This window comes from Hordeum vulgare, chromosome 1H (assembly GCF_904849725.1).
Source record: "Hordeum vulgare subsp. vulgare chromosome 1H, MorexV3_pseudomolecules_assembly, whole genome shotgun sequence".
Classification (NCBI taxonomy): Eukaryota; Viridiplantae; Streptophyta; class Magnoliopsida; order Poales; family Poaceae; genus Hordeum; species Hordeum vulgare.
This window is the reverse complement of record NC_058518.1, coordinates 439,669,867-439,741,955: the sequence shown is the minus strand read 5'-3', so window position 1 is coordinate 439,741,955 and position 72,089 is coordinate 439,669,867. Positions and strand designations below refer to the sequence as shown.

Here is a 72,089-nt window from a genome sequence, read left to right as displayed (position 1 = left end):
GTCACATTCTCAAATATGCAAAAAGAATTTTAATAAACATAGTTTTTAATTGAAAATAACAAAATAATTAATAGTTTGGATAGTCAAAATAATTAATTTTGAAAATAGAAAATAGTTTTGAATTATTTATTCAATTTCAAACACTTTTCATTTTCATAGTTTTGTCAAATTCTCAAATATGCAAAAAGAATTTTAATAAACATAGTTTTTAATTAAAAATAACAAAATAGTTAATAGTTTGGATAGTCATAATATTTAATTTTGAAAATAGAAAATAGTTTTGAATTATTTATTCAATTTCAAACACTTTTCATTTTCATAGTTTTGTCAAATTCTCAAATATGCAAAAAGAGTTTTAATAAACATAGTTTTTAATTGAAAATAACAAAATAGTTAATAGTTTGGATAGTCAAAATAATTAATTTTGAAAATAGAAAATAGTTTTGAATTATTTATTCAATTTGAAACACTTTTCATTTTCATAGTTTTGTCAAATTCTCAAATATGCAAAAAGAATTTTTAATAAACATACTTTTTAATTGAAAATAACAAAATAGTTAATAGTTTGGATAGTCAAAATAATTAATTTTGAAAATAGAAAAAATTTGAAATTGTATGAGAATTTATAGAGAAAATTCAACCTAAATTCAAAGTGACCTCACTTTGAATTCAGGTTGAATTTTCTCCATAATTTTGAATATAGTTTCAATTTTTAAATTTATAGTCTGTTTAGGCCCGTTAGCCTGCTTTAGAGAGGAGCTCGATGGAGATGCTGCGACGGGGCTTATAAACTAGTGTCAGTGCCCCTCGCTGGGCGAGGTGGGACTGAACTTATCGTGTAGCCAGCAGAGGGCTTTAGTCCCGGGTCGACTAAAGCCCGGGTGGAGCCACGACCCGGGACTAAAGCCCCTCGCCTGCCGCCTGCCGAGAAGGGGTCTTTAGCCACGGATCGTGGCTAGAACCGGGACTAAAGGGTGTCTTTAGTCCCGGCTCGAGCCCCGAACCGGGACTAAAGGCCCGTGCTTCCCGCCTTTTGGTCTGCCGAAAAAGGGTCTTTAGTCTCGGGTCGTGGCTCCACCCAGGACTAAAGGGTGTCTTTAGTCCCGGTTCGAGCCCCGAACCGGGACTAAAGATCCTACTATATATACGGCACGGACGAAAATCCAAATCCATTCTCTTCTTCCTCTCGCTCGCCTCTCTCCTGCCCGGCGCGGCAACGGACGAACTCCTCGACGCCGCCAAGCTGCCTGCCGTCCTCCTCGCCGGCCTCCTCGCCACCCTCCTCGCCGGCCTCCTCGTCGGCCTCCTCGTCGCCCTGCCGTCCTCCTCGCCGGCCTCCTCGCTGGCGCCGTCGCCTGCCCACTCCGGTAAGCCCCCCGCCCCCTCCTCCCCATGCCGAACACGTACGAAGGACGAGCCGCCGGCGCCCGTCGGCGGGGACGCCACCGCCGCCGTCGTGCCGGTGAGGAGGAGAAGAAAAGAAGAAAAAGGAGAAGAAAAGAAGAAAAAGGAGAAGAAAAGAAGAAAAAGGAGAAGAAAAGAATAAAAGATTTTTTTTGTCATTTAATTCTATTGTTATTAGGTTTGTACTAGATTATTAGGGTTAGTAATATTTAGAATTAGGTTTGGGTTACAAGAAGAAGAAAGATGAACAAAAATAAGAAAATAAGATTAGGAAAAAGGAAAATAAGAAGAGGAGGAGAAGAAAAGATGACGCCACCGCCGCCGCCGTGCCGGTGAGGAGGAGAAGTAGAAGAAGAAGGGAGGAGAAGTAGAAGAAGAGGAGGAGGAGTAGAAGAAGAGGAGAAGAAAAGGAGGAGAAGAAGATTTTTTTTTGTCATTTAATTCCTATTGTTATTAGGTTTGTGCTAGATTATTAGGGTTAGTAATATTTAGAATTTGGTTAGGGTTACAAGAAGAAGAAAGATGAACAAAAATAAGAAAATAAGATTAGTAAAAAGGAAAATAAGAAGAGGAGGAGAAGAAAAGATGACGCCACCGCCGCCGTCGTGCCGGTGAGGAGGAGAAGTAGAAGAAGAAGGGAGGAGACGTAGAAGAGGAGGAGGAGGAGTAGAAGAAGAGGAGAAGAAAAGGAAGAAGAAGAGGAGGAGAAGAAGATTAATTAATATATAGTTGAACTAGTTGATTTAATAAAACTACTTTAATATATAGTTGAACTAGTTGATTTAATAAAACTACTTTAATATATAGTTGAACTAGTTGATTTAATAAAACTACTTTAATATATAGTTGAACTAGTTGATTTAATAAAACTACTTTATTTTACTATATATACAATTAGTTTATTTTTAGCAAGAAAATTAATAGAACTAGTTTATTTTTTAGTTCATTTTACGATGCCTATCCCGCATCCTCGTCGTCGACTCGGCGGAGGACACCTGCTTGATCAGAGGGGCCATGTCCGGGACTGGGCTCCGCCCGGCTGGTATTGGGAGGTGCTACCTTCCGGGGGGCGTAGGTTGGTGAGGAGCCAGCCCGTTGTTGACCCGATCCTTGTTTGGTGGCGGTCGCGTGGGCCAGTGACGGTGCCGAGGCTTCCGGACACCGCGGAGGTGGTACGTCACCGTGTCAGCGAGGAGGATGAGCACGTCCATCGCTACATGGTTGCGTTGGAGGGCAGGTTCGAGCATACCTGGCAGGTTCTTCAGGGATCTCACTGGAGCTATGATCCTGTGATGGTTCCTTCTCTTTGGGTGTCCACCGCCCGCGACGATACCCGTCGGGCGCTACGGTTCTAGCTGTATTAGTGATGCTATATGTATGATAGTATTCGAGGAGTATTAGTGATAATATTCGACGATGTATGGACACAAGAGATGATGTAGTTTTGCTTATAACTGAATGCATGCTAATTTTAATACTACTTTATTTTATGATTTGGTTTTGCTTATTGAATGCTCAAATTGGAAAAGTACTCCTACTTTGAATACTATGCAGAAATCTAGGAGTCCCGGGTGGAGCCACGACCCGGGACTAAAGTTGTTTTGGAACGGAGTTCCTGATAGAATAATTCTTTTTTGGTACAAAGTTCAACAAAGTCCTTTGACACTAGACAATGTGACATATAGAAGGGTAGATGAGATCAGGAAAAATAGGATCATTTTCTACACATCTAGAATGTCGCCATTTTGTTAAATCCTTAAAGGTTAAGAGAATCCGTTAGACATATTTTAGAGTTTAGGTTCTAGCCAAGACCCGGGACTAAAGGTCCTCCTATATAAAATGACACTTCGAAGTTTCCAACCCCTCTTATATAGTTTGTTAGTTTATTAGTTAATCAAATGTCCGTTTTTTGCAGAACTATGGATCCACATATCAGGAACCTGGAAGAGGAAGAACTTCTCGAAGATATAATCAAAGACGGCCCTGACGTTGAACCAGCTGAATCTCCGTCGTCATATCTAAACCCCTTCGTATATGGAATGGAGGTCGACCGACACGAAGATGAAGCCGATGGGGCAGGAGATAGGTCCAATGACAGAGCAGGTGATAGCTCCACTGATGGAGAAGCCGGTGGAGAAATAATAAAGTTCGGCGAGGTATACATATGAAGTTCAACAATCACTTGTAATATGTGAAAAATATTGGAGATAGCTATATATTGTATACATATACATTCATTTGACGAATGTTTCTCCCTCTTAGGCCTCCACATCGAGCAAAGCTACGAAACGAGGCCCGACTAAAAAGTTGGAAGCACGGACGCATTACACCTTTGAGGTGATATTGCCTACAGGCAAACCCAAGCTTCCTAAGAATGTTGTTGACACATTCAAGAAGCAATGCGGAGTTCTCGTTAGGGATCACGTCCCGATCAGCGTTCGGGAGTGGAACAAGCGCAAAGGGGCAGCCGATACGGACTATGTCGCCGAAAGGTACAAAGATAATATTTGGAATGATCTCATGTCACATTTCAACCTGCCAAAATGTGGACGCCGCAAAAAAACTGAGGGCCAAAGTCAAGCAGTGGACTCTAAAGAAAATGGCCGAACTGTTCCGTAGCTGGAAGAAGAAGCTATGGAAAAACTATGTGAAGACAAAGAAAGTGCGAGTATTCGAGGGGTATCTAGCCAAGCAAGCGAATCACTGGAAGGCATTTCAAGAGTACAAGGAGTCAGAAGATGCCAAGGCATTATCAGAAAAGAATAAGAAAAATGCCGACAAGAAGAAATATCACCACACGCTGGGGCCAGGGGGCTATGAGACTGCCATCCCAAAGTGAGATAAGAAAGAGCAAGATCTACTAGCTAAAGGCATCATACCTGAACCACTCTGTGATGAGTGGGAATTGAGAGCAACAAATTGGTTCCTTGCGCATGGTGGTTCGTATGACGAAGAAACAGGGGACCTCATCTGCAGTGACGGTCTTAGGATACCCAGGGAGAATTGGAAAAAGATAGTGAAAGAAATTAAGGAGGGAAAAAGACAGTTCACTGCAGATAGAGAGAAAGATTTGCTCACACTGGTCCTCGACAATGATGAACATGGAGGACGAACGCGAGGCTTCGGTCCTTCTTACCCGTGGTGGCTTGGGTTTGCCAGAGACCAAGACACTTACAGAAGCCGAGCGAGAGCAAAGAATGACAAGTTCAACCAGTTGCTTGCCAGGATTAACGAGCAACAGAAGCAGATTGATGAGCTTAGAGGAGTAGTGCGCCAGGAAGATCCTGCACTCGATATTACCGGCGCCCCATCTAAGTGGAAAAGCAGCATGGCTGAATCTGAGGCCCCGCCCGACGATGCACGAAGAATGATAGAGGGTGGTCCCGGCTACCCCATGGATGGAATCAAGGAGTCAACATCATGTGAACTCCATCAGAAATTCAAGAACATATCCATGAAGGTGGCCGTCGGACAAGCTTTACCTTCTGGCCCTGATGCACGCTGGCATCGCCGTGAGATTCCAGCTGGCTTTGCTAAAGTCGGGGTGGATGAAATCATGGCGGGGTTTCATGATATGGAGCTCGACATAGCTGGACCCGAAGATGAGAGGACACTCGGAGAAGTACTGGGTGGAGTCATCCTATGGGACAAGAACTACATCAAGCTTCTAGGCTCGGCCCCAAGGACAACACCGCCTCCGAGTCGTCGCAGGTCACCTACACCTCCATCACCTCCAAGCCCTCCACATGACGACGGCCAGCACAACACGAGTCCATCTCGATCACCGCCGCCGGACTTGGGTCGTCCGTCTCCGCCGCCGCCCGCTCCGGATACTAAGCGGAAGCGTGCTAGCAAGAACGCTCCATCGATGATTTCTAAGCGACGGAGCTCCCCAAAGCGCAAACTGTCGCCCCTCCCTAAGGTACCTCATGCTAATCTTCCTATCAGACCTTATGATCGTACCGCCGAGGAAAACGCCAGGATAGCAAAGGAACATTATGATGCGCAGATGAAAAAGAAGGAACCCGAGCCCCGCCCGGAATACACCGAGAAGCAAATAGCATATGCAAAATACTTCACGAACCTTCCATCACAGTATGACTTACACCATAAGCCTGATGACTATACACGCACATTGCAGAAGGAAGGGAAAAAGAGCAGATCACGTGCAAGTGCAAGTGGGAGCAAATCAAGTTCAACTACAAGCAAAAAAATATGAGACGTTCCTCAGCTTGGACAACAGGCCAAACAGTCGATCCCACCCCTCAGGGTGTTACCCGAGAATGTCCCCCTGTGGCGCAGGGGCAAGATTTGGAATTAGCAAAGAAGTGGGCGGATGAATGGGGTATCCCGGTTGAAGACGTTCTGGCTTCCCAAGACGACAGGTTACCCAAGGCTGTGGTAGCCCCTAAGCCACAGTTTGTCATGGGAGCGCCTTTGGTCAGCAAAGATGATCTCCCAACAAATATGCGTTACTTGCATACATGGTACTTAAGTGAATCAAAGAATGGGAGAACGATGATCGTGGTGAGTGTCCCACGGGAGTACTACGACCGCCCCGAAGAAATCCATATCGACTTTGATGAACTCTTCCAGATGTACAATGCCGACGCCCTCGACAAATCGCTTATGAGTTGCTATTGTCTGTAAGTTTTTCAATTCGTTGTCTACATATAACTTGTTTAGTTATTTCAATTCATTGTCTACATATAACTTGTACTCTATTGTGCAGAATGAAGATTCTAGAATGTAAAAGTAGGAACATCCTAAATATTGGGTTTATTGACCCAGATAAAATACATATAGCGACGCTAACTGATAAACCCAAGGAGACGGAGGAAAACCTTCTAAGATTTCTAACAGATCAAAATTTCTGTGACCACATACTGTTTCCATACAACTTCAGGTGAGGGTCTTTACTCTGTTGTGTCCATTCACTTATAACTGTAATTGATAAGTTACTGACACACACACACATATATATATATACATGTGCAGCTTCCATTGGATTCTGTTGGACATTCAATATGATAAGGGAAGAGTTGATGCCTTCGACTCATTATCGAGACCCTTGGAACAGTTCCAAAGCCTGCAGGACATGGTCCAAGGGTAATTTCAATCATTCTTGCGCTCTATCGGTCTCTTTCGATGATTTTCTGATATATCAATTAATGAAAAACTTAGCAAATCATTTTCCTTGTCGGGCAGGGTTTGGAAGCGGTTCAAGTGCGTGACTCCCGGTATCGAGCCTGAGTAGCTGACCTTTAGAGCGGCTCAGGTAAGTAGTAGTATGATATACTTCTATTTTCAATACATTTATGATTCTAGATTATTATTTTGATTATATATATTCTATTCTCGTAAAGTGCGACCAGCAGCCACGAGGGACGCATCTATGCGGATACTATGTTTGCGAGACCATTCGCACGTTTACCTCTGAGCACAAGGATCACAGATACGACATAAGCAATGAACATTCACACCTCTATTTTTACCCGTCATTCTTTGTTATCATGATTGATATTCATATTCATCTCCTCTTCTTATATAGTACACGGCCATGAGGGAGAAGTCCCTACTAGAGTAACGCGCGATTGCTGTTGTAGAGGAGCTTGCGACCTTTCTGAGGACGGAAGCTATAGATGACAAAGGACGATTTAGTGTAGCTAGGGGCCATTACTGATGTTGGTCCATGTAATCGAATAGACGGGCTCTAGTCCCGATAATTCAGATCTCCATATAATTGTATATATATGCTCGCTTGTAAGATAAGTTAATCTTATATATATGCATAAACATGTATATTTAGAATTATATGAAAACTAATTCCCGAACACCAAACGAGGCATCACGTTAATCTCCCGAACACCTAAACCCTAAAACCCTTAAACCCTAAAATAAACAAAATCTGCAGAAACTCTTTAGTCCCGGTCTGTGTTAAGACCCGGGACTAAAGGGCCTGCCCCTGAGGCCGCTCCGAGGCGCCCACGTGGAGCACCTTTGGTCCCGGCTTGGAACAGAGCCGTGACTAAAAGTTAGGCCTTTAGTCCCGCCCCTTTAGTCCCGGTTGGTGAACCGGGACTAAAGCCCCTTACGGGCCGGGACTATAGGCCCTGTCCCCACTAGTGTGTGAAGCTACTATTGTACTTGTAATGAAAATATTTCCACGACATCAAAAATAGAAGACTTTTTAGCATATTCATGCTAACACTCAAAATTACATATTTGGAGACCACATGAATGTCTATAATATTATCTCCATTTACATATGGAGGGTGTTGGTGAGAAAGCAATGGCATACATTTTCCTTTGCAAAAAGTGGGAAAAGAGGTGAAAACTGATGTGACGAGTTGAAACTTGCTAGATCATCCAACTAATCTTGTGTCAATTATAAGAATGATGGGCAAGAAGTCTTCTACTTTGGATTTGCTCAAATGAAGAGGCAATCCCAAATATATGAACAGGGAAATTGCCTTGCTGACATTAAAGGATTTGAAGCATATTAGTTAATCTCCAATTATCAATAGTAATTGAAACCAAGATTGCAATAGATGATGTTAGAAGATGTGTGCACCGATTTTTTCAACTAAAATCTTCTTATATGGAAAGTTGTTTTAGTTTTACTCACGTGAAACTAATATTAGACTTGTAATGAAAATGTTTTCACAACATCAAAATTTAGAAGTGTTTATTGGCATTGATATGATGAGTTGAATCTTGCCCCCATAGGCTAAAAGAGTGGAGAATCTACCCAATCTTGTGTCATTTCTCAAAATGATGGGCACGTGAAACTACTATTAGACTTGTAATGAAAATATTTTTTCAATATAAAATTTTAGAAGTTTCATTAGCATATTCATGTTAATACCCAAAATTTACATATTTGAAGATCATGTCCATGTCTAGAATGTCGTCTCTACTTATGTATAAAAGTTGTTGCCCCGAAAGCAATAACATACCTTTTCCTTTGCAAAAAATGGGAAAAGATGTAAAAACTGATATAATGAGTTGAATCTTGCCTCCATAGGCTAAAAGAGTGGAGCATCTAGCCAACCTTGTGTCAATTCTCAAAATGATGAGCAAGAAGTACTCTACTTTTGCTTTGCTGAAATGAAGAGGCAATACCAGGTATGTGAAAGGGACATTATTTTCCATGCTGAAATTGAAGGATTAAAAGCAGGTCGATCAAGCTGCTATTTTCAAAATTAATGAAAAACAAGATCAAAACGGATGACATTAAATATTGTGTGCAGTGTTTTTTTCTAATTCTAAAACTCATTTTAACTTATTCCTGTGAAACTACATGAGATATCCTTTTTATTGATATGGTATTGGAACAAGAAAGGTTATCCCACACCTATTTTCCTAGAGGTGAACCTGGGTATCAAACCCACAAGAGGAAGACTCCCTTGAAGCAATGATCTCTAGCAAGCTTTTTGCCAAAATCTCAATCAAGCTTTTAACTGAATCAGCAAGCAAATTGTGATTCAACACTTATAATAAAAGAGATGGTATGAGGATGATGTATTAATGCTTACAACCATGTATTGGTGTTGGGATAAAAAATGATATTAGTTTGTTCTTAGGAAGTCACCCATCAAGAGGTGCATGCTTCATATCAGAGTGGGGGATGTGTCCAAAGTACATCTTGACCGGCTCGAGTCCTGCATCAAGAATCAATTGTCCCACCGAAGGCCCTATCTATATGTTGGAAATATGCACTAGAGGCAATAAGAAATTGGTTATTATTATATTTCCTTGTTCATGATAATCGTTTATTATCCATGATATAGTTGCATTGATTGGAAACTCAAATACATGTGTGGATACATAGAGAAAATACTTTCCTATTAATCCTCTAGTTGACTAGCTCGTTGATCAAAGATGGTTAATGTTTCCTAGCCATAGACAAATGTTGTCACTTGATAATGGGATCACATCACTAGGAGAATGATGTGATGGACAAGACCCAAACTATAAACGTAGGATATGATCGTGTCAGTTTATTGCTACTGTTTTCTGCATGTCAATGTATTTGTTCCTATGACCATGAGATCATGCAACTCCCGGACACCGGAGGAATACCTTGTGTGTATCAAACATCGCAACGTAACTGGGTGACTATAAAGGTGCTCTACAGGTATCTCCGAAGGTGTCTATTGGGTTGGCGTGAATCGAGACTGGGATTTGTCACTCCGTATGACAAAGAGGTATCTCGGGAAGCCTTGCAAGCAATATGACTAAGGAGTTAGCCACGAGATCTTGTATTACGGAACGAGTAAAGAGACTTGCCGATAACGAGATTGAACTAGGTATAGAGATACCGACGATTGAATCTCGGGCAAGTAACGTAACGAAGGACAAAGGGAACATGATACGGGCTTAACTGAATCCTTGACATAGAGGTTCAACCGATAAAGATCTTCATAGAATATTGATACGTCTCCGTCGTATCTATAATTTTTGATTGTTTCATGCCAATATTCTACAACTTTCATATACTTTTGGCAACTTTTTATACTATTTTTGGGACTAACATATTGATCCAGTGCCTAGTGCGAATTCCTGTTTGTTGCATGTTTTTTGTTTCGCAGAATATCCATACCAAACAAAGTCCAAACATAATAAAAACTTACGGGGATTTTTTTTGGAATATTTATGATTTTTGGGAAGAAGAATCAACGCGAGGCGATGCACGGAGGGCCCACAAGCCCTGTAGCCACCACCACGAGGTACGACGGCGACTGGCAGGCTTGTGGCCACTCCTTAAGGCAGTTGGAGCCCTTCTTTCGCCGCAAGAAAGATAATATCCGGAAGAAAATCGTGTTAAAATTTCAGCCTAATCAGAGTTATGATCTCCGGGAATCTAAGAAATGGTGAAATGCGGAATCTGGGAGCGTAGAAACAGAAGGACACATAGAGAGAGAGAGAGATCCAATCTCGGAGGGGCTCTCGCCCCTCCACCGCCATGGAGACCATGGACCAGAGGGGAAACCCTTCTCCCATCTAGGGAGGAGGTCAAGGAAGAATAATAAGGAGGGGGGCTCTCTCCCCCTCTCTCCCGGCGGCGCCGGAACGCCGCCCAGGACATCATTGTGTGACGGCGATCTACACCAACACCTCCGTCATCTTCACCAACATTTCCATCATCTTCCCCCATCTATATTCAGCGTTCACTCTCCCACAACCCGCTGTACTCTCTATTTGAACATGGTGCTTTATGCTACATATTATTATCCAATGATGTGTTGCTATCCTATGATGTCTGAGTAGATTATCATTGTCCTATCGGTGATTGATGAATTGCTATGATTGGTTTAATTTGCGTGTGGTTATGTTGCTGTCATTTGGTGCCCATCATATGATAGCGCGCGTGGATCACACCATAGGGTAAGTTGTATGTTGATAGGACTATGTATTGGCAGGCTAGAGTGATAGAAGCTTCAAACCTAGCATATAAATTGATGCATATGGGATTGAAGGGGGGCCAATATATCTTATTGCTATGGTTGGGTTTTACCTTAATGAACGTTAGTAGTTGCGGACGCTTGCTAATAGTTCCAATCATAAGTGCATAGAATTCCAAGTAAGGGATGACATGCTAGCAGAGGCCTCTCCCACATGATACTTGCTATCGATCTAGTAACGTAATCAATTGCTTAGGGACAATTCCACAACTCCTACCACCACTTTTCCACACTCGTTAGACACTCGTAGTTGTTTCTTGATCTAACCAGCCCCTAGTTTTATTTACGTGTTCTTTACTTTCTTGCAAGCCTTTCCTTTCACTCCTACAAAGTACTTATAGTTTCATACTTGTTCTAGGTAATGCGAACGTAAAGTGTGCGTAGAGTTGTATCGGTGGTCGATAGAACTTGAGGGAATATTTGTCCTACCTTTAGCTCCTCGTTGGGTTCGACACTCTTACTTATCGAGAAAGTCTACAATTGATCCCCTATACTTGTGGGTTATCAAATATGTAGGACCTAATATGGGCATCCAGGTCCCGCTATTGGTTATTAACCGTAGAGGTGTCTTGTTCATGTCTGCATAGTTCTCGAACCCGCAGGGTCTGCACAATTAAGGTTCAGTGACGTTTTGATATAGTTGAGTTATAGGTGTTGGTAACCAAAAGTTTCTCGGAGTCCCGGATGAGATCCCGGACATCACGAGGATCTCCGAAATGGTCCAGAGGTAAAGATTGATATATAGGAAGTCCTGTTTTGGTCATCGGAAAAGTTTCGGGCTCATCGGTAGTGTACCGGGAGTGCCGGGAGGGTACCGGGGACCATTGGGAGGGGTGTAACGCCCCGAGGGGACTTATGGGCTGTGTGAGGATACAAACCATCCCGTAGTGGGGTGACATAAGCTCCCACTAAGGCCCATGAGGTTTGAGTGGCAAAAAACCCAAATGTGAAAAGGGTGGAAAGGGTTTCCAAGTGGAAAGGAGGAATCCTACTCCTAGTAGGATCGGAGTAGGACTCCTCCACCTCCAATTTTGGCCAAACCTTGAGGGTTTAAGGCTGCCTCCTCCCCCCTCCCTCCTATATATACTAGAGGTATTGAGGATTTTTGAGACACAGAAAAACAACCACGTGCTGCCTTCTCTCTAGATCTGTTTCTCCTCTAGTCTAGTTTCAGCGGTGCTTAGGCGAAGCCCTGCTGGAATAGCTCCACCACCACTACCACCATGCCGCCGTGCTGGAGAACTCATCTACCTCTTCATCCCTCTTGCTGTATCAAGAAGGCGGAGGTCGTCATCGAGTTGTACGTGTGCTGAACGCGGAGGTGCCGTCCGTTCGGCACTAGATCGGAATGGATCGTGATGGGAACGCGGGACGGATCGTGATGAGATCGCGGGACGGGCTGCGATTTGGATTGCGAAGACGTTCCACTACATCAAACGCGTTATATACGCTTCCGCTTAGCAATCTATAAGGGTATGTAGATGCACTCTCCCCTCTCGTAGATGATCATCACCATGGATACGTATTGTGTGTGCGTAGGAAATTTTTGTTTCCCATGCAACGTTCCCCAACAGTGGCATCATGAGCTAGGTTCATGCGTAGATGATATCTCGAGTAGAACACAAATGAGTTTGTGGACGTTGATGTTCAATTTGCTTTCCTTCTTAGTCTTTTCTTAATTCAGCGGTATTGTTGGATTGAAGCGGCCCAGACCAACTTTACTCGTACGCTTACGAGAGACCGCTTTCATCGACTGACTTTCTCCGATAGAAATCTTGGGGTACTCTTTGAAGTTCTTTGTGTTGGACCGAATATGATGAATCTGAAATTATTTGATGCATGTCGAATAATTAACCCACGAATACTTGAGGTGACATTGAAGTATTTATGTGACATTAGGATTGATTGATATGTATCACAGGTGCTATTCTAGTACGAACTCTAGGGCTGTTTGTGACACCTATAGGAATAGCCCAAAAGATTGATCGGAAAGAATAACGTTGAGGTGGTTCGCTGCCTACAATAACTTCTTATTATGTTCTCCACTACTAGGAACTTTGGAGTAATTTTTTGTTGCATGTTGAGGGATGACCATATGATTCTACTATGTTAGCATTGTTGAGAGATTGCACTAGTGAAAGTATAAACCCTAGACCTTATTTCTAAGCATTTATATAACATTTTGCCCGCCATTTACTACTTGTTACCTCACTATTGTAATTTATTCCGATTATAAAAACATATTTATACTATTCATACCACACTTGTATCACCATCTCTTCGCCGAACTAGTGCACCTATACAATTTTCCATTGTATTGGGTGTGTTGGGGACACAAGAGATTTGTTGTATTTGATTACAGGGTTGTTTGTGAGAGACCATCTTCATCCTACACCTCCCATAGGTTGATAAACCTTATGTCATCCACTTGAGGGAAATTTGTTGTTGTCCTACAAAATTCTGCCTTGGAAGCCCAACAACGTCTACAAGAATAAAGTTGCATAGTAGACATCAACTCTTTTCTAGCGCTGTTGCCGGAGAGGAGAGTGCTTAAAGATATATCTTTAGATCTTGCAATTAAATATTTTATTTTTTTATTTTTCACAAGTTCTTCGACACCATTGCGCCCATGAGTAACTCGGTGCCTCCTTGCGCCCCCGGCTCCACGATGACTTCACGACACCTGCTACCCCGCCTCGACATCGACCATGACATTATTCGCACGGCTACCTCGACCACGGCTACACCATCCTACGCTCTCGGCTACCTCGACAAAAGCATAAATGACTACTACCTTGCTTGAGCAACCTCGTCGGTTTTCACTCCAGCCACAACTTCCGTAGATGGGGGATGACCGTCGGCTTACCTTCGAATTCTTATTCACTCTCACCGTCTGCGTCGCTGCCATTGTGACTGCGAGGGGATGTTGAGTATATTGACTAGTTAGGAAATATGAGATAGACTGTGATTTGTTCTACCTTGTCTTGTACTTTAAGTTGGTCATTGTACTCATATATATACATCCATGCTGCTCAGACAATACAACAACTGTTTCACTAATCTCTCTTTCCCTTCTAACAGCCAAGATGGATTTTCATTCTGGTTGACAAAGTAACCACCGACGACCAACACATCAGTGAGGAGACAAAGCCTTCAGCAAGGTAATTAACAACACAAGCTCGTCACAGCTGAGCCCAACTAATCAAGGCCAGAACAAGCTTGATGTGGGGTGATACCACTCATCAAAATAAAATTTTGGTACTCACAAAAAATTATTCTTTTGAGGGTAATGCTCCGTATGTGGTGAGACTACACCTCAAGATAAAAATCTCGATAATCTTTACCTAATAATAAAGAGGCTATCGCTTCCGTCGGAAAACCCACCGAGGTGATTTTACAAAAAAAACCTTACTGTTTATGACATTAAACTCGTAGTATATATTAAATATTTTTTTTAAATACTCATATCTTTTAAACCGTAACTCCAAATTTAACATATTATACATGGAATTTGATTAGAAAAATATGTAGAATTTAAATATGATATTATTTTATCTGTTAAACGTTTAATAAAAATACTATCTAGGGTGCAATCTTAATAAATAAGTCATTATTCGTCTTTCTTTCACACCGGTACTCATCCGGGTTGGGAATGAACACGTCAACAAAATCAGGATTAGAGATGAAACTGAAGGTCACTTGACTGATTCTTTGTACGTATTAAATCTACATGCAAGCCGTGTTAAAATAGAAGACCTATGAAATTTTGAACTGCATTTTTGTAGGATAAGATCATCTTTATTTATATCGTAACTATAAATTTTCAAATTATAGATTTTTTTATAAATTAAGAGCGTGTGCCGTGTGGTATTTCTTTCTCCCGTTGCAACACATGGGCCCTTTTGCTAGTCATACTAAAAAGGATATGTGCATACAATGCATTATTGATTGGTGCAGAGGTTAGAGGTTAGGAGAAATAAAATTCTCTCATATTTTTATAGAAAAATCCTTTATTAGTATCATGCAAGAACTGAATTAACACCCGCAATTGCATATTTGGAGACTACATCGAAGTCCAGAAACATCATCTCTATTTACGTAGTAGCTCAGAAAGCAACATTATGCCTTTTCTTTTCCTTTACAAAAAGGGGAGGCGATAAGACTTTGCGTGGAGACGAGAGCTCCAAGGACAAGCAGGAGGCACAGCACTCTCTATCTCCTTCTAGAACTCAGATTGCGGGAAGACGGAACCCGTGTGGCTGATAATGTAGCCCAATGTAGTATGTAGCTGAATGATCTAGCTGATGTTGGCGACATGCTTGAGCGATCTGACGAGCCTCTTCCAAGTACAGTACTTTGAGCAGCGATTTGGCCGAGTACTGTACGTAGCACCGCGCTTCAGGCACATCAATCAAGCTTCAAATAGATAGATTTGCCTGCTGTCACATCATGGAAGAAGTTTCCACATATGTCACTGTCGCCACCAACTATGTGTTGCCCAATACGGTGGTCGCCGGACCTGAAGTGGCCGGCAGCGGCAGGCGTGGTCCAGAGTGAGTGAGCCAGGGATTCCAGTTTCCAAGGGCCGGCTACCTGCAGCTCGACTCCAACCACTAAGCAATATAGCAACCAACTGGCCGATCCATGAAAAATGTCGTCAGGAATAGATCACTAATCGCATCATCGCGTGCATTATGTTATAGCGTCATTCAGCAGAGAGCAGCAAATTAAGCACGCGTGTAGGTTCTCTGTATGATGGACGGGCCAGGCGTGGAGGCCGAGTGATCATTTGCCCAACGTACGTTTCTTTGTTGTAAAGCAGCGTGCAACCTGCTTGATGATGTACAGTACAATGCACGAGGGAACTCGTCGCGTGCCACCCATGGATTGGCGCTGTGGTTAACTTGGCACTGTATTCTTTTTCGTGTTCCTTGTCAGTCACTCGATCGACGATGTGATCTCATCTGTTGCCGGTCGCTGATGACCATCTGGTGTCGGTGCGGGCGAGTCTTAGCCGTCGCGCTGCCTTGGGCTTCAAGGTTGCTTGGCTATCCCGCAATGATGCACGTATGCACCCATCATCATGGTTTCTTTTTCTCGGCCGCGTGCATGGCCGGCCGTCTCCGGGGACGCGTCGTCATCGTACGCGCTGACCCTGACGGACGGAGGTAGGTGAGGTGAAGATGTTTTTTTTTTTTTCAAGCGAGGTGAGTGAAGGTGTTGTGGTGCGATGGAATGCGCCAAAAGTCTATATCCATAAATTTAACATGTTATATATGTAGTTTGATTAGAAAAATGGTAGAATCTAAATATATAGTTATTTTACATGTTAATCATTTTAGAAATGTAATTTAAGATGCAAGCTTAGTCAATAGTGCATGATTCGTTCTTCTTTCATATCGGTGTTGATCCTGATTAAAAATTAAGACCTCGACAAACAAGGATAGAAGACAAAAGAAATCATATATAGCCACACATACACACCTCATAAAAACCTCACAAGAAAAAAATACAGATTTATCATCTTATGACGAGAGAGACTGGTTAGGATTGACATTTCAAATGTGTCGTGATCTTGTGAGCATTGAGGACACAGTCAAAAAAGGTGGAAAGAAGGATAAGCAGCACCACAGATGCAATGTCATGTGTTGAATAAATTATGTGAATTTATTGGGGTCTTTAGCTTAGTTATTGGGTTAGAGAAATGTTGTATCTCACTACTAATATAAGCATTACTTGCAAAAGGGTGCGTGCGTTTTAATGGGAGAAAAAAAATACCACACGCTCTTAATTTATTAAAAATGGTCTATAATATGAGAATTTGTAGTTACGACACAAACAAAGATGATCTTATCCTACAAAAGTGCAGTTCAAAATTTCACAGGTCTTCAATTTTAACACGGCTTGCATATAGATTTAATACATACAAAGAAACGGGCAAGTGACCTTCATTTTCATCTCCAATCCTGATTTCATTGACGTGTTCATCCCCAATCCAGATGAGTACCGGTATGAAAGAAAGACGAATAATGACTTACTCCCTTCGTTCCTAAGTATAAGGTGTATTAGTTTTTAAGAAAGTCAAACTCTATCTATGTTTGACTAACTTTATAGCAAAATATATAATGATTTAGAATATCAAATATATAAAATATAAAAATATATTTCATGATGAATCTAGTGACAATGATTTGGTATTCTAGACCTTGATATTTTGGTCTACAAGCTTGATCAAAGTTAGACAAGTTTGACTTTAAAAAAATACACCTTATATTAAGAAACGGAGGGAGTATTTATTAAGATTGCATCCTAGATAGTATTTTTATTCAATGTTTCATGGGTAAATTAACATCATATTCAAATTCTACATTTTTTTAATCAAATTCCATGTATAATATGTTAAATTTGGAGTTACGGTTTAGAAGATATGAGTATTTTAAAAAACATTTAATATATTCTATGGGTTTAATGTCAGAAACATTAGTTTTTTTATAAAATAGCACGATGAATTAAGAATATCAATTTTCTTTATTAGTAGGTACTAGCAAAAGGGCCAGTGCGTTGCAACGGAAGAAAAATAACTATAATCTTCAAAGATGCTGATCATATTACGTCCTTCAAATTTTAGGACATTTCTTGAAATGCATGAACATTTTTTGAATTAGCAAAGATTTTTTTCGATTGCACTCAAAAAATAATACACAAACTTTTTTTCTCAAAATCATGGACTTTTACTGTTTTCACCAACATTGTTCTCAAATTTATGAACATTTTTCTGAATATGGGAATACTTTTACAAATATCCCGAGCATTTTTTGAATTCAAAAACATTTTATGTTTTCTTCAAAATTCTATTTCAGAATTCTCAGTTTTATAAGTTGCAAAAGTTTTTCAAAATTCGATATTATTTAAATTTAAAAAATGGAAGAGAAAATAAAAGTAAAAAATGAGACTAAAAACAGAGGCACAAACTGTTTTTAAGATTTTTACACGGACTTTTGTTTAAAATTATTGACTTTTTTCATTTTACAGACATTTTCTAAAGATTTAAACATATTTTTGTATGTGCAAACATTTTTTTGTATGTGCAAACATTTTTCAAAACTCCTGAGTAGTTTTTGAATTCTCAAAAAAAATATGTTTTTTTAATATTTTATTTCAAAATTCTCAGTTTCTTAAATTTAAGAAAATTTATTTGAAGTTCCAAATTATTAATAGTAGAAAAAAATGGAACTGAAAAGTAAAATAAAAAAACTAAATTAAAAGAACAAGCGGCCACGCATGGGCCGGCCTAAATAGGTGTGCTGCATCTTTTTCCAATGCCCAGAGCGTAATGTACGAGTTGCCTACATGGGTCGGCCCAGTCCGGAGATTTTCCTGTTTGAAACGTTTTCTATGACTTATAAGTGGTAATTGTGGATAATTTTCATCAACTTTATGGGCAATATTAATGACGGACGACAGAAGCACTAATTGCTTTATTAGTACTAGTAAAAGGGTCCGTGCATTGCAACGGGAGAAAAAAAACCATCATCTTCAATAGCCATGATCACATTATATTCATATCTCATCGCATGATTTTCAAATTTTGTTCACAAATGCAAGAAAATATTTCTTCTTTTAATTTTATTCACAATTCACAAGTTTGAAACAATGTTTATATATTTTTTAAAATATCATGGTTGTCCAAAAACTTGGTAACTCAAAGAATTATTCTGAATTTCAAGAAACATTTTTTAAAATATACTATAATATTTCGATCCATCCTAACAATTAATTCTTCAAAATTCACTCAAGTATATAGTCTGAAAGACTCAGAAGCATTACTGTTGAACTGCATACATTCGATCACTCGTAAACATTTTTACAAATGTGTAAAAAAAATTAGAATCGACAACATTTTTTAATATTTATAAACATTTTTTTAAAATTCCAAACAATATTTTATATTACGAACTGCTTTCAAGTATTTACTTATGAATTGGCGAATAATTCATTTTTTGAATTATCAAACATTTTTCTAATTGCATTAAAGAGATTGCTCAAAATGATGGACTTTTTTTATTCACGAATGTTTTCTCCAAAATTACGATGTTTTTAAGATGCAATTTTTTTACAAAAATCCTGAACAATTTTTGAATTCACAAACATTTATATAAATATAATTTTTGAATTTCGAATTCTTTTGTTTATTTGAATTAGAAACAATAAAAAGGAACAGATAAATAATAATTAAAAAACTAAAAAAACAGGCCCCCATCCGTGGGCTGGCCCAAACGGCCGTGCTGTTTATTTTCCAGCGAGCAGAGCGTAGTATAGCTGGTCCCTATGCTTGGGCCTGCCCATGTGAGGATTCCCTGCAAAACGTTTTTTATAACTTTTAGGTGGCATTGATGGGTAATATTAGATAATTTTGAAGGCAATTTTAATGACGTACCACAGAAGCAATAGGTGCTTTATTAGTAAGAATAAAGATAAGATGTGTCTGTCCATCCGTTTAGCATTAAATGAGTTTAGAAAGAAAAACATTTTGATCGTTGAGAAAATCGATTCAGAAGAATCCTTATTTTCCTCCCTTCGTTCTATTTTTTTCGGGAGCGAAGCGTTCTAGGCACCTCTCTCCTTTCTTCTCTAGAAAGATATTGCTCCTGCATGGAACCAAACCCACGTCATTTCCTTCCATTCCAAAATCCTGCATGCGATAGAAGGGTTTGCTTTTGAATTAATTGTCCCACCTCGCTATCTTACATCAGATTTCACAAGTTTATATACCTCAGCAAATAGACAATCAACAAGCCCGTTTGTTAATAAACAAGCAATGATGCACGTATGCGTTACTGCTCGGTGTCTCCTTTTTTATGCGTAACACCTAGAGTGTACCCCTTCCAGCGTTCGATCCTATTTTGGCTGGTCCATTTTCATATATTTTTTCCGGTTTTGGGAAGGTTCTACAGCTGAAACTTTTTTCATTCCATTTTTTATTTTTCGTCTTCTTTCACGTTCTTTTTTCTTTTCTTTCTTCTTCTTTTTTGTGAGCATCTTTTTGAATAAGAATGTTTTTTCAAGTGTTGAACAATATTTCAAAATCATGAACATTTTTGTAAACTTGTGAAAATTATTTGAAATCATGAACTTTTTGCAAATTCATGCACATTTTAACAAATTTGCACACATTTCTCAAAAGCACGAACATAGGACACGATCGAATCGGAGCTACGGTTCAAAAACTACGAGCAAAATAAGAATTGACTACAAACTGCCAAAAACAGCCACATAGCATATTCTACGCCTCACAACTTCGGCTACACAACTCCGATAAGCTCAAGCAAGGCATGGCACAGAAGAGGGCAAGTAGCATTACTACAAACAACTAACAACAACTAGCATGGTATCAAGGAGCACTAGGAAAAGAAGACACAAAATGGCATCCCACTCACTATTTCAGACTTAGTGAAAATTACACCTCATGAAAGTGCAGTTTTCGATCTGGAGCAATATTGACAGGAGCAAAACCTATAGCTACAGGACTCCAAAACGCATGAAACTTAACAGCATGCTAGAGAAACATAAGGGGTACAACTAACTCCACTGGACCAACGCCAAAAGAGCTACAGATCACAAGATGCAAGCAAGGCAAGACAGCAACAAAATAACAACATAATCCAGAATTAGAAATATTTCAGCTCCTCTAAAACAACACTATTTCTAGCAATCTGAGAGCAAGCAAACAACACCTAAACATGCATTTCTATTGCAACTAAAAATATCAGGGGCTAAACAAAACATCCAAGATCAACTCTCTAGTTGACAACTAATTCAAACGAGGCACGGAATAAATCATATGAATTAAACAGAAGGGCATCACGGTAAAATATCGCGCGAACTAACTTCCTCAAAAGCTAAAACTAATTGCACAGAAAAATCCACGGGATTTTTCTACCCCGAAAACATATAAAATATGTGGGGCTTGCAACACAAAATAAAGCCACACAATAATGCGGGAGAAATAAACCTAGACACGAGAAATAAACTAACGGTAAATCCCTACACGCAAAAATATCAAAGACCGCTCTGGAATACGCGGATAAATAGTCCCTAAGACAAGGACATTTATTTTGCGACATCCGAGCTATCCGAGCACGCGCGAAAAATAAATACCGGACACTGACAAATTAGGACAGCAAGTTAATCTATGCACACGGCACGCCAAACGACGTGGAATAAATATGCAAGTTTCAAAATCATATTCTACGCGCGAAACTACCACAAAAACATATAAGATACGTCTCGATCCGATCTACGGTTTAAAAGTTACGGGGGTTTAAATAATTAGCTAAAACCTGAAATTAACTAAACCGAAAAGAAAAATAAAACTAAATATCTAACGGGCCGAATCTGGTGGCGCAACATCGCAATTACACGCCTAGGGCGAGGGATAGGGCTTGCTGGGCTCACCTTGCGGGCCAAGGCCCAGATCTGGAGGCAGCAGGCCGGCTTGGGGCGGAGTGGCCGAGGCGGGGCCGAGCCGGCTGCTGGGCTTCGGCGGGGCGGAAGCTGGGCCGACACGACGGGGCCGGCCTGGGCGAGCGAGGCGACGCGGCCCAGGAGCAGGGCTCCTCGTCGTCCTCCCAACGGTGCTCGCGCTCTAGCGCTGCAGGGGTGGCGGCGGCCGGCTCTGCTCGCGCCGGGGGGGGGGGGGGGGGCGAGGTGACGCGGGAACCCGGGCAGCGTCGACGCTGGCACGGATCTGGCGCATCCGGGCAGAGGACGGCCATGGGGCGTCGTTGCTCCGGCCAGCGGGGCTTCGGCCGGCGGCGTAGGTACCAGGGCGGTGAGGCGCGACGCGGACGAGGGCCTCGGGCGGTGCTCCGGCCGGCGGAAGACAGCGGCGAGCTTCGGCGAGGGGTCGACGCGGACGCCAGCGGCTTGGATCCCGTCTGCTGGAGGCACCTCGCCGGCGGCCGGGTTGGGGCGGAGCGCAGGCGCGCGGTCCGACGAGGCAGCAAGCTCGGGGCGGCTGCTCTGCCCGGGAGGAGCAGGGAGCCGGCTGGTTCGGGCCGAGCGGGCCTGCTTCGGGCCGGCGGGCCCTAGCGGCGGCTGGGGGAGAGGGTGCTGTGGCTAGGGTTAGGGTTAGGGCGCGGATCCCGAGGAGGATTAGGGAGGCGCCCAAAATAGGCAGGGAGGGGTGCTTAAATAGGGAAAGGGACTAGGGTGCAGGGTATCTGGGGGTTTTTCGACCCTCCGGTCGCGTTCGTGCGGTCCAATCGGAGAGGCGGGTTGGGGTTAGGTGTGTAGAGTGGCGTTGGTTAAGATGAGAGGGAAGTGGTGCGGCGCGGCATCGACTTTTAAAACACCGACGGACGTCCGACGAATAACCGAAGACGGTGCCGCTACGGTCGACCGTTCGGGTACCAGACGGTCTCCGATCGCGACGAAATTCGACAGCGGCCTAGCTACATATAATCGCGACCGCGTGCCAAGTTTCACCTCGACCAGAGGAAGTTTTAAACGCACTTTAAAAACATGGTTTTTGACGGTGCCGCGGGCGCGTGCGTGTGCGGTCGGACTCAGAACGGACGACGACGAGAACCGGCAACTACTAACGAATGCAAGTTTTGTAAACGGGCGGCAACGGAGATGCCGATGCAATGCAGATGATGCGCATGATGCGATGATGATGCGACAAATAAAATAACCCACATGATGAAAACGGAAAGAGAGGGGAATCTTCTGGAACGTCGGCACCGGGCTGTCACACATGGTGACGTCCATCTACGAGAGGGGATTTCCGATCTACGTACCCTTGTAGATCACACAGCAGAAGCGTAAGTGAACGCGGTTGATGTAGTGGAACATCCTCACGTCCCTCGATCCGCCCCGCGAACCGTCCCGCGATCCGTCCCACGATCTAGTGTCGAACGGACGGCACCTCCGCGTTCAGCACACGTACAGCTCGACAATGATCTCGGCCTTCTTGATCAAGCAAGAGAGACAGAGAGGTAGATGAGTTCTCCGGCAGCGTGACGGTGCTCCAGAGGTTGGTGGTGATCTGATCTTGGCAGGGCTCCGCCCAAGCTCCGCAGAAACGCGATCTAGAGGAAAAACCGTGGAGGTATGTGGTCGGGCTGCCGTGGCAAAAGTTGTTTCAAATCAGCCCTGATACCTCTGTATATATAGGTGAGAGGGGAGGGGCCTTGCCTTGAGGCTCAAGGAGCCCCAAGGGGGTCGGCCGAGCCAAGGGGAAGTCCTGCCCTTCCAAACCGAATCCAACTTGGATTGGAAGGTGGAGTCCTTCTCTCCTTTCCCACCTCCCCCTTTCTTTTATTTCTCTTTGATTTCTTATCCTTTGGCGCATAGGGCCTTCTTGGGCTGTCCCACCAAGGGCTGGTGCGCCACCCCCAAGGCCTATGGGCTTCCCCAGGGTGGGTTGCCCCCCCCCCCCCGGTGAACACCCGGAACCCATTAGTCATTCCCGGCACATTCCCGGTAACTCCGAAAACCTTCCGGCAAGCAAATGAGGTCATCCTATATATCAATCTTTGTTTCTGGACCATTCCGGAAACCCTCGTGAAGTCCATGATCTCATCCGGGACTCCGAACAACATTTGGTAACCAACCATATAACTCAAATACGCATAAAACAACGTCGAACCTTAAGTGTGCAGACCCTGCGGGTTCGAGAACTATGCAGACATGACCCGAGTGACTCCTCGGTCAATATCCAATAACGGGACCTGGATGCCCATATTGGATCCCACATATTCTACGAAGATCTTATCGTTTGAACCTCAGTGCCAAGGATTCATATAATCCCGTATGTCATTCCCTTTGTCCTTTGGTATGTTACTTGCCCGAGATTTGATCGTCAGTATCCGCATACCTATTTCAATCTCGTTTACCGGCAAGTCTCTTTACTCATTCCGTAATACAAGATCCCGCAACTTATACTAAGTCACATTGCTTGCAAGGCTTGTGTGTGATGTTGTATTACCGAGTGGGCCCCGAGATACCTCTCCGTCACACGGAGTGACAAATCCCAGTCTTGATCCATACTAACTCAACGAGCACCTTCGGAGATACCTGTAGAGCATCTTTATAGTCACCCAGTTACGTTGCGACGTTTGATACACACAAAGCACTCCTTCGGTGTGAGTGAGTTATATGATCTCATGGTCATAGGAACAAATACTTGACACGCAGAAAACAGTAGCAACAAAATGACACGATCAACATGCTACGTCTATTAGTTTGGGTCTAGTCCATCACGTGATTCTCCTAATGACGTGATCCAGTTATCAAACAACAACACCTTGTATATAATCAGAAGACCCTGACTATCTTTGATCAACTGGCTAGCCAACTAGAGGCTTGCTAGGGACAGTGTTTTGTCTATGTATCCACACATGTAAATGAGTCTTCATTCAATACAATTATAGCATGGATAATAGACGATTATCTTGATACAGGAATTATAATAATAACTATATTTATTATTGCCTCTAGGGCATAATTCCAACAGTCTCCCACTTGCACTAGAGTCAATAATCTAGCCCTCACATCATCATGCGAATTACATTGTAATAAATCTAACACCCATACCGTTCTGGTGTTGATCATGCTTTGCCCGTGGAAGAGGTTTAGTGAGCGGGTCTGCTACATTCAGATCCGTGTGCACTTTGCATATATTTACGTCCTCCCCTTCGACGTAGTCGCGGATGAGGTTGAAGCGTCGCTTGATGTGTCTGGTCTTCTTGTGAAACCGTGGTTCCTTTGCTAAGGCAATGGCACCCGTGTTGTCACAGAACAAGGTTATTGGATTATGTGCGCTTGGCACCACTCCAAGATCCGTCATGAACTGCTTCATCCAGACACCCTCCTTAGCCGCCTCCGAGGCAGCCATGTACTCCGCTTCACATGTACAATATGCTACGACGCTTTGCTTGGAACTGCACCAGCTTACCGCACCCCCATTAAGAATAAATACGTATCCGGTCTGCGACTTAGAGTCGTTCGGATCTGTGTTAAAGCTTGCATCGATGTAACCCTTTACGGCGAGCTCTTCGTCACCTCCATACACGAGAAACATCTCCTTAGTCCTTTTCAGGTACTTCAGGATATTCTTGACCGCCGTCCAGTGATCCACTCCTAGATTACTCTGGAACATGCCTGCCATACTTATGGCCAGGCTAACGTCCAGTCTAGTGCACAACATTGCATACATGATAGATCCTATGGTTGAAGCATAGGGGACGGTGCTCATATGCTCTCTATCTTTATCAGTTGCTGGGCACTGAGTCTTACTCAATCTCATACCTTGTAAAACCGGCAAGAACCCTTTCTTGGACTGTTCCATTTTGAACCTCTTCAAAACTTTATCAAGGTATGTGCTTTGTGAAAGTCCTATCAGGCGTTTCGATCTATCCCTGTAGATCTTAATGCCTAGAATGTAAGCAGCTTCTCCTAGGTCCTTCATAGAGAAACTTTTATTCAAGTAATCCTTTATGCTCTCCAAAAACTCTAAAACTCTACGTTGTTTCCAATCAGCAATATGTCATCCACATATAATATTAGAAACGCCACAGAGCTCCCACTCACTTTCTTGTAAATACAAGATTCTCCAACCACTTGTATAAACCCAAATGCTTTGATCACCTCATCAAAGCGTTTGTTCCAACTCCGAGATGCTTGCACCAGTCCATAAATGGATCGCTGGAGCTTGCACACCTTGTTAGCGTTCTTAGGATCGACAAAACCTTCGGGTTGCATCTTATACAACTCTTCCTTAAGGAAATCGTTAAGGAACGCCGTTTTGACATCCATCTGCCAGATTTCATAATCGTAAAATGCAGCTATTGCTAACATGATTCTGACGGACTTAAGCATCGCTATGGGTGAGAATGTCTCATCGTAGTCAACTCCTTGAATTTGTGAAAAACCCTTTGCCACAAGTCGAGCTTTATAAACGATCACATTGCCGTCAGCGTCCGTCTTCTTCTTAAAGATCCATTTGTTCTGAATAGCCTTGCGGCCCTCAGGTAGTACTTCCAAAGTCCACACTTTGTTTTCATACATGGATCCTATCTCGGACTTCATGGCCTCCAGCCATTTTTTGGAATCTGGGCCCACCATTGCTTCTTCATAATTTGCAGGTTCATTGTTGTCTAACAACATGATTGAAAAAACGGGATTACCGTACCACTCTGGAGCAGCACATGGTCTCGTCGACCTGCGTGGTTCGACAGGAACTTGAACTGGAGTTTCATGATCATCATCATTAACTTCCTCCTCAACCGGCGTCGCAACGACAGAGGTTTCCCCTTGCCCCGCGCCACCATCCAGAGGGATGAGAGGTTCGACAACCTCGTCAAGTTCTATCTTCCTCCCACTCAATTCTCTCGAGAGAAACTCCTTCTCGAGAAAAGCTCCGTTTTTAGCAACAAACACTTTGCCCTCGGATTTGAGATAGAAGGTGTACCCAACTGTCTCTTTTGGGTAACCTATGAAGACGCACTTTTCCGCTTTGGGTTCCAGCTTTTCAGGGTGAAGATTTTTGACATAAGCATCACATCCCCAAACTTTAAGAAACGACAACTTTGGCCTTTTGCCATACCACAGTTCGTATGGTGTCGTCTCAACGGATTTTGATGGTGCCCTATTTAAAGTGAATGCATCTGTTTCTAATGCATAACCCCAAAACGATAACGACAAATCGGTAAGAGACATCATAGATCGCACCATCTCTAATAAAGTACGATTACGCCGTTCGAACACACCATTACACTGTGGTGTTCCAGGCGGTGTCAACTGTGAGACAATTCCACATTGTCTTAAGTGAGCACCAAACTCGAAACTCAGATATTCACCCCCACGATCAGACTTTAGGAACTTGATCTTCTTGTTATGATGATTTTCAACTTCACTCTGAAATTGCTTGAACTTTCCAAATGTTTCAGACTTGTGCTTCATTAAGTATACATAACCATATCTACTCAAATCGTCAATGAAGGTGAGAAAATAACGATATCCGCCGCGTGCCTCTACGCTCATCGGGCCGCACACATCGGTATGTATGATTTCCAACAAGTCACTGGCACGCTCCATTGTTCCGGAGAACGGAGTTTTAGTCATCTTGCCCATGAGGCATGGTTCGCACGTGTCAAGTGAATCAAAGTCAAGAGACTCCAAAAGTCCATCGGTATGGAGTTTCTTCATGCGCTTTACACCAATATGACCTAAGCGGCAGTGCCACAGAAACATGGCGCTATCATTGTTAACTTTAACTCTTTTGGTCTCAATGTTATGTATATGTGTATCATCACTATCAAGATTCAATATGAACAATCCTCTCACATTGGGTGCATGACCATAAAAGATGTTATTCATAGAAATAGAACAACCATTATTCTCTGACTTAAAAGAGTAACCGTCTCGCAATAAACAAGATCCAGATATAATGTTCATGCTCAACGCAGGCACTAAATAACAATTATTCAAGTTCATAACTAATCCCGATGGTAACTGAAGTGAAACTGTGCCGACGGCGATTGCATCAACCTTGGAACCATTTCCTACGCGCATCGTCACTTCATCTTTCGCCAGCCTTCGCCTATTCCTCAGTTCCTGTTTCGAGTTGCAAATATGAGCAACAGAACCGGTATCGAATACCCAGGCACTACTACGAGAGCCGGTTAAGTACACATCAATAACATGTATATCAAATATACCTGATTTTTCTTTGGCCGCCTTCTTATCAGCCAGATACTTGGGGCAGTTGCGCTTCCAATGACCCATACCCTTGCAATAGTAGCACTCTGTTTCAGGCTTAGGTCCAGCTTTGGGTTTCTTCGTCGGATTGGCAACATGCTTGCCGCTCTTCTTTGAATTACCCTTCTTGCCTTTGCCTTTTCTCTTGAAACTAGTGGTCTTATTCACCATCAACACTTGATGCTCTTTACGGAGTTGAGACTCTGCGACTTTCAACATCGCAAACAACTTGCCGGGTGACTTGTTCATCCCTTGCATGTTGTAGTTCAACACAAAGCCCTTATAGCTTGGCGGCAGTGATTGAAGGATTCTCTCAGTGATAGCCTCTTGCGGGAGTTCAATCCCCAGCTCAGCTAGACGGTTTGAGTACCCAGACATTTTGAGCACATGTTCACTGACAGACGAATTCTCCTCCATCTTGCAAGCATAGAATTTATCGGAGGTCTCATACCTCTCGATCCGGGCGTTCTTCTGAAAGATGAACTTCAACTCCTGGAACATCTCATATGCTCCATGACGCTCAAAGCGACGTTGAAGTCCCGGTTCTAAGCCATACAAGACTGCACATTGAACTATTGAGTAGTCCTCCTTACGTGTTAACCAAGCGTTCTTAACATCCTGGTCAGCTGTAGCGGGTGCTTCATCTCTTAGCGCAGCATTAAGGACATAATCCTTTTTCCCAGCTTGTAGGAGTAACTTAAGATTACGAGCCCAGTCTACAAAGTTGCTTCCATCATCTTTCAACTTAGCTTTCTCTAGGAACGTATTAAAATTCTGGGTGACTGTCGTGTGAGCCATGATCTACAACACAAATATATTCAAAGTGGACTTAGACTATGTTCAAGATAATTAGAGTTTAACTTAATCAAATTACTTGCTAAACTCCCACTCAAAAAGTACATCTCTCTAGTCATTTGAGTGGTTCATGACCCACTTACACTAGCTCAAGTCCGATCATCACGTGAGTTGAGTATAGTTTCAGTGGTAAGCATCCCTATGCTAATCATATCATCTATATGATTCATGATCGACCTTTCGGTCTCATGTGTTCCGAGGCCATGTCTGCACATGCTAGGCTCGTCAAGCTTAACCCGAGTGTTCCGCGTGTGCAACTGTTTTGCACCCGTTGTATGTGAACGTTGAGTCTATCACACCCGATCATCACGTGGTGTCTCGAAACGACGAACTGTAGCAACGGTGCACAGTCGGGGAGAACACAATTTCGTCTTGAAATTTTAGTGAGAGATCACCTCATAATGCTACCGTCGTTCTAAGCAAAATAAGGTGCATAAAAGGATTAACATCACATGCAATTCATAAGTGACATGATATGGCCATCATCACGTGCTCCTTGATCTCCATCACCAAAGCACCGGCACGATCTTCTTGTCACCGGCGCCACACCATGATCTCCATCAACGTGTCGCCATCGGGGTTGTCGTGCTACTCATGCTATTACTACTAAAGCTACATCCTAGAAAAATAGTAAACGCATCTGCAAGCACAAACGTTAGTTTAAAGACAACCCTATGGCTCCTGCCAGTTACCGTACCATCGACGTGCAAGTCGATATTATCTATTACAACATGATCATCTCATACATCCAATATATCACATCACATCGTTGGCCATATCACATCACAAGCATACCCTCCAAAAACAAGTTAGACGTCCTCTAATTTTGTTGTTGCATGTTTTACGTGGTGACCATGGGTATCTAGTAGGATCGCATCTTACTTACGCAAACACCACAACGGAGATATATGAATTGCTAGGTGGAGTCCTTCTCTCCTTTCCCACCTCCCCCCTTTTTTTTCTTTCTCTTTGATTTCTTATCCTTTGGCGCATAGGGCCTTCTTGGGCTGTCCCACCAGCCCACCAAGGGCTGGTGCACCACCCCCAAGGCCTATGGGCTTCCCCGGGGTGGGTTGCCCCCCGGTGAACACCCGGAACCCATTCATCATTCCCGGCACATTCCCGGTAACTCCGAAAACCTTCCAACAATCAAATGAGGTCATCCTATATATCAATCTTCGTTTCTGGACCATTCCGGAAACCCTCGTGACGTCTGTGATCTCATCCGGGACTCCGAACAACATTCGGTAACCAACCATATAACTCAAATACGCATAAAACAACGTCGAACCTTAAGTGTGCAGACCCTGCGGGTTTGAGAACTATGCAGACATGACCCGAGTGACTCCTCGGTCAATATCCAATAGCGGGACCTGGATGCCCATATTGGATCCCACATATTCTACGAAGATCTTATCGTTTGAACCTCAGTGCCAAGGATTCATATAATCCCGTATGTCATTCCCTTTGTCCTTTGGTATGTTACTTTCCCGAGATTTGATCGTCAGTATCCGCATACCTTTTCAATCTCGTTTACCGGCAAGTCTCTTTACTCGTTTCGTAATACAAGATCCCGCAACTTATACTAAATCACATTGCTTGCAAGGCTTGTGTGTGATGTTGTATTACCGAGTGGGCCCCGAGATACCTCTCTGTCACACGGAGTGACAAATCCCTGTCTTGATCCATACTAACTCAACGAACACCTTCGGAGATACCTGTAGAACATCTTTATAGTCACCCAGTTACGTTGCGACGTTTGATACACACAAAGCACTCCTACGGTGTCAGTGAGTTATATGATCTCATGGTCATAGGAACAAATACTTGACACGCAGAAAACAGTAGCAACAAAATGACACGATCAACATGCTACGTCTATTAGTTTGGGTCTAGTCCATCACGTGATTCTCCTAATGACGTGATCCAGTTATCAAACAACAACACCTTGTATATAATCAGAAGACCTTGACTATCTTTGATCAACTGGCTAGCCAACTAGAGGCTTGCTAGGGACATTGTTTTGTCTATGTATCCACACATGTATATAAGTCTTCATTCAATACAATTATAGCATGGATAATAAACGATTATCTTGATACAGGAATTATAATAATAACTATATTTATTATTGCCTCTAGGGCATAATTCCAACAAGGCAACCCAATGAATTTATCTTTGATTTTTGCTTTCTGTTTTGTTGCGTCCACACCATCATAATTCTGTTATGATTGTGCTTTTGTGTTTGAGCCAAGTAAAACCTTTATGAATAGTTTTGGTGATGGTTGTTTGGTCATGCTGGAAAAAGACAGAAACTTTTCGCTCACGAAATTATTTTTCATTTCTATCCAGAAAGAGCTTTTGAGTTGATTCTTGTTCTTCTGGTTGATATGCCAATTTCCCAAATTGTCATAATTTTTCAGAATTTTTGAGATACCAGAAGTATACGAAGTATACAGATTGCTACAGACTGGTCTGTTTTTAATAGATTTTGTTTTTGTTGTGTTGATTGCTTATTTTGATGAAACTATGGATAGTATCTGGGGGGTACTAGCCATGGAAAAGTGAGAATATAGTAATCTAACACCAATATAAATAGAAATCAAGTTTGCTACAGTACCTAAAGAGGTGGTAGTTTGTTTTCTTGTGCTAATGATATCACGAGTTTCTGTTTAAGTTTTCTGTTGTGAAGTTTTCATGTTTTTGGTGATGTTCTCATGGACAAAGGGATAAAGAATGGAAAGAGCTCAAGCTTGGGGATTCCCAAGGCATCCGAAGCCAAATTCAAGGACAGCAAGAAGCCTAAGCTTGGGGATGCCCCGGGAAGGCATCCCCTCTTTCGTCTTCAATCCATCAGGTAACATTACTTGAAGCTATATTTTCATTCACCACATGATATGTGTTTTTCTTGGAGCATCGTGTATTATAGGTGTCTTTTCTTTTTGTGTCACAATCATCCTTGCTGCACACCTTTTGAGAGAGACATGCACTCATCGTGAATTTGCTAGAATACTTATTGAGCTTCGCTTATATCTTTTGAGTTAGGAAATTTAGCTCACATGTGCTTCACTTATATCTTTTGAGCTAGATAACTTTGCTCTAAGTGCTTCACTTAGATCTTTTAGAGCACGTCAGTGTCATATTTTGGAGAAATAAGAACTCTCGATCTTCACTTATATCTTTTTGAGAGTGCTCTCTCTGAGTAACTTGTTAGTTGGCTTGTGCTATGAAACTAGTCCCAAAGGTGATAGGCACCCAAAGAGGATACAATAAAACTTCCATATTCATGTGCACTGATTATGAAGAGAAGTTTGATTCCTCTCAATTAGTTTTGAGACATGGATTTGGTAATATTAAGAGTTATGTTAGTAGGGTGTTATGAATCTAGAAATACTTGTGTTGAAGTTAGTGATTCCCGTAACATGCACGTATGGTGAACCGATATGTTAGGAAGTCGGAGCATATTTGATTTACTAATTGTCATCCTTTGTGTTGCGGTCGGGATCGCGCAATGGTTAACACCTACCAACCCTTCCCCTAGGAGTATGCGTTTAGCATTTTGTTCCGATTACTAATAAAAACTTTCGCAATAAGTATGTGAGTTCTTCATGACTAATGTGAGTCCATGGTATAGATGCACTTTCACTTTCCACCATTGCTAGCCTCTCTAGTGCCGCGCAACTTTCGCGGGTACACAAACCCACCATATACCTTCCTCAAAACAGCCACCATACCTACCTATTATGGCATTTCCATAGCCATTCCGAGATATATTGCCATGCAACTCCCACCGTTCCGTCTCATGAAATGTGCCGTCACTTTCATATTGCCATTGCATGATCGTAAGATAGCTAGTGAGATGTTTCAATGTCATACGCCAAGCTAGATCGTTGCACATCCCGGTACACTGCCGGAGGCATTTCCTATAGATTCCTCATCATTCTAAGCATTGAGCTGTGAGTAAATTAAAGTGTGATGATCATAATTATTAGAGCATTGTCCCATGTGAGGAAATAAAAAAAGAGGCCAAAGTTGCCCACACAAAAAACTAGAGAGACATATGGAAAGAGGCCAAAGAGCCCAAACAAAAATAAATAAATAAAAGAGAGAAGGGACAATGCTACTATCTTTCCCACACTTGTGCTTTATAATAGCACCATGTTCTTCATGATTGAGAGTCTCTTGTTTTGTCACCACCATATGCTAGTGGGAATCTTCATTATATAACTTGGCTTGTATATTCCAATGATGGCCTTCCTCAAAATTGCCCTAGGTCTTCATGAGCAAGCAAGTTGGATGCACACCCACTAGTTCTCCTTTTGAGCTTTCACATACTTATAGCTCTAAGTGCATCCATTGCATGGTAATCCCTACTCTTTCACTTTGATATCTATTGATGGGCATATCCATAGCCCTTTGATACGCCGAGTCGATGTGACCATCTCCTCCTTTTTGTCTCACAACCTCCACCACACTCTATTCCACCTATAGTGTTATATCCATGGCTCACGCTCATGTATTGCGTGAAAGTTGAAAAAGGTTTGAGAAAGTAAGAGTGCGAAAACTATTACTTGGCCAATATCGGGGTTGTGCATGATTTAAATTAGTTGTGTGGGGATGATGGAGCATAGCCAGACTATATGATTTTGTAGGGATAATTTTCTTTGGCCTTGTTATTTCGAAAGTTCATGATTACCTTGCTAGTTTGCTTGAAGTATTATTGTTTTCATGTCAATAGCAAACTATTGTTTTGAATCTTACGGATCTGAACATTCATGCCACATGAAAGAAGTTACAAAGGACAAATATGCTAGGTAGCATTACACATCAAAAATTCAGTCTTTATCACTTCCCTACTCGAGGATGAGCAGGAGTTAAGCTTGGGGATGCTTGATACGTCTCCAACGTATCTATAATTTTTGATGGTTCCATGCTATTATATTGTCAAACTTTGGATGTTTTATGCCTTTTATATCTTTTTTGGGACTAACTTATTAACTCAGTGCCAAGTGCCAGTTCCTGTTTTTTCCGTGTTTTTGACCCTTTTCAGAGGAGAATATTAAACAGAGTCCAAATGGAATAAAACCTCCAAAAAGATTTTTTCTGGAAGAGAAGATACACAGGGAGCTTGACACCAAGGCAGAGGGCGTCAGGGGAAGACACAAGCCCCCTAGCCGCGGCCTGGGGGGCGCGCCTAGCAGGCTTGTGGGCCCCTGATGTCCCACAAGCGTATGGGATCGCATCAGTTTTCGAGGGTAGAGTATTCAACCCAAATTTATTGATTCGACTCAAGGGGAAACGAAAGAATATTGTCAAGTATTAGCAGTTGAGTTGTCAATTCAACCACACCTGAAAGATTAGTGTCTGCAAGCAAAGTATCAGTAGCAAGGTAATATGATAGCAACAGTGCGAGAAAAAGCCTTGGTTGACGGGATGTTAGTATCGCTTACCTAGCCTCGCCAACGGCGCCAACAAAGTCTTGCAACAAGTAACAGCGGGGTAGCAAGGAACAGTAGTAGCAGCAGCAACGACAAAGTAACAAGTAACAGCAGTAGCAACAGTAGCAGCAAAGTAACAATAGTAGTGACGGCAGCAAAGTGGCCCAATCCCTCTTGTAGCAAGGGACAAACCTAGGCAAAGTAACGTAGCGAGGACCAGTAGTAAAAGACTCGTAGGCAGTGGATCGGTGATGGATGAGTGTGAAGGATGTGATTCATCATGTAACAGCTATAACACAGAGAGATATGTGGCTAGCTCCCGTTCATCAATCTAATGTAGGCATGTATTCCATATGTAGTCATACGTGCTTAGGGAAAAGAACTTGCATGACATCTATTGTCCATCCCTCCCATGGCAGCGGGCTCCTAATGGAAACTACGAGATATTAAGGTTCTCCTTTTAATAAAGAACCGGACCAACGCATTAACACGCGGTGAATACATGAACTCCTCATACTATGGTCATCTCCGTGAGTGGTTCCGGCTATTGTCACTCCGGGGTTGTCGGGTCATAACACATAGTAGGTGACTACAACTTGCAAAATAGGATCTAAAACACACATATATTGGCGACAACATAATAGGTTCAGATCTGAAATCATGGCACTCGGGCCCTAGTGACAAGCATTAAGCATAGCCAAGTAGTAGCAACATCAATCTAGAACATAGTGGATATTAGGGATCAATCCCCGTCAAGAACTAACTCGACTACATGATAGATCTCATCCAACTCATCACCATCCAGCAAGCCTAAGATGAAATTACTCACGAACGATGAAGAGCATCATGGAATTGTCGATGGAGAAAGGTTGATGATGACGATGGCGACGATTTCCCCTCTCTGGAGCCCGAAACAGACTCCAAATCTACCCTCTAGATGAAGAACAGGATGTGGTGGCGCCTTCGTATTGCAAAACGCGATGAAACCTTCTCTCTGATATTTTCCACGCGAAACGGAAGATATAGAGCTGAGATTAGGGGCGGTGGTGCCACGTGGGCCCCACAAGCCTGCATGGCGTGGCCATAGGGGGTGGCCGCGGCCTGTGGGCTTGTGGCCCACTAGCACGCCCCCTCCGGTGGATCTTTGTGCAAGTATTTTTCTTTTATTCCATAAAAAATCTCCGTAAATTTTCAGGGCGTTCCGAGAACTTTCATTTCTGCACAAAAACAACACCATGGCAATTCTGCTGAAAACAGCGTTAGTCCGGGTTAGTTCCATTCAAATCATGCAAATTAGAGTCCAAAACATGGGCAAAAGAGTTCGGAAAAGTAGATACGACGAAGACGTATCAACTCCCCCAAGCTTAAAGCCTTGCTTGTCCTCAAGCAACTCAGTTGACAAACTGAGGGAGACAAAAGAAAAACTTTGACGAACTCTGTTTGATCTTGTTGTTGCAACTATGTCTAACTCACTACCAGAATTTCAGCAACAACACAAGCAAACCACATAAGCAAATGACATCTAGGTCTCACGATAAACTCATATCAATGGCATAATCAACTAGCGAGCAAATAATTATAAGCCTCAAATGTCAACACTTCAATCAAAACAACATGAAGCAGTACGAGTAGATGGTATCTTGCTAGCTCTTTCTGAGACCGCAAAACATAAATGCAGAGCACCTTAAAAGACCAAGGGATGACTAAACATTGTAATTCAAGGCAATGACGATCCAGTCATAGTCACACTCGACACAGTTAAAAGAAAAGCATAAAAATGACAGAGGTGCTCTCTAATTGGTGCTTTTGTAAGAGGAGGATGACTCAACAGGAACATAAATAGACAGGCCCTTCGTAGAGGGAAGCAGTGATTTGCAGAAGTGCCAGAGCTCAAGCTTTGAAAACAGAGATAATAATTTTGGGTGGCATGATTTCATTGTCAACGCAATGACTAAGAATTCTCAACATCTTCCACGCTACACATGCTATAGGCGGTTCCCAAACAGAAAAGGGAAGTTTTGACTCCCCCACCACCAATAAATCACACTCCACGGCTAGCCGAATCCTCGGGTACCGTCCAAACCAACATCAATCCTGGGGGAGTTTTATTTGCAATTAACTTTTTGAATTGAGCATGGAACTGGGAATTCCAATTACTCGATTCTCGTGAATGATAGTGAATAAACACATATCGAGGATAACACGCCTAGCATGGAAGATACCAATAGCCCCCTGTCACCACATGAACGGTTCGGGCATGCAAAACAGACTATTTCTTGAAGGTTTAGAGAGTGGCACATCCAAATTTACTTGGAACGGTGGGTAGGTACCACACATAGGTAGGTATGGTGGACTCATATGGCACAACTTTGGGTTTATGGAGGTTGATGCACAAGCAGTATTCCCGCTTAGTACAAGTGAAGGCTAGCAGAAGACTCGGAAGCGACCAACTAGAGAGCGACAACAGTCATCAAAATGCATTGAGATTAACTAACATTGAATGCAAGCATGAGTAGGACATAAATCACCATGAACATGAACATCATAGAGGCTATGTTGATTTTGTTTTAACTACATGCGTGAACATGCGCCAAGTCAAGCCACTTGAAACATTCAAAGGAGGATACCATCCTATCATACTACATCATAGTCATCTCAACATTCATGTTGGCAACCAAGACAAACCATTATAAGCTCCTAGCTAAATAAGCATGGCATAAGCAACTATGATCTCTAAGTTTTCATTGCAAACATGTTTCTCTCACAACAAAGTTGAATTAGGCATGATGAGCTAGTCATATTTACAAAAACAAAATAGATCGAGTTCATACCAGCTTTTCCAGGCTCAGTCACTTCATCATATATCGTCATTATTGCCTTTCACTTGCACGACCGAACGATGTGAACAATAACAAGTGTGCTCGTGCATTGGACTAAAGCTAGAATCTGCAGGCAAACACAAAGGAGAAGACAAATTAATATTTCTCTTTGAATGCTAAACAGGTATGCATGCAAGAGACACTAAACATTGTAACCAATATCTTCTACCTTGACCCAAAGAAAAAGAAAACTAATTACATGGGAAAGCTCCCAACAAGAAAAAGAAGAAAAAGAAAATCTTTTTGGGTTTTCTCAAACTAGACAGACACACTAAACGAAAACGAGAAAAAGAAAATAAAACTAGCATGGATGATATAGTGGCAAAGTGTGAACACCCGCTAACAAAGTGAAAGCTTAAGCAAGAATATAAAGTCGATGAGAACACATACTCCCCCAAGCTTAGGCTTTTGGCCTAAGTTGGTCTACTCCCAAGGACGGTCCTGGCGAAACCCAAAATCATAATCGGGGTTATACGGGAGCGCTGCAGCCACTGCCTGAATAGCTGCCTCACGGAGACAAGCAGACTTTGCCTCTCTCTCATACTCCTCTGCCTCTCCTCTGGTTATGTAATATCTCTGTTTTACCTGAAAGTCAAAGAAAGCAGGAGCAGGAAGGGTAATATGGAAAACACGCTGCCGGTTAAATATCAATCGGTATAGGAGGGATTCATCATCCCTCTCAAGGAACTGGTAGCGTGTCATAGCGACGCGGTCAAGGAAAGCTGTATGGAGCGGGGGGTCTCCTGCGCGGATGGGTACTCCAAGAAAATTTGCTATGCAAGTGGCATAGATGCCGCCAAAGAAATCCCCTTCAATAGCATTCTTATTCAGCCTCCTTACTATTGTAGCTCCCATGTTGAAGCTTTTGTCACCCGTCACTGCGCTCTTAAGGATACTAAGATCAGGTGCGCAGAGATGACAATGCTCAATCTTGCCATTAATGCATCTGCCTATGAAGAGGGCAAAGTAATGCCAGGCAGGGAAATGAATACTCCCCATGGCAGCTTGTGTAATGTCTCTAGTTTCTCCAACCGTAATACCAGCGCAAAAATCTCTAATCGAAGATTTAGGAGGATCATTGAGGTTACCCCAAACAGGTATTTTGCAAATTCTACTGAAATCCTCTAAATCCATGGTATACGATTTATCATCGAGATCAAACAGTACCGATGGCTCACGACCAGCTAAAAATTTGAATCTACGAACAAAAGAGGCAGTGAGAGCAACATACTGTTCACATTTATTGGAGATGAATTCTTCGAGTCCGACGTTGCGAACAAATGCATCAAACTCATCTTTGAAACCTCCCTCAATCATAAATTCATCAGAAGGCCATTCACATGGTTGTACCAGCGTGTCCCTAGGTTGGTAAGGATCAGGATCCCGAATCGCAAGACGGGGACCTCTCTTGCTTGAGGAACCACCATGATAGTTTCTCCTGAACATATTCCTTTTCTGAAATTTTCAGTGACCCAAAGGAAAGGTGAACAAGGTTCAACTAAACTTGTAGCAACTACTCCCACAAGTGCCTAGAGACCATATTACGCATCAAAACTACTTGGGACCAGCTAGAATCAGCATGCAAAGCTCAAGAACATGGTCACCAAGGCTCCAAAAATACGCGGAGTATAAGGCACTAGAGCAAAAACTAATTGGACCAATGGAGGAGTCACTTACCAAGGAGTAATTTCCCCAAAACAGTTCGGCAAACGGTGATTTGAGCAAAGAAATCGAAAATCCCAACAAGAGGAGCAAGAACACGGGTTTGAGCTGCGAAACGATTTTTTCTGGAGGTAGGAGAAGCAGATGGGAGCAAGAGTGAGTGGAGGGGGTGCCTGTGGGCCCCACAAGCCTGGGTGACGCGGCGAGGGGGGTGCCCACGCCCCTAGGGCTTTTGGCCCACTGGTGTGGCCCCCAGACAGACTCTTTGTCCCAGTATTTTTCAAATATTTCAGAAAAAATCATACTAGATTTTCACAGCGTTCGGAGGACTTTTATTTTCGGGGTACTTTTCTACGAGACGCTAAAACGGAAAACAGGGAAAACTAAACTAAATCTATCATTTTTCTTCTAAGCAACCTAAAGTGAAAGCTTGGAAGAGAGGTTTGTGACTCCTCGATTCATCCATCTCATGGTCGTCGAAAGAAATTCGTCAGTGAGGTTGATCAAGCCTCTTTGACAAACCTTTTCGAATCGCAAAAGAGAACGGAGAATTTTCGAATAGTCACTAGGTCACTTCAATGGGGATGTGTATCTCCCCAACAAGCAAATCATACTTCATCTTGACACGAGGAATAGGGCATTCAAAGCTCCCAATAAGAATCGATGAAGTTTTTTTGATAGCATTGATGCAATGTACTCGATACTGTTTCTTCGGAAAGTGCACCGTATGCTCATTACCATTGACATGGAAAGTGACATTGCCTTTGTTGCAATCTATAACAGCCCCTGCAGTGTTTAAAAGGGGTGTTCCGAGGATGACAGCCATGGCATCGTCCTCGGGAATATTCAAGATACCAAAGTTTGTTAAGATAGTGGTGTTAGCAACCACAACAGGCACATCCTCGCAAATGTCGATAGGGAAAGCAGTTGATTTGTCGGCCATTTGCAGAGAGATTTCAGTGGGTGTCAACTTATCCAGTTCAAGTCTACGATAGAGAGAGAGAGAGGCATAACACTAACACCGACTCCAAGGTCGCATAACGCAGTTCTAACATAGTTGCCTTTAATGGAGCAAGGTATAGTGGGCACACCGGGATCACCTAGTTTCTTAGGAGTTCCACCCTTGAAAGTGTAATTAGCAAGCATGGCGGAGATCTCAAGATCAGGTATCCTCCTCTTATTAGTCACAATATCTTTCATGTACTTAGCATACGGAGACATTTTGAGCATATCTGTCAAACGCATCTGCAGAAAGACAGGTCTGATCATTTCAACGAAGCGCTCAAAATCCTCATCATCTTTTTTCTTGGATGGTTTGGGAGGAAAGGGCATAGGTTTTTGAACCCATGGTTCCCTTTCTTTACCATGCTTCCTAGCAGCGAAGTCATTCTTATCGTATCTCTTAGTCTTAGGGTGTGGGTTATCAAGATCGACAGGTTCGATCTCCACATCCTTATCATTGCTAGGTTGAGCATCAACATGAACATCACTATTGATATCATCATTAGGCTCATGTTCATCACCAGATTGTGTTTGAGCATCAGAGATAGAGGCATCGTTTGGACTCTCAGGAGTAGCAACAACAGGGTTGCTAGCGTGCAGGTTCCTATCATCTCTCTTCTTCTTTCTAGGATGACTAGGTGCATGAGTGCCAACTCCTTGAGATTCTTGTTCAACTCTCTTCGGATGACCCTCAGGATACAGAGGTTCCTGGGTCATTCTTCTGCCTCTAGTAACAAATCTAACGGAATTGTCATTCAACTCATTGAACAAGTCATTCCGGGCTTTAAGTACTTGTTCTACCTGAGTAGTAACCATAGAGGCATGTTTACTCAGAAGCTTAAGATCATTGACATTTCTGTCCACACAAGCACTTAAATGACTAAGCATACGAGCATTATTTTCCAATTGTCTGCTAACATAATCATTGAAACTTTGTTGTTTGGCAACGAAGTTATTAAATGACTAAGCATACGAGCATCATTTTCCAATTGTCTGCTAGCAGGTTTATCAAAAGGAATATCACTCTCATCAAACCTACGCAGAGAATTTACTTCTACTACGTGTATTGGGTTATCGAGACCATGGATCTCTTTAATAGGTGGTAGATTTTTGACATCTTCAGATTTAATGCCTTTCTCTCGCATATATTTCTTGGCTTCTTGCATATCTTCAGGACTGAGGAATAAAATACCTCTTTTCTTTGGAGTTGGCTTAGGAGGTGGTTCGGGAATAGTCCAAGCATTCTCATTGCACAAGATGTTGTTCAGTAGAATCTCAAATTGTTCTACGGTTCATTCCCTAAAAACACTACCGGCACAACTATCTAAGTGGTCTTTAGAAGCATCGGTAAGTCCATTATAGAAGATATCAAGTATTTCATTCTTCTCAAGAGGGTGATCAGGCAAAGCATTCAGTAGCTGGATAAGCCTCCCCCAAGCTTGTGGGAGACTCTCTTCTTCAGCTTGAGCAAAGTTGTATATTTCCTGCAAGGCAGCTTGCTTCTTATGGACAGGGAAATATTTTTCAGAGAAGTAGTAGACCATATCCTGGGGGCTACGCACACATCCAGGAGCAAGAGAAGTAAACCAGGTCTTAGCATCATCCTTTAGCAAGAAAGGAAACAGCTTGAGCATATAGTAGTGGTGAATCTTTTCCTCACTAGTGAATAGGGTCGCTATATCGTGCAGTTTGGTAAGATGGGCTACAACTATTTCAGACTCATAACCGTGAAAAGGATCAGATTCGACTAGAGTAATTAACTCAGGGTCGACAGAGAATTCATAATCCTTATCGGTCACAAAGGTAGGCGAAGTGGCAAACTTCGGGTCGTATTTCATCCTAGCATTCAGAGATTTTTCTTTCCACTTGCGCAGAAGTTTCTCAACATCATAGCTATACTTACACGCAAGAAAGTCCTCAGCTATCTCTCCCTCCATAACATAGAGCGTATCAGGCATAACAGGCAATTCAGGCATAGTAGCAGGTTCTACTTCAATAGTATCAGTAGTTTCAGAAGCATCATCTCGTCTAGCAGCAGCTCTAGCAAGTTGTGCATCAAGGAATGCACCTAGTGGCAAAGCAGTATCAGGCATAGTATCAAGCATAGCATCATCAGGCATAATATCAAGCATAGCATCATCAGGCATAGTATCAAGCATAGCATCATCAGGCATAGTATCAAGCATAGCATCATGGACATCAGAAGTAGCATCATCAAGCACAGGCGACATATCAAGATTTCTAGCAGGAGGCAAAGTCGCAAACTTACTCAAAACTGAAGGTGAATCAAGTGCAGAGCTAGATGGTAGTTCCTTACCTCTCCTCGTAGTGGAAGGCAAGATTTTAGTTCTCGGATCTTTCGGATTCCTCATAGTGACCAGCAGACGTCAATCCCAAGTGACTTAGAGAATATAGCTGTGCCTCCCCGGCAACGACCCTAGAAAAAGCCTTGATGTCCCACAAGTGTATGATGTCGCAACAGTTTTTGAGGGTATAGTATTCAACCCAAATTTATTGATTCGACTCAAGGGGAAGCGAAAGAATATTCTCAAGTATTAGCAGTTGAGTTGTCAATTCAACCACACCTCAAAGATTAGTGTCTGCAAGCAAAGTATCAGTAGCAAGGTAGTAAGATAGCAACGGTGCCAGAAAAAGCCTTGGTTGACGGGATGTTAGTACCGCTTACCTAGCCTCGGCAACGGCGCCAACAAACTCTTGCAACAAGTAACAGCGGGGTAGCAAGGAAAAGTAGTAGTAGCAGCAGCAAAGTAACAAGTAACAGCAGTAGCAACAGTAGCAGCAAAGTAACAACAGTAGTGACAACAGCAAATTGGCCCAATCCCTCTTGTAGCAAGGGACAAGCCTAGGCAAAGTAATGTAGCGAGGACCAGTAGTAAAAGACTCGTAGGCAGTGGATCGGTGATGAATTAGTGTGATGAATGTGATTCATCATGTAACAACTATAACACGGAGAGATATGTGGCTAGCTCCCGTTCATCAATCTAATGTTGGCATGTATTCCGTATGTAGTCATACATGCTTAGGGAAAAGAACTTGCATGACATCTATTGTCCATCCCTCCCGTGGCAGTGGGGTCCTAATGGAAACTACGGGATATTAAGGTTCTCCTTTTAATAAGAACCGGACCAAGGCATTAACATGTGGTGAATACATGAACTCCTCATGCTATGGTCATCTCCGGGAGTGGTTCCGGCTATTGTCACTCCGGGGTTGTCGGGTCATAACACATAGTATTTGACTACAACTTGCAAGATAGGATCTAAAACACACATATATTGGCGACAACATAATAGGTTCACATCTTAAATCATGGCACTCGGGCCCTAGTGACAAGCATTAAGCATAGCCAAGTAGTAGCAACATCAATCTAGAACATAGTGGATACTAGGGATCAATCCCCGTCAAGAACTAACTCGATTACATGATAGATCTCATCCAACTCATCACTGTCCAGCAAGCCTACGATGAGATTACTCACGAACGATGAAGAGCATCATGGAATTGTCGATGGAGAAAGGTCGATGATGACGATGGCGACGATTTCCCCTCTCTGGATCCCGAAACGAACTCCACATCTGCCCTCCAGATGAAGAACGGGATGTGGCAGCGCCTCCGTATCGCAAAACGCGATGAAACCTTCTCTCTGATTTCTTTCTAGGCGAAACGGAAGATATAGAGTTGAGATTGGGGGCAGTGGTGCCACGTGGGCCCCACAAGCCTGCATGGCGCGACCATAGGGGGTGGCCGCGGCCTGTGGGCTTGTGGCCCACTGGCACGCCCCCTCCAGTGGATCTTTGCGCTTGTATTTTTCTTTTATTCCAGAAAAAATCCCCGTAAATTTTTAGGACGTTCCGAGAACTTTCATTTCTGCACAAAAACAACACCATGGCAATTCTGTTGAAAACAGCGTCAGTCCGGGTTAGTTCCATTCAAATCATGCAAATTAGAGTCCAAAACAAGGGCAAAAGAGTTCAGAAAAGTAGATACGACGGAGACGTATCAGCCCCCTATGGCTCCTCTGCCCTACTTCTTCCGCCTATAAATCCCCAAAAAATCCAAAACCATGGGAGAGATCCACTAAAATACTTTTCCACCGCCGCAAACTTCTGTCTTCGCAAGATCCCATCTGGGGCACGTTCTGGTGCCCTGCCGGAGGGGGTATTCGGATACGGAGGGCTTCTTCATCAACACCAGTGCCTCTCCGATGATGCGTGAGTAGTTCACCATAGACCTTCGGGTCCATAGCTAGTAGCTAGATGGCTTCTTCACTCTCTTGGATCTTCAATACAAAGTTCTCCATGATCTTCATGGAGATCTATCCGATGTAATCTTCTTTTGCGGTGTGTTTGTCGAGATCCGATGAATTGTGGATTTTTGATCAGATTACCTATGAATCTTATTTGAGTTTCTTCTGATCTCTTATATGCATGATTTCATATCCTTGTAATTCTCTTCGAGTTGTGGGTTTTGTTTGGCCAACTTGATCTATATTCTTGCAATGGGAGAACTGCTTGGTTTTGGGTTCATACCGTGCGGTGACCTCACCCAGTGACAGAAGGGGTAGCGAGGCACGCATCATGTTGTTGCCATCAAGGGTAAAAAGATGAGGTTTATATTTATTGCATGAATTTATCCCTCTACATCATGCCATCTTGCTTAAGGCGTTACTCTGTTTGTCATGAACTCAATACACTAGATGCATGCTGGATAGCGGTCGATGTGTGGAGTAATAGTACTAGACGCAGAAAGTATCGGTCTACTTGTCTCAGACGTGACGCCTATATGTATGATCATTGCCTTAGATATCGTCATGACTTTGCGCCCTTCTATCAATTGCTTGACAGTAATTCGTTCACCCATCGTAATATTTGCTATTTTGAGAGAAGCCTCTAGTGAACACTATGGCCCGCGGGTCTACTTCACATCATATTTTCAGCCCTACACTTTTACTTTGTTGCACTTTCCGCCTTCAGATCTCACCTTGCAATCAATCGTGAAGGGATTGACAACCCCTTTGTAGCGTTGGGTGCAAGTTTGCTGTTTTTGCACAGGTACATCGGTGCTTCATCTTGATACTCCTACTGGATTGATACCTTGGTTCTCAAAACTAAGGGAAATACTTACTGCTATTGTGCTGCATCACCCTTTCCTCTTCAAGGGAAAAATCCAACGCAAGCTCAAGAGGTAGCAGTATACTTGACTTTGAACCAATATCATAACATCTATTAGCATATTGTCGTCGTTTTCTCACGACAGATGTCATGGTTAGGCTTATGAAGAGTAGTTGGGACCAAAGGGACAGCGACGGGCTCCGGGAACGGGATTGGTAACTAGCGATGTAATACGCAGGATGTACCCAGGTTCAGGGCCCTCCGTGGGAGGTAACACCCCTAGTCCTGCCGGAGTGGTTGATGAACCAAGAGAACTACAATGTGCTCCTTGAGCTGTTCGACGGAGGAGGAAGATGGAGCAGCTGGCTCGCAGTCTACCTCTCCAAATACCCCAAAACTTTTTAGCGATATTTTATGGACAAAATAAGGACATGGAAGCTTAGATAGGATAACGTAGGCCCCACGGGTTGGCGCTAAGCCAACAGGGCGCGCCTAGGGGGTGGGCATGCCCTGATGGCTTGGGGCCACCTTCCTTGGCCTTCCGTGTTTCTTTATGTCCTATAAATTCACATTAATCCCAAAAAGCCTAAGGATCCACCCAAAACACTTTTTCCATCACCGCATGCCTCTGTGGTGCCATGTGCCCATATGGAGCCCTATTTTGGTGCCCTACCAGAGGGGGATCAATCAGGGTGGGGCTCTACATCTATTTCGCTGCTCCCATGGTGATGTATCAGTAGTTCATCACAAACCTACGGGTCCATAGTTAGTACCTAGATGGCTATATATCTATATGTTCTTCATTTCCAATATTACCACAATTCTTGCAGTTTTTGTTCAGATTATTTATGAAATATATTTGAGTCTTCTCCGAATTCTTAGATGCATGATTGTGATAGCTTCGTAATTCTCTATGATATATTGATTTGGTTTTCCCTACTAGATTGATCTATCTTTAGTGACATGGGTGCATTTTAGTTGGTTCAATCTTGCGATTCTCTATCCCGCTAAGAAAGTAGGGGACAAGACACGTATTTCTATTGTTGCCACTAAGGATAAAACGATGGTGTTGATTCATATTAAATGGATTTTCTTTGACTTCATCATGTCATTGTTCTCCAAGCATTACACTGTTTAACTTAATACTCTAGATGCATGCTGGATAGCGGTCAATGGTTGGAGTAATAGTAGTACATGCAGGCAGGAGTCGGTCTACTTTCTTAGAGATGTGATGCCTCGACGTAATGATCATTGCCATGAATAAATATTGCATAGCTATGCGCTTTTCTCTCAGTTGCCCAATAGTAATTTGTTTACCCACCATATGCTTTCTATGAGAGAGAAGCCTCTAGCAAAAACTATGGCCCCTAGGTCTATTCACAACTATATTTACAACAATACAAAATACCTCTTCGCCTTTTATTATTTGTATTTACTTTTTATATTTAATATATTTCAACTATCTATCTAGCATTACTTATCACTTACAAGTAACGAGTTAAGGGGATTGACAACCCTCTTGCCGCATTGGGTGCAAGTGTATGCTCTTTTGTGTGTAGGTGCCGAAGACAGGAAATTGTGTGGTCCTCCTATTAGTTCGATAACCTTGGTTCTCACTGAGGGAAATACTTATCTATAGTATGTTGCATCATCCCCTCCTCTTCCGGAAAACTTAACGCATATCACAAGTATAAGTTGTAGAACTCGTCGGCAGAGAGCTACGCGGCCCAGGAGCGGCACACAACTTGAAAGAGTAGGTTGGATTTACGGGCAGCCGAAGGAACACCTTCGTCATTAGTTCATCCGGTGACTACATCAGAAACTCGGCTAACGGCAACATAAGCAACGCAACTTCAACTTTCCTGCACTTGTTGGTTGCCATCATTGTCCCCAGAATCACTTGCTACCACCAAAAATGCAAATCCCTATGTGTCAATTGGATTGGATAGGATGGAGTCAGATGGGATTGATTTCGAAGAAGAAATGTTTGCATTTTCCTCCAGGAGGAGGAGGAATAAAATCTACTAGAAATCGAACAGTGGAGCTAGGGCTTCCGTACCAAGAAAAAGGGATCAAGATCTTCACTACACACGCACACCGGTGAAGGGGGCAATTGATGACCCACAAGTATAGGGGATCAATCATAGTCCTTTCGATAAGTAAGAGTGTCGAACCCAACGAGGAGCAGAAGGATCTGACAAGTGGTTTTCAGCAAGGAAAAAACTGCAAGCACTGAAATAGTCGGTAACAAGTGATTGTGTGGTGAGATGATTCGTAGCGAGCAACAAGTAACAAAAGTAGCAACGATGCAGCAAAGTGGCCCAATCCCTTTTGTAGCAAGGGACAAGCCTGGACAAAGTCTAATAGGAGGAAAAACGCTCCCGAGGACACACGGGAATTTCTGTCATGCTAGTTTCATCATGTTCATATGATTCGCGTTCGTTACTTTCATAGTTTGATATGTGGGTGGACCAGCGCTTGGGTACTGCCCTTACTTGGACAAGCATCCCACTTATGATCAACCCCTCTCGCAAGCAGCCGCAACTACGAAAGAAGAATTAAGACAAAGTCTAAACGTAGCATTAAACTAGTGGATCCAAATCAACCCCTTACGAAGCAACACATAAACTAGGGGTTAAGCTTCTATCACTCTAGCAACCCATCATCTACTTACTACTTCCCAATGCCTTCCTCTAGGCCCAAATAATGGTGAACTGTTATGTAGTCGACGTTCACATAACACCACTAGAGGAAAAACAACATACAACATATCAAAATACCGAACGAATACCAAATTCACATGACTATTATTAGCATGACTTATCCCATATCCTCAGGAACAAAAGTAACTACTCACAAAGCATAATCATAATCATGATCAGAGGTGTAATAAGTAGCATCAAGGATCTGAACATAAACTCTTCCACCAAATAATCCAACTAGCATCAACTACAAAGAGTAATCAACACTACTAGCAACCTTACAAGTACCAATCGGAGTTGCGAGACGGAGATTGGTTACAAGAGATGAACTAGGGTTTGGAGATGAGATGGTGCTGATGAAGATGTTGATGGTGACGAGTCCCCTCCGATGAGAGGAGTGTTGGTGATGACGATGGCGACGATTTCCCCCTCCGACAGGGAAGTTTCCCCGGCAGGATCGTCCTACCGGAGCTCTAGATTGGTTCTGCTCAAGTTCCGCCACGTGGCGGTGGCGAAACCATGAAAAAGCTCCCCTCTGATTTTTTTTCTGGACGAAACCCTCCATATAGAAAAAGAGGGGGCAAGTGGGCCAACAGGGTGCCCACAAGCCCCCATGGCGCGGCGTGGGGGGTGGCCGCGTCGTGCAGGCTTGTGGCCACCCCCTGGCCCTCCTCCGGTACTTCTTCGGCCCAGTATTTTTTATATATTGGGAAAAAAATCTCCATTGATTTTCACGGTGTTTGGAGTTGCGCGGAATAGGTATCTCAACTTTGCTCCACTTTCAGGCCAGAATTCCAGTTTCCAGTATTCTCCCTCTTCATGCAAACCTTGCAAAATAAGAGAGAAAAGGCATAAGAATAGTACCATGAAGTGAAATAACAAGCAAGGAAGCGATAAATATCAACGTGAAAACATGATGCAAAATGGACGTATCAACTCCCCCAAGCTTAGACCTCGCTTGTCCTCAAGCGAAAGCCTAGCTCATTGAATATGTCCACATGTTTAGGGAGAGAGGTGTCGAAAAAACTAGATATGAACATGCATGCATCATGATCATGATCAGAACAGCATACCAACATATAATCTCTCATGCTAAAGTGATAATTCCTTCACAAAGTAAAGCATGGATCAAGAACCTTACCGAGAAGTAACAACCGATAGCCTTTAGTCATTGAAGCAATTGCAATTTTATCACAACATCAGAAAGAGTCAATAAGAGCTTGTAAAGCAAATCCACATACTCAATCATTCTTTCGTTCTCTACAATTGCTACAACTCACGTGGTACTGATGAGATCAAAGTTTCAGCTGGACACAGAGAAAGATAGGAGCTTATAGTTTTGCCTCCCAACTGCTTACCTCAAGGATAATGTCAACAATAATAATTCATGAATGTCTACCTCCAAGTTGACATATGAATATAGATCTTTCCCAAGCATGTGACGGTAGCCAAGACAAAGGCAAAATAGGGAATTGGTGAAAATCACCATGACTCTTTCAGGGACAAAAAGTAAAGGTACAAGATAGGCCCTTCGCAGAGGGAAGCAGAGGTTGTCATGCGCTTTTGAGGTTTGGATGCGTGTCCTCTTAGTGCGGAGGAACATCACTTTGTATTGCCCCCTGTGATAAAGAACTTTATTATGCAGTCCATCGCTTTTATGTCTTCCTCATCACAGGTTCGTACAAAGCTTATTTTCCACACACTAATAGATCATACATATTAGAGAGAAATTTTTATTGCTTGCACCGATGACAACTTACTTGAGGGATCTTATTCAATCCATAGGTAGGTATGGTGGACACTCATGGCAAAACTGGTTTGAAGGTTTATGGATGCACAAGTAGTATCTCTACTTAGTGCGGGAGGTTTGGCTAATGTGAGGTGGAAGCAATCGTCACATGCTAAGGGGTCTCTAATCATATAACATTGTTCGGAGCCAAGCAAACACAATTTATTATGTTGTCTTCCTTGTCCAACATCTACTTCTAGGCATGCAATAGTTTAGTGAGTGTTCACAATCATAGGTGGTGTCAGAGATGATATATTTATATGTGAACCTCTCCTTATTTATCACTTCCTATTAATTGCAAGAATGACCAAGGTCTACGTTTGCCTACCCTCAACAAGTTTCAATCCTCATTCTTTTTATATGTGAAGCCATCACTTCCCACAAGATCACTACATGATCTTTCATGCTTTGTTCTATTCTCACTCTTTTGATCATGGCAAGAGGCAAAGCCCTTCAACTAAGACACTCTTTATTATATGGCTCACGAGCAAGAATACATCAGGGGTGACACAAAGCAAAACTCAAAACTAAAACACTAAGACTTTACTCAACTAAAAAAAAGAAAACGGAAAAGGAAAACTAAAACAAAGGTAGAAGCAAAAGATGTGATGGTGATACGATACCGGGGCAACTCCCCCAAGCTTGGCAAAAGCCAAGGGGATTTCCCATACCAATGCTCAGTTGTCTTCCTTTGGTGGTGATGGTGGAGTTGTTGCAACATGGGTTTGATCCTCCGTCTTCCAAGGCATAGGTGCTCCATCTTGGAAGGATGAATGAGTCGCAGGAATCCTCAAATCTGCAGCCAACCGTATTGATTTAAATCTATACTCATACTCACAGTTTTGGTTCTGCACGTCATAGATCTGGCCATGGAGTTGATCAACCCTGTCATAGTGTTGGGGAACGTCGCATGGGAAACAAAAAATTTCCTACGCGCACGAAGACCTATCATGGTGATGTCCATCTACGAGAGGGGATTTCCGATCTACGTACCCTTGTAGATCGTACAGCAGAAGCGTTAAGAAACGTGGTTGATGTAGTGGAACGTCCTCACGTCCCTCGATCCGCCCCTTGAACCGTCCCACGAACCGTCCCGCGATCCGTCCCATGATCCGCTCCGATCTAGTGCCGAACGGACGGCACCTCCGCGTTCAGCACACGTACAACTCGACGATGATCTCGGCCTTCTTGATCTAGCAAGAGAGACAGAGAGGTAGATGAGTTCTCCGGCAGCGTGACGGTGCTCCGGAGGTTGGTGGCGATCTAATCTCAGCAGGGCTCTGCCCGAGCTCCGCAGAAACGCGATCTAGAGGTAAAACCGTGGAGGTATGTGGCCGTGCTGCCGTGGCAAAAGTTGTCCCAAATCAGCCCTAATAGCTCCATATATATAGGAGGAGGGGAGGGGAGGCTTGCCTTGAGGCTCAAGGAGCCCCAAGGGCTGCGCCACCAAGGGAGGAGGAGTGCTCCTCCAATCCTAGTCCAACTAGGATTGGAAGGTGGAGTCCTTCTCTCCTTTCCCACCACCTTTTTTTTCTTTTCTCTTTGATTTTCTATGTATGGCGCATAGGGTCTTCTTGGGCTGTCCCACCAGCCCACCAAGGGCTGGTGCGCCACCCCCAAGGCCTATGGGCTTCTCCGGGGTGGGCTGCCCCCCCGGTGAACACCCGGAACCCATTCATCCTTCCCGGTACATTCCCGGTAACTCCGAAAACCTTCCGGTAATCAAATGAGGTCATCCTATATATCAATCTTCGTTTCCGTCCAGAAACCCTCGTGACGTCCTTGATCTCATCCGGGACTCCGAACAACATTCGGTAACCAACCATAGAACTCAAATACGCATAAAACAACGTCGAACCTTAAGTGTGCAGACCCTGCGGGTTCGAGAACTATGTAGACATGACCCGAGTGACTCCTCGGTCAATATCCAATAGCGGGACCTGGATGCCCATATTGGATCCTACATATTCTACGAAGATCTTATTGTTTGAACCTCAGTGCCAAGGATTCATATAATCCCGTATGTCATTGCCTTTGTCCTTCGGTATGTTACTTGCCCGAGATTCGATCGTCAGTATCCGCATACCTATTTCAATCTCGTTTACCGGCAAGTCTCTTTACTCGTTCCATAATACAAGATCCCGCAACTTACACTAAGTCACATTGCTTGCAAGGCTTGTGTGTGATGTTGTATTACCGAGTGGGCCCCGAGATACCTCTCCGTCACACGGAGTGAAAAATCCCAGTCTCGATCCATACTAACTCAACGAACACCTTCGGAGATACCTGTAGAGCATATTTATAGTCACCCAGTTACGTTGTGATGTTTGATACACACAAAGCATTCCTCCGGTGTCAGTGAGTTATATGATCTCATGGTCATAGGAACAAATACTTGACACGCAGAAAACAGTAGCAATAAAATGACACGACCAACATGCTACGTCTATTAGTTTGGGTCTAGTCCATCACATGATTCTCCTAATGATGTGATCCCGTTATCAAGTGACAACACTTGCCTATGGTCAGGAAACCTTGACCATCTTTGATCAACGAGCTAGTCAACTAGAGGCTTACTAGGGACAGTGTTTTGTCTATGTATCCACACATGCACTGTGTTTCCAATCAATACAATTATAGCATGGATAATAAACGATTATCATGAACAAAGAAATATAATAATAACTAATTTATTATTGCCTTTAGGGCATATTTCCAACACATAGAGCCTGGAGAGGTGCTTCCCAATGTCATTGGCATCCATCTTGTGCTTGTTGTTGAACTCCATGATCATCATGTGGTTGGCGTTGAGTCCACGCTCCACCATCCCTTGGCACTTGAAGACTTGTTGCTCCATTGCTTCGAGCCTCGTCTCCACGCTTCCGGTCTTCTTAGGCCCCTCAACGTCACGGACGTGCAACATCCCCTCACGCATCTCAATAGATTGACGGTGTTGCAGCACTTCCGTGAGGTAGGGATTGATGACCTTCTCGAAGATCTTGTCCTTAGGAGCTTTTGGGGAAGTCATGGCGATCTAGATCTGCAACAGAAACATGCCCGAAACAAAAAACAGAGGAAATTTGTGTGATACGGGGTCAGACCAAACGAAAGTATATATAATGAGTTTTGTCAGACCAGAAGGAGTACCCTTCATGAAAACGAAGTCCGGGAGGCGCACGAGGTGGCCACAAGCCCTCACGGCGCGGCCAGGGGGTGGGCCTGCGCCGTGCAGGCTTGTCGCCTCCTCGCGCACTTTTCGGACTACTTCCAATTTTTTTATTTTTTCAAATATTCCAAAACGGAGAAAATTTCCTATGGGGAATGTGTTGGACTCTGTTTTCTTACCGAATCTCATACCTCTTCGTTTTCGGAGTCTGAAAAGGCTGATAAATGTCCCTAAGGTATTCTTCCGGAGTTATGGTATTGATGATATTTCTTTCAACATTTATGGGAGTACCTGAGATATAATGCTTGAGACTCTGCCCATTTACCACTCTCGAACAATTACCTTCCGTGTTGTTGATCTTGATAACACCGGAACGATATACTTCCTCAACAATGTAGGGACCTTCCCATTTAGAGAGAAGCTTGCCTGTAAAGAATCTTAAACGAGAGTTATATAGCAAGACATAATCACCTACATTGAACTCACGCTTTTGTATCCTCTTATCATGCCACCTCTTAACCTTCTCTTTGAAGAGCTTGGCATTCTCATATGCTTGAGTTCTCCACTCATCAAGCGAGCTAATGTCAAATAACCTCTTCTCACTGGCAAGTTTGAAATCAAAGTTGAGCTCTTTGATTGCCCAATAAGCTTTATGCTCTAGCTCAAGAGGTAAGTGACATGCTTTCCCATACACCATATTGTACGGAGACATGCCCATGGGATTCTTATAGGCAGTTCTATAAGCCCACAGTGCATCATCGAGCTTCTTAGACCAATTCTTTCTAGAACTGTTGACAGTCTTTTGTAGAATCAGTTTAATCTCTCTATTACTTAGCTCTACTTGACCACTTGACTGAGGGTGGTAGGGAGACGCAATTCTATGGTTGACATCGTACTTAGCAAGCGTTTTACGGAAAGCACCATGAATGAAGTGTGAACCACTGTCGGTCATTAGATATCTAGGGACTCCAAATCTAGGGAAGATAACTTCTTTCAGCATCTTGATAGAGGTGTTGTGATCAGCACTACTAGTGGGGATAGCTTCTACCCACTTAGTGACGTAATCAACAACAACTAAGATGTGAGAATACCCGTTGGATTTGGGAAAAGGTCCCATATAATCAAAGCCCTAGACATCAAATGGTTCAATGACAAGTGAATATTCATATGCATTTCCTAACGTTTGCTAATATTACCGATTCTTTGACATCCGTCACAAGACAAAACAAACTTACAGGCATCCTTGAAGAGAGTGTGCCAATAGAAACCTGATTGCAATACCTTGTGTGCAGTTCTATCTCCCGCATGGTGTCCTCCGTAGGCCTCGGAGTGACACTTCTGTAGGATCTGTATCTGTTCATGTTCAGGTACACAACGTCTAATAACACCATCTACTCCTTCCTTGTAAAGGTGAGGATCATCCCAAAAGTAGTGTCTCAAGTCAAAGAAGAATTTCTTCTTTTGCTGGTATGTGAAACTAGGTGGTATGTATTTGGCAACGATATAGTTTGCATAATCAGCATACCACGGTGCACTACGTGAAGCATTGATGACATTCAGTTGCTCATCGGGAAAGCTATCATCAATAGGTTGTGGGTCATCAAGAATGTTCTCCAACCTAGACAAGTTATCTGCTACTGGGATATCAGCACCCTTTTTGTCAACAACGTGCAGATCAAATTCTTGTAGCAAGAGAACCCATCTAATAAGTCTAGGTTTAGCATCCTTCTTCTCCATGAGGTACTTAATAGCAGCATGATCAGTGTGAACAGTGACTTTGAAATCAACTATGTAAGACCTGAACTTTTCACATGCAAACACGAGTGCTAAAAATTCCTTCTCCGTAGTAGCATAGTTTCTCTGGGCACTGTCTAGAGTTTTACTAGCGTAGTGAATAACATTCAACTTCTTATCGACTCTTTGCCCTAGAACAACACCAACAGCATAATCACTAGCGTCACACATGATCTCAAAAGGTAAGTTCCAATCAGGTGGTTGAACAATAGGTGCAGTTATCAAAGCCCTCTTAAGTATTTCGAAGGCTTCCTCACAATCATCATCAAAGAAAAAAGGAATATCCTTTTGTAAGAGATTGGTAAGAGGCCTAGAAATCTTAGAGAAGTCTTTGATGAACCTTCTATAGAAACCAACATGACCAAGGAAACTTCTTATACCTTTGATATTTGTGGGGTATGGCATTTTCTCGATTGCATCAACCTTAGCCTTATCGACTTCAATACCTTTTTCAGAAATTTTATGTCCTAAAATGATGCCTTCATTAACCATAAAGTGGCACTTCTCCCAATTCAAGACAAGATTGGTGTCTTTACATCTCTGTAAGACTCGATCAAGGTTGTTGAGGCAATCATCAAAGGAAGACCCATAAACGGAGAAGTCATCCATGAAAACCTCAACAATCTTTTCACAAAAGTCAGAGAATATAGCCATCATACATCTTTGAAAAGTGGCATGTGCATTGCATAAACCAAAAGGCATACATCTATAGGCAAAGGTACCTAAAGGGTAGGTGAAAGTGTCCTGATCAGATTGTGCAACTGGTATTTGGGAGAAACCAGAATAACTGTCTAGAAAGCAAAAGTGTGTGTGTTTGGATAGTCTTTCTAGCATTTGGTCGATAAAAGGCAGAGGGTAATGATATTTCCTAGTGGCTTTATTCAACTTCCTAAAATCAATCACCATCCTATAGCCAGTAATAATCCTCTGTGGTATCAACTCATCCTTATCATTAGGGACAACGGTGATGCCTCCCTTCTTAGGAACGCAATGCACCAGACTCACCCAATCGCTATGAGCAACAGGATAGATAATACCCGCTTCCAAGAGCTTTAGTATTTCTTTTCTCACTACTTCTTTCATCTTAGGATTTAATCTCCTTTGATGATCAGCAACTGGTTTGAATTCAGGATCAGTTTTGATCTTGTGCTGGCATAGAGTGGGATTAATGCCCTTAAGATCATCAAGAGTACATCCTGTAGCAGCACGGTGCTTCCTCAGAGTTTTTAGTAACTTCTTTTCTTCAGGCTCTAAGAGGCTAGCACTAATTATGACAGGATATATCTCCTTTTCATCAAGATAGGCATACTTAAGAGTATCACACAACTGTTTAAGCTCGAACACAGGATCACCCTTTGGTGGGGGTGGATCCCCAAGCAGTTCAACATGCAGATTATTCTTAAGGATATGATATTGTTCTAAGACAACTCTATCTATTTCATCCCTTTCATCCATATGCATATCATTTTCATGCTCACGCAAGTATTGCTCTAAGGGATCAGTAGGAGGCACGGCAATAGAGGCTAAGGCAATAGTTTCATCCCTACTAGGAAACTCCTTTTCATGAGGTTGTCTACCAAACTTGGAGAAACTGAACTCATGTGACACACCTTCAAAGCCAACAGTGATAGTTTGCTTCTCACAATCAATATGAGCATTGAAAGTATTGAGAAAAGGTCTACCAAATATGATGGGACAAAATCTATCTTGTGCAGTAGCAAGAACGAGGAAATCCGTAGGATACTTCGTTTTACCACAAAAGACTTCAACATCCCTAACAATTCCCACACGGCAGATAGTATCTCTATTGGCAAGCTGAATAGTGACATCTATAGGTTCTATCTCAACAGATGCAATCTCATCTTTGACTTCATCGTATAAGGATTGAGGTATTGCACTAACACTAGCACCCAAGTCACATAATCCATGATAACAATGATATCCTATCTTAACAGAAACCACATGCATGCCAACAACAAGCCTATGTTTGTCTCTAACATGAGGTTTAACAATTCTAGCAGCATCTTCACAAAAGTGAATATTATGTCCCTCAACTTCTTCAGACAAAATATCTTTGATAATAGCAATGCTAGGTTCAGGGGGTGTAGGTGTTCTAATATAGCCTCTACGTATCACAGTTGAAGCTTTAGAATGATCCTTTATCCTAACAGGGAAAGGTGGTTTCTCAATGTAAGCACTGGGAACCACATGATCATTATAGGCAATGACTTTCTCTTCAACTGGAGTGGGTTTAACTACATTGACTTCTAAAGGAGGATGAAATTTATACCACTTCTCTTTGGGGAGATCAACATGAGCGGCAAAAGATTCACATAATGAAGCTACTATCTCAGAGTCAAGTCCATACTTAGCGCTAAAGTCACAAAACATATTTGTCTCAACAAAGTATTTAACGCAATCAAAAGTGAAATTCATACCTGACTCCTTACCTTCTTCAAGCTCCCAATCTTCAGAGTTGCATTTAATTCTCTCCAATAAATTCCTCTTGAAGTCAATATCTCTCTTCATAAAAGAAGTGGTACAAGAAGTATCAAGCATGGTGCGATCATCATGAGAAAGCCGAGCATAGAAGTTTTGAATGATAATTTCTCTCGAGGGCTCATGATTGGGGCATGAATATAGCATTGATTTAAGCCTCACCCAAGCTTGAGCGATGCTTTCTCTGTCACTAGGCCAAAAATTATAAATATAATTTCGATCACGATGTACTAAATGCATAGGATAAAACTTTTGATGAAATTCCAATTTCAACCGATTGTAGTCCCATGATCCAGTATAATCACATAGCCTATACCATGTCAACGCCTTATCCTTCAAAGATAAAGGAAATACCTTCTTCTTGACCTCATCCTCGGGCACACCTGTAAGCTTAAATAAACCACACACTTCATCTACATAGATCAGATGCAAGTCTGGATGTGATGTTCCATCTCCTGTAAAAGGATTAGCCAGCAGTTTCTCAAGCATACCCGAAGGAAATTCAAAGCAAATATTTTCAGGAGGTGCAGCAACTTGATAAGAAACTCTTTGTGCTTCCGTTCGAGGTGAAGATACCCCGAACAAGCCCCTCAAAGGATTAGTATCCATAATGACAAGTGACAAGAAATTTCAGCACACTATATGAATGTTTCCTTACCAAGTTCCACTTACCAAAGGCGCTTCACTCCCCGGCAACGGTGCCAGAAAAGAGTCTTGATGACCCACAAGTATAGGGGATCAATCATAGTCCTTTCGATAAGTAAGAGTGTCGAACCCAACGAGGAGCAGAAGGATCTGACAAGTGGTTTTCAGCAAGCAAAAATCTGCAAGCACTGAAATTGTCGGTAACAAGTGATTGTGTGGTGACATGATTCGTAGAGAGCAACAAGTAACAAAAGTAGCAACGGTGCAGCAAAGTGGCCCAATCCCTTTTGTAGCAAGGGACAAGCCTAGACAAAGTCTTATAGGAGGAAAAACGCTCCCAAGGACACACGGGAATTTCTGTCATGCTAGTTTCATCATGTTCATATGATTCGCGTTCGTTACTTTGATAGTTTGATATGTGGGTGGACCGGCGCTTGGGTAATGCCCTTACTTGGACAAGCATCCCACTTATGATTAACCCCTCTCACAAGCATCCGGAACTACGAAAGAAGAATTAAGAAAAAGTCTAACCATAGCATTAAACTAGTGGATCCAAATCAGCCCCTTACGAAGCAACACATAAACTAGGGTTTAAGCTTCTGTCACTCTAGCAACCCATCATCTACTTACTACTTCCCAATGCCTTCCTCGAGGCCCAAATAATGGTGAAGCGCTATGTAGTTGACGTTCACATAACACCACTAGAGGAACTACAACATACAACATATCAAAATACCGAACGAATACCAAATTCACATGACTATTATTAGCATGACTTATCCCATGTCCTCAGGAACAAAAGTAACTACTCACAAAGCATAATCATAATCATGATCAGAGGTGTAATGAGTAGCATCAAGGATCTGAACATAAACTCTTCCACCAAATAATCCAACTAGCATCAACTACAAAGAGTAATCAACACTACTAGCAACCTTACAAGTACCAATCGGAGTCACAAGACGGAGATTGGTTACAAGAGATTAACTAGGGTTTGGAGATGAGATGGTGCTGATGAAGATATTGATGGTGACGAGTCCCCTTCGATGAGAGTAGTGTTGGTGATGACGATGGCGACGATTTCCCCCTCCGGGAGGGAAGTTTCCCCGGCAGGATTGTCCTGCCGGAGCTCTAGTTTGGTTCTGTTCAAGTTCCGCCTCGTGGCGGCGGCAAAACCACGAAAAAGCTCCCCTCTAATTTTTTGCTGGACGAAACCCTCCATATAGCAAAAGAGGGGGGCAAGTGGGCCAACAGGGTGCCCACAAGCCCCCATGGCGCGCCCTGGGGGGGTGGTCACGCCGTGCAGGCTTGTGGCCACCCCCTGGCCCTCCTCCAGTACTTCTTCGGCCCAGTATTTTTTATATATTGGGAAAATAATCTCCGTTGATTTTCACGGCATTTGGAGTTGCGTAGAATAGGTATCTCAACTTTGCTCCACTTTCAGGCGAGAATTCCAGTTGCCGGTATTCTCCCTCTTCATGTAAACCTTGCAAAATAAGAGAGAAAAGGCATAAGAATAGTACCGTGAAGTGAAATAACAGCCAAGGAAGCGATAAATATCAACGTGAAAACATGATGCAAAATGGACGTATCAGCAATGTGAAGCTTTGATTTGGTCAGACGGTGACGAAAGTGCTTCGGCGCACCGACCCCGGTGCTCGAGAAGGATTGAGCGAGAACCCTATCTCTTTAATTTTGCAAAATTTCTTTTGACCAAAATCTAGTGTGGACTTGTATTTACAAATTTTGAGGATCTGAAACTGACTATGGCGGTGTCGGCTTGTTTACAAAGGCCAAATTTCCACGTGTACGAGGAGGACAAGGATTTTGGGGTTGATCACTATTCCTAGCTGGGCACCTGTAATCTTTCGTAAGAAAATAGAGTATATAGTTTGTGTTGTACACTAAATATAAAATGCATGACTATAAAAACTTCTCGTGAAAGATAGAGTACATAGTTTGTGATCGAGTTTTTGCTCTTGACGAGGAGTGGAAGAGCACACACGAGGTTGTTCACCACACTGTGAAAAGGGAATCTGAAAGATGGAAGAAGCGAGAGGAGGGGTGGGTCAAAGCAAATACGGAGAGAGATGTCTCCAAGGTAAACACCACGGGAGGAGGTGGAGTTGTCCTCGTGGACAACCATGGCGTTTCCTTGCGCGACATTGCCTTTTTTCCATCTACTCACAATGCAAAAGTAGCAAAGATGTTGGCCTCTTGGAGAACCCTTTCGTTGGAACATGAACTTCGAATTCAAAGTATCATTCTCGAGACAGATTCACAAGTGGTGGCAAAGAAGGTCCATGGTTACGAATGAGGAGAAGGACTTCTCGGTTAATGGGTAACTGGTGGAGGAGATAAAAGGTTTACTCCGTTATTTTCTGAGGTATAGGGTTGTTTGGGTGCGACATCTTGTGAACAAAGTTACAAACATCCTAGGTATGGAGGAATAACGCTCCTATATTAACAAGTGACAAATCGATACCAAACAACACCAAATACATGGACACAAGTGTTCTCGGTGTATGAATTAAATCACCAAACCAAGGTTCAAAAAGGAACTTCAGTCCAGAGAAGAGAATCAAGGTTGGGAAAAGCATGGAATCAAGGTGTGAAGCAAGAGAGAATCAGGGAGAACGGATACACTCGTCTAGTATGATGGAGGGAGGAGCTAGAGGAGGAAGAAGGCCAAGCCAGTTATATTATGTTCGATGCCTCCCCTCTGCACTCCTCTGTCCTTTATAGTTCTTGATCCAAGGCTTTGATCTGCTGGGCGGAGCCCAATACAAGCAACCCACAAATCTAATGCAGTCTAGCGGGTATGTAGGGTGTTACGCTACCGCCCCGGCAATGGCCTGGATTCCACTTCCATGAACGCCTCCGGGTTGTCATGGCAATCCATCAAGTGTGGACATGTTGCATGGCTGAGGAATACATGGATTAAACATCCTGGATTGGTTGTAGAAGCAGTGATGCAAGCCATCTTCTTGGTGATGTATGGGAACCATTTCCTCGTGAATGAATGAAACCCACTGATCAATTCGATAGTGGCAAATGACACAGACAAAAGCTAGTTTTGATTCACTATCATGTAGGTATATTTTCATCCTTGAAATTCTACCAGTAGTTTTCAGTTGATCAATCTGCATTTGTTCCTAGACAAAGCACGACGCTTGTATGTACTTTCATTTGTAGTCTCCAACTTGTACAGTTCAACATGAGACTCATTCGACGCCAGATAATAACTAATCTTGGGCACTGTATATACTGCAATATTCCAATTAGCTAATTTATTGGATTCTCAAATTTCTTGATGCATACGCAGTATACTAACCGACACAGATCCCATTTTTCCATCACAAATACACACGGAAGAGCTTGAACATTAAAATTGTTAGTAAGACCTAAATCATGTTTCCCACTATTCAACAACAACAAATCCAGTTGACATTCTTTAGTACCATTTATCAAATTGGAATAGGCAAAGAAAGCATGACATCATTGTGTAGTTTGAGTCAGAAACCGACTTGGTTGCTGTAATAAGGCATAAATCAAAAGCATGTGCTCTAGGGTCACGCAACATGAATTCCAATCTGTACAAGCAAACCTCAACGTACCAGGATCCCAATTTGTTGTGGCCAATTGCATGATCTGGAGCTTCTCTTTGATATTCTCAAGGATGCCAAATTCTCCTATATATTTTCCGCATCATATTTTAGCAACTTTCTCTCCTTGCATTACTCCAACAGATGGATGAAATAACAAGGATTCAGCCATATTTTGCATCTTTGGTAAGCAGAAAATGACAGAAGCTTCATAGAGAATTATAACATCCAATGGGGAGTTATCCATTGATACATCTGCACAAATCTCAAGACCAAAAATTGACCATACCCGCTGCCCCACAATTTCATGCATATTAACAATCTTCATAATACCAGGCTCCCATTGCACGTAAAGTTCTATTGAAAGAACTCTAATCTTGGCATCCTCCCAAACATTTAGGACAAGCAGCAGGTTCATGCAATAGACTTTGATGGTTCCAGCAAAATGTTTGCAATTAAATACTCCACATATGTATGGTTCTAGCAGAGTAAGCACTAGTGGACCTCATGGCATGTGAGTAAACTTAATTAAGGTTTTGCATATGCACATTCCAGCCTTCAGCTTGATAGCAAGTCTCAGGATGCCTAGGATAGAGCTGGAGACTGACATTATACCTAGATCAATACCATGAGACATACATTGTCCCTTGGTGCTGTCTGGACTCCACCATCAACACAAGAAATGACCACTATCGGTATAGAAACATTTCCTCGGAGGCAGAGTTCCAAATAACAAATCCAAGTATGGTGTTTGTTGTGGTAGGCAGTACAATGTAATATGCACACTTTCTTGTCGGTTGCATGCAAACGACGACCATGGTTGTGGCCTGCATATGTGTATAGTGTGGCTTATCCACACTTGCAATTCTAGAGGCCATGGTTGCCACTCATGTTGCAACCCTTCTTCGAGCAGCGGACACATCTCGATGTCCTCTATATCATCACCTCTGGCACCAGGAAGAACATATGCATTGTCCTGTTGTTGTCTTTGTCGAAGCATTCTATCAAGCACTTGTTGAGCATTTGCTTGTCAAGCTCAAGAGTGGCGGACGACTGCAATGGTAGAATCAACACAGGCTCCAAAAGACTAGTTATAGCCGTAGACAACCCCCCCCCCCATTGTAACGACTAAGATGCGGCCCTTTCCTATTTAGGGGGTGATGCCCCAAAAGGGAAAGAGGCGCATCTAAGCGTTTCGCAAGCGAGATAATCATAGCAAATACATAAATGAAGATTGACAAATAGAGCATACATTTGCCATCTCACATAGATAATATAAGGTTTACATCCACACAATTATTCAGACAAGTTAGTCCCGCTATGGACTACATGAAACAAGGAAAAGACTATGATATCCCGCATGCTGGCCCACGATCACGACCACAACCTCAGTCCTCTGGATAGTTCACGTACAGACGGCCGTTCTCCTCGTCGTACTGCCACGCCAGCTGCGTGCCATCTGGATCTCCTGCGTCAGGCGTACCTGTACCTGTTGGGTGTTGTACTAAACTGTGAGCCACGGGGGACTCAGCAATCGGACGACCTTGGTACCGAAACTAGTCAAGTCATTAGGTGACGAAGGTTCAGTGTTTAGGTTGCAACATCCTAAGCATATGTGGTGGCTAACTTACGAAGATTAGAGTTATTGATATGGTGGTCTATGCAAATGGTCGAAGACTAGGTGATCACTAAGTGATCCTGAACACCTACTTACGTCAATCATAACCCCACCGTATTCTCGATCGAAGAGAGATATTAGAAGGAGACATTCACGGTTACGCACACAGTTGGCAATTTTATTAGAGTTAATTCAAGTTATCTAGAACCGGATGTTAACAAATTATCCATGTTTGCCACATAACCGCGGGCACGGCTTTCTGAAAGATTAAACCCTGCAGGGGTGCTCCAACTAGTCCATCACAAACTGTCACGGGCCGTAAAGTAATCGTCTATCACGAATCTCGTGATCTCGTCGGGTTCCTTAGAGGAAAACCTCAACTTTGAGGAGACCCAAAGTTTCACCAGGATTCCTATACGCAAGATATATCACTAAGGTAAGACAAATCTGGCAAGACCTCCTGACGTGTCGACGAACCCGATAGGAGCCGCGTATCTCATTCTCACGACACGGTCGAATGAGCGCTGCGTACAGTGGCCTGATAGAAATCTCCCGAGTTGCCCCGGGTTGGCCCCGCACACGACTCTAGTTTGGACCAACAGTCATGAGGAGCACTGGCCCGAGTTGTTGATTAATTCCTCGGGGTAGATATTCCCTATGCAAAATATTATTAGGTGATTTGCAAATTAATACCAATGATGGGTCCTGCCAGACGAGCCTTAACACTACACGATTTATCAAGGGGGTCCCCATAACAACCCCGAATGTGTTAGGAGCGATCAGTTATGGAAACAAACACCGGTAGCCGAAACTAAGGCGGCAATAACGGAACAAATCACCCGGCAAAAGGCTAGGCCTTCCGGCATTTACCAAGTATATAGGTGCATTAATTAAATAGCAGTTTAATCATAATGATATCAAAATTACTCATGTTATCACATGAGACAGCTGGCACCTGCAACTAACAAAGCTAATCATTAGAAGCTGAGAAAGCCTACTTAGCCAGACAACATTAGCTAGGAGGGGAAGGTGTTTGGGTTTGATGGCATTAACAGGAGGCATTTTATCAAGTGGTAGGCAGCGAGCAATATCGAAGGAAACATAATTCTAAGAATAACAAAGCTAGATATGGTATCAAGGTCAAGGTCATCTTGCATGTGATGTCTTCAGCTTGGAACTGCTCTTGATCGTCCTGCACGTACTCTCCAGAACCCACGTACTCGCTCTCTAATCCCGGTGCTACCCAAGATAATAATAACAGCCAATGAACACCAACACAACATGATGCAACAAACAATATGATGCATGAGATGAGAAGGAAACATGCATCACTATTCTAGTCACTCTCATATGCATGAGATGAGAAGATAAACTTCTGGAAAGAACTTCACACTAAGCTATCTTGACATGCATGAGGATGGCATGATCAGGTGCATCACGAGAAAACGATGCAAAAACATATAAAGAACATAGAGAACGGAGCTATGGATCAACCGGAAACTACGAAACAAGATATGGAGTCCTACGGTTCAAATCCACCACAAGCACACTCCAATGGCACACTTCTGGTGTTCCCAGGTTGCCACAAGATCAAACAAACAAATATAAGTGGGTTGGTGCAAAGAAACACCCCACACCATCAACAATGATCACATAAGCTTCAAAACAACTAAAACATGCAATCTGTCCTAAACAACATCATAGCAGTTTGTATACAACATGCAAAGTACCTACAACCACCCAAATGAGCCAAACAAGATAAGTGGCAAAAGCCATTCAAAAGCTCTACAATCCTGAGCAAGAAGCTACTACAAAGGCATCACACAAGGGAAGATCTATGGACACAAACTTGGACAAAAATAACAGATTTCTGGGACTTCGTGAAAATCTCAGATTTTCACCAGCTGCTTATGCTCTGAAGCATTTTGGCAGCCTCCAAAATGATATCTACAAGAAGTGAAAGAGCATGAAATTTAACAGAGAGCTAGAAAAACCCAAAATCTCACAAACCTTAGTTTGTTGCATGGGCTGATTCCCAACACATGAGCTTGAGCAAACAAAACAACAAGGGAAGAAAATAACAGCAGTTTCTCAGACTTAGTGAAAATCACAGATTTTCACAAAGCTGACAATTTCAGCCAAGTGTCAACTTTGACAAGGCACAACAAGTTCATACAAACTCCTATGTATAAAACAAAGACTCAATGTTGTAGAGGGGTTCACCCACTACTGCCACATCAAGGATTCATCCTCATAGGGCCAACACACCACATGACACTAAGCTCTAAACATGGCATCAAGACAGAAAAATGACAGTTTATGAAGTTGCTCCAAAGTGAAATCTGATTCCACCAGTGGATTCTTGGGATGATTCTACCCCAAAACCATATATAATACATGGGTACTTGCAAGGTGTTGGGTAACGTAGCATAAATTCAAAATTTTCCTACGCATATTCAGATCTTCCTATGGAGAGACCAGCAACGAGAGAGGGGTGAGTGCATCTTCATACCTTTGAAGATCGCTAAGCGGAAGCGTTACTAGAACGCGGTTGATGGAGTCGTACTCGCAGCGATTCAGATAGCGGTGTGATTCCGATCTAGTGCCGAACTACGGCACCTCCCCATTCAACACACGTGCAGCCCGGTGACGTCTCCCGCACCTTGATCCAGCAAGGAGGAGGGAGAGGTTGGGGAAGAACTCCAGCAGCACAACGGCATGGTGTTGATGGAGAGACGAGGTCTCCCGGCAGGGCTTCGCCAAGCACCGGCAAAGAGGAGGAGGAAGAAGGGCAGGGCTGCGTCGAGAGAGAGAGAAAACCGTGTGTCAAACAGCCCTGAAACCTCAACTATATATAGGGGGAGGGGAAGGGGGCACAGCCCTTAGGGTTGCCACCCCAAGGGGTGCGGAAGCCCCAGATGGACAAGGGGGCGGCGGCCAGGGCAGGGAGGAGGGGTGGTGTGTACCCCTGGTGGGCCTTAGGCCCACGTGGCTTAGGGTTTGCCCACCCTTCCCTCTCCCCTGCGCATTGTGCTGAGTGGGGAGGCGCACTAGCACACCTAGGGGCTGGTTCCCTCCCCCACTTGGCCCATATTACCTCCCGAGGTCGTTGCCCCCCTTCGGTGGACCCCCAGGGCCACCTCCGGTGGTCCCGGTGGTCCCCGTACGTTACCGGTGATGCCCGAAACACTTCCGGTGTCCGAAACCATCCGTCCTATATATCAATCTTTACCTCCGGACCATTCCGGAGCTCCTCGTGACATTCGAGATATCATCCGGGACTCCTAACAACTTTCGGTAACCTCGTATAACAATTCCCTATAACCCTAGCGTCATCGAACCTTAAGTGTGTAGACCCTACGGGTTCGGGAGACAGGCAGACATGACAGAGACACCTCTCCGGCCAATTACCATCAGCGGGGTATGGATACCCATGGTGGCTCCCACTTTCTCCACGATGATCTCATCAAATGAACCACGATGTCAAGGATTCAATCAATCCCGTATACGATTCCCTTTGTCTGTCGGTATAGAACTTGCCCGAGATTCGATCATCGGTATACCCATACCTTGTTCAATCTCGTTACCGGTAAGTCTCTTTACTCGTTCCGTAGCACGTCATCGTGTGACTAACTCCTTAGTCACATTGAGCTCATGATGATGTTCTACCGAGTGGGCCCAGAGATACCTCTCCGTCACACGGACTGACAAATCTCAATCTCGATTCGTACCAACCCAACAGACACTTTCAGAGATACCGGTAGTGCATCTTTATAGTCACCCAGTTACGTTGTGACGTTTGATACACCCAAAGCACTCCTACGGTATCCGGGAGTTGCACAATCTCACGGTCGAAGGAAAAGACACTTGACATTAGAAAAGCTTTAGCATACGAACAATACGATCTAGTGCTATGCTTAGGATTGGGTCTTGTCCATCACATCATTCTCCCAACGATGCGATCCCGTTATCAATGACATCTATTGCCCATGATCAGGAAACCATGATCATCTATTGACTAACGAGCTAGCCAACTAGAGGCTTGCTAGGGACACATTGTGATCTATTTATTCACACATGTATTACTGTTTCCTGTTAATACAATTATAGCATGAACAATAGACTATTATCAAGGAAATATGATAATAACCATTTTATTATTGCCTCTAGGGCATATTTCCAACACAAGGAACAAGTAGGCACAAAGCTAGCTCGAAAATCAACCTAGAAATCCACATAAGCATGTAAGAGCATTATCACATGTGTAGAAATCATATGTAGCATATCGTACTCTTGCACATGCACATACACAAGCCCATCTATCACTACATCACACCATAGTGGCAAGCATGAGGGGTTAGCCCTCATGCACAAGTGCATGGTGCACTCATGCCCACACACACCCATGCATGAACACCTCACCCAAATATATACTCACACACACACACCACCAAGGGGTGCATCAAGAGGGGCTGCTCTCTTGCACATATGCATGTGCAACCATATGCACACTCACACCCTCATAGGTGCACATCTACTCATATGCACACTCTCACAATTACACACATGCATATCCACACTCACATGCATAAACTCACAAAACTACAACATACATACACTCACACACTCTAGGGGTTCAAAAGAACACCTCATGTTTACTAATGCAACATGAGCACAATTTCTCATGTGTGTGTGACACACACACACATAGACTACCACCACACACACATACACATGTGCCTAACCTTACACCTACACAAACTCACACAAGCACACATACTCCAAAGGCATGCACATACACACAAGAAAAACCTAGGCGGTAACTAAATATAATCCAAGGCCCTAGCTAGAAGAAAAACCCCAAGCTTGCTGCCCAAGCAAGGGATGGAGCAAACAAAGCTACAACAGCAAAAAAAAGAAAAGGGGGCACAAGGATTCGAACCCATGCCCCTCTGGTATGCAGTAACAGTACCACACGACTAGGCCAGCCACTCCACTTCGACAGGGAAGGAGAAACAAGCAGGTTGACCTGCTCCTGTCGAGCTACTGAACCACAATACAACAAAAATTAAAAGGGGCACCACTGGGACTCGAACCCACGACCACAGCCCCATCAACACTGCAGCCTACCACTACGCTACCGATCGGATCTTAACAGAGAGGGGGGCGTTGCTCTTTTGAGCATCCCCCTCTGAACCTACTATAGATCGACAATGGCCGGAACAGGGGATGGTCAACGGAGATGCTACGGCCAAAATTGGGCGGAGGGAACTCGCTGGGAGGAAGAGGAGACTCACTGGGATCCATTCCCGTGCCAACCGCAGCAGGAGGAGGCCCGCTGCGACGGTGCACCAGAGCATCTCAACACGGTGGCGACGGTGACATAACGGTGACGCTACGGCACCTGGTACCCCACACGCGAGGAAAGAGGGAGGAGGAGGAGAAGCTGCTCACCCAGGAGTGCTCGGGGAAGGTTTGCTATGGCGTAGAGAAAGAAGAGGAAGCAGAGGCACGACTTGACGGTGTTCTGCTCCGGCCTGACGGAGCCGCCGTGGAGGGAGCTCCAGAGAGGGGGATCCACCCCTCTAGCGACGGGAACGGGACGGCGGGAGGTGGCCCATGCTCGCGGACACCTCGGACGCTGCGAGGAGAGGCTGCTGGTGACGAGGCGAACACGGGATCGTCGGCGGTGACTCTCTGAACCTACTGGACTTACCTGACGAGGGAGAGGGAGAAAGAGGGGAACGAGAGGTGGCGACGGCTAGGAGGAACCCTAGACGACCCAGGCGTCGAGGGGGATTAAATAGAGCGGATGGGACAGCCTCGACATCCGTGAGGGGGACGTCACACGCGCTCTCCTCTTGGGACTGACAGAAAGCAGAGAGAGGAAGGAGACGCTGTCAGGAAGAAGAGGGACGAGGGAGATGGGCTTGCGTGCTAGGGAGGAGAGGAACTGGGCCTGCGGGAGGGAGGAGGCCCTCTGCTGGCGCCAGATAGAAAGAAAGGAAAATCCCTTTGGGTTTTTCCATTTAAAACAAATACACAACAAGAATAAAATACCTAGGGAAATCTAGGTCTCCAAAAATAAAAATAAAATGACCCTGGTCATAAGGGAATTATGACCCAATTAAATAAAATAGCAAGATGATTTTTGGAGCAATAAAATATTTACAAAAAAGAATTATTTTAATCTATTTTGTGAATAAAACCCCACTTAAGAAAAGTTTTAAAACACCCTAGCCACATCATCACAACCACAAGAAAAGGCTCTAAAAGAACTACATTTTAAAATCAGGTTTGGAGCAAGTAAAACTTGAGCCAAAGAAAATAAAGAAGAAGGGGTTTCCTTTGAACTCTAGTTTGAAACTAACATAGTTGAAACCCAAACTTGCAATTACCACATCATCATCACATACCACAACACAACATGAAGGGACAAGCACCACATCAACACAATAGAAAAATACATGGATGCAATGAATGCCATGATGCAAAGGTGATGACACAAACTAAGCCGCATGAAATGATAACTCCATAGCATGACATCATGGATCCATACATGGAAGGTTTCCAAATATGGCAAGTTTACACTTGGGGCAGTACACCCATGGTATGGAACACATCGACACTATTGATGCCTTGGCCAGGATAATGCTCGAACAAGTGGTGGTTATCAGCATGTCGAACTCCAGGTCACTGCATGGCTGAAGCGGGTCGTCCAGGGAAGGCTCCGTAGATATTATGAGAGGGGCAAGCGCAGTGAGTATTGATTGCACCTCACTTTTTATAGGAGTCGACATCATCATAGGCTTGACAACCTCGGCATTGTAAACCGGACATCACCAAATCCATGGATACAAGTGTTCCTGGTGTATGAATTAAAGCACCAAACCAAGGTTCACAAAGGAACTACAATCCAGAGAAGAGAATCAAGGATGGGAAAAGCATAGAATCAAGGTGTGCAACAAGAGAGAATCAGGGAGAAGGGATACACTCGTCTGGTACGAGGGAGGTGTGCAGCAAGAGAGAATTAGGGAGAAGGGATACACTCGTCTGGTATGCGGAAGGAAGGAGCTGTAGGATGAAGAAGGCCAAGCCAATTCTATTCTATTTGATGCATCCGATTCTATGCTATTTGATGCCTCCCCTCTGCACTCTCGTGTCCTCTATAGTTCTTGCTTCAAGGCTTGATCCGTTGGGCCGAACCCATGTACAAGTAGCCTACAAATCTAATGCATTCCAGTGGGTATGTGGGGTGTTACAGGAGGGTTGCTTGAAATCTTAATGTAAAATTTAGCTTCATGTTTCTCTTTTAATGTGTGAGCTCGATGATTACGATCAGAGAGGCTTTAAACTTTAAACAATGTGACAATATTTTCCCCCGAAAGAAAAATGGGGCCCACTACGTAGCGGCGCCGCATCATGTCCTTTCCATGCGGCGGTTTAACGCCATGCATGCAAGCTAATCCATCAGCATGACATTAGCATAGATTCTTTTAATGTTGAATTTTTAAAAAGTTTTATTTCTTGAACTATAAATCCAATTGACGATCTGTTTTCACCGTTAACTTTTTCGCAACGAGATCTTCAAAACTAGATCCCATGTCGACATGTTTCGACAACTTTTTTTTTCATTGATAGTTGCCAGATTACTATTATTTAGTTGTTAGAGTATGAGACACTTAGTAGTCACATTTAATTAACTTAGTTGTCAACTTGACAACAGTGTGTATAAATTTTTGGCAACTACGCTTGTTTAAACCCGACGACCGTGTTTGACAAATGATTATTGTATTGTAGCAATTTTCATTATACATGATATAAAGGCATGTCATAGATTTGGTTTGCCAATTTAAATACGTCAACTTGTCATATTTACATATAACTTTGCCAAAAAAATATTTTGTGTGCTTGCTAGTTTAACTATGCCGACTTGTCATATTTACTAACAATTGCCAAAAAAATATATTTCTTGTGGTCGTCGGTTTTAAATATGCTGAATTGTCATATTTTTACACGTTATCGTCCTAAAAATGTTGTTTCTGCATGCTCGTTCGATTATGTCGAGATGTCATATTTATACGTAATTTTAAAAAAATACGGCGGTTAAGTTATTTTTTATCATACAAGTAAGTACTTACTAATATGACAAGTACGTACAACAAATGTGGTAAGTACGAGAAACAAAAAAGTTGTCGAAACATGTTGACATGAGATCTAGTTTTAAAGATTTCATCGAAACAAAGTCAATGACGAAAACGGATCATCGATCGAATTAATGGTTCGAAAGATATAAAACTTTTTAAATTTTGATAATTTAGAATGAATTTTGTTACATCATTGCATCCATGCATGCATGAAAAAGATTTAGTGACGGGACCTCTGTTGTTAAAGCGAGCGCCGCTCGCTAGATGGGTGAGCGCCGCTGCCCGTCCCGTTTTGATTACGACGGGAATGGGCCAAAGCAAGCGCCACTCCTTCGATGCGCGAGCGCGAGCGCGAGCAGCAAACAATGACGGGGCCTCTGTTAGGGCATCTCCAATGATTGTATGATCATCGTCGGTAATATTGCCACATAGATGATTTTGATGACATGGCGCATAATAAAGAAGAAAGAGAATGAAATCGTATGAACTTGAAGCAACGGTTCACGCACAAGCTCCGAGACAAGCATGGTTATTTCTTCCATGTTTAGTGGACCCGCTTAGTCATTTTACATACGATTAACATACACTCCATTGAAGAGCTTGTATGATGTGTTGTTGGTTGTTGATGTGAACACTTATACCAACGATTAAACATACGGACTGATGCTCTTACACGCGGAGGCTACAGGGTGCCGCCTGCCGCGTCCTAGAGGCTGCGGCTATGGCCTACCGGATGAGTGGCTCGGATTGGGCTCGGATTGGCCCCGCCTGCGGGGCGCACGGACCAGTGCGTGAGGGCACGCACGTCGCATCGCCAAAGGCAAGGCCGATCGACCGTCCTCGCTGACACGCTGAGCCCACGGGTCGCGCGGTCCCGCAACGCAGTGGGACGCTTCGCCGTGGCTGCTGTGGTCCGGGGCGAGAGGGCCGGACGGGGCCACGTGAAATGCCAGGCTCCGGGCTGCCTCGGGCCTTCTCTCTGGAGCTAGCTCCAAACCGAGTCGAACTCGTGCCCAGCTCCAAACTAGCCTCACGAACCGACCTATGCGTCTATATATATCAGCCCAAAGCCCCAATCCAACCTTGTCAAACCCTTTTCCCCAACCCGTCGCCCCAGCCATCCCAAAACTGCGCACGCGGCGGCGGCAGCAGCCATGTACACCAGCACCAGCTCTGCTGCCGACGAGCGAGTGTACTGTCCGGAGTGCCACCGCGCGACGGAGGTTGTGCTCGACCACGCCACCGGCGACACAATCTGCACTGAGTGCGCGCTCGTTCTCGACGCGCACTACATCGACGAGTGTTCCGAGTGGCGCAACTTCGCCGACGACGGCGGCGGCGACGACCGCGACCCCAGCCGCGTCGGCGCCTCCGGAGACCCCTTCCTCAACGCTAAACTCTCCACGGTCATTGTCTACTCCAACAAGTCCTCCGCCACCGGCGTGGCGGCCAACGCCCTGCCGAGGATGTCGGTGCGCGACGCCGACGCTAGCGCGGCGTCCGAAAATACCCTCGTCGACG

At 43.4% G+C, this 72,089-nt stretch overlaps 1 protein-coding gene across 1 annotated transcript in view; it reads left to right on the top strand.

Moving 5' to 3' along the window:
• The first annotated feature begins 71,722 nt into the window (after positions 1–71,722).
• LOC123413197 (transcription initiation factor IIB-like) overlaps positions 71,723–72,089 on the top strand; it is a 951-nt gene continuing 584 nt past the window's right edge. The window contains exon 1 of the mRNA XM_045106147.1: positions 71,723–72,089. This exon is cut by the window's right edge and continues 584 nt beyond it. Coding sequence (XP_044962082.1) covers positions 71,723–72,089 — 367 coding nt within the window.